Source organism: Biomphalaria glabrata, chromosome 11 (assembly GCF_947242115.1).
Source record: "Biomphalaria glabrata chromosome 11, xgBioGlab47.1, whole genome shotgun sequence".
Lineage (NCBI taxonomy): Eukaryota > Metazoa > Mollusca > Gastropoda > Planorbidae > Biomphalaria > Biomphalaria glabrata.
In genome coordinates this window covers 29,432,158-29,504,246 of record NC_074721.1, presented here as the reverse complement: position 1 = coordinate 29,504,246, position 72,089 = coordinate 29,432,158, and the positions used below count along the sequence as shown (strand labels likewise).

The window sequence follows — 72,089 nt, the reverse complement described above, 5'->3', positions numbered from 1 at the left end:
ATCGAAGTCAATACAAGTTTTTAGCTATTGTTTTTTGTTTAGTTCAATTTCATGTGTTTAACTTTCTCACTACTCTGTGATCCTATCACTTTCTCAATGCTCTATGATCCTATCACTTGTCTTGACCAGTTGGGTAAAGGGTAGAAGGTAAGAGAATGGTGAATCTGGGTGATCGCTTTTTTTTTTTAAAGTGAACGACCTGAAATCGAACTCTTGGTCTAAAGCCTCCTACACCTCATCAAGCCAACACATTAAACACTATGCCAGTATATAGTTAATGAAAATAGATGGTTTCATAGTTATCTATTGTTAACTTTAAAGAGACGACGTACAAAGAATAAAGGGGGATAATTCACTTTATATCACCTCATCAATCAAGTACAATATCTTTCCCTTGTTCGACATACCAAACAAAATAATTAATTACCAATAGTTAATTAAATAATTAATTTTCAGGTGAAAGAAATAATTGTGCAAAAATATTCAACTTGATCCAAAACTAGGTGTGGAAGACATAACGTGTTCAAACATTTTACCAGCTAGACAGACAGACAGACAGACTTTGTTATTCAGTTGATATTAGCTTAGTAATAAAAAATCATTATTAAAATTAAAACGTAACCATTCTTTAGTTTGTATAGTTCTTTTTATTTAGAGTTTCTTCGACTGTATCTGAGATGTAGCTTAATAATAAGGTCAAAGAAGGCACGAATCTCCTTATAATATACTGGAATCTTACTATTTTAAGTTAAATAGTTACATTTATAGAAATTGTAATATTGAAAGCAATCAGCTTAGAAAACTAAAGGCGAATTAAAAGGAAGACTTTTCAATGTCTACAAACAGAACATAAAACGGTACCCCGACAAAATAGCGCGGACAAAATAGCGCGGACAAAATAGTGCGGACAAAATAGCGCGGACAAAATAGCGCCGACAAAATAGCGCCGACAAAATAGCGCGAACAAAATAGCACCGACAAAATAGCGCGAACAAAATAGCACCGACAAAATAGCGCGAACAAAATAGCGCCGACAAAATAGCGTGAACAAAATAGCGCCGACAAAATAGCGCGAACAAAATAGCACCGACAAAATAGCGCGAACAAAATAGCGCCGACAAAATAGCGCGAACAAAATAGCGCGAACAAAAAAGCGCCGAAAAAATAGCGCCAACAAAATAGCGCGAACAAAATAGCGCCGACAAAATAGCGCCGACAAAATAGCGCGAACAAAATAGCGCAGAAAAAATATATTTCAGTCTGTCAACGTTAAGTGTGTGCTGACATAGTATTATACTATTACACATGAGGCTGGTTACTATTAATGTGTCGCGAATGTCGTAGAATGCTGGGTTCGTGCTTCCTGGAGTCACACTTGACACGTGACAAACATAGATATTACAGATTGACTTTAATCCACTTTGGTAAACAAAATATAAAGTTTATTTGATGACAAGAATAATACCGCACTTCTTGGCAGTTGCATAATCCAATACGAAACATTATCACATCCGCATAACAGCGGGTATCACGTATATTCAACATGTCAAATTCTCCAAAATAGACTTCAAGTAACGTCCGCATCACAGCGGGTAACAAATACTTCAGTAATAATATTACAGAATAATAACTAATAGAAATACATGTCTCAAGTGACCAATGGCTTCGACTGCCCAAAAGATATTACCTAACTCAAAGTTACTACTCGACTCTCTAAGTCACTACCGTCCAGACCGGACTAAAAGATACTACTTACAGCCATGGACCAAAGGATACCACTTGACTGACTATGTGTCCATTTAGTCATCCTTACTTCCTGTTTCTATATCAGGAGTTTCACGTGTCTTTTCACCCTCTTAACTCGAGGTGAACATATAAAAGGCAATGTGAGCCGAGACTGTCACACAGTCATTTTGAAAAAAAAACAACTTTAGATATCGTAAAATATGAAAGGAGCCTATATATTTTTTTTTCTTTTTAATGTTATCATAATTTTTCATTCATTTTGCAGAAAACAGTTTAGATATCTTAAAACATAAATATACAAACAGTAAAAAAAAATTATAATATGCCAACATACCCTGATAAAGTAATTCATTTATTTACATTCCTAAAGTGTACTTTGATAACAGGCAAAGATACATAGCAGATCTCTCTCTCTCTCTCTCTCTCTATATATATATATATATATATATATATATATATATATATATTGTTACGTATTTCTGAATTTTCTGGCTAGATGTATTAGTTGGCACACAAATAAAAACACTGTAAAGAACTTGACGACTAAACTTTCAGTTTCATATAACTTTAATGACTATTAACTCTAACAATTCGTTACTTGAACATGTAGCGTAGAAGACTGTACAATATCTGTCAGTTTACAGTTAGCTATACTTCGTTGCAATACATCTCTTCACTTCGTTGCAATTCATCTCTTCTCAACTTTCCTCGAGCCGTATTACACAGAACAGACCAACGACACACTTCCCAGTGTCGCTCCAGGTCTCCTAAAGCTGAACCAAGTCGTACTCAAGTCAACCAAATCAGAGCCGCACACGTCTTACATCGACTGTATCGACTGTAACGGCTCAAGTTCACTGTAGTTCGCTGTATAGACTTTAACTTTAACGACAGTAGTCCACTCCAGTTAACTCTACCCTAGTTAACTTGCATCGAGTCGTACACATTTCTCTTCCACAGAGCCGCACACGTCTTACACCGTCTGTATCGACTGTAACGGCTCACTCACGACTCCATACGACTGACTTTCACATTAACTTTCTGGCTTATATAGAGTCCCTAATCGCTTGTCCAAAGTTGCACAAACACTCCTAGTATCCTCTGGAATAACATGTCAGGAAACGTCACATCCTGTCTTTATTTATACACGTAGATTCCAGAAAACACTCGCTGCAGTGTCATCAAGTCGGGGTCACACGTAGTGACCTTTATCTGTCACTGTTCATTAGTAACTGTCCCCCTACTTAGATCTGTTCGTGCCCTGGAACAACACGTGTGGACACGTCACATCCTGTCTTTGTTTGTACATGTAGATTCCAGGGAACACTAGCTGCTGTGTCATCTCGCTGGGGTCATACGTTGACCTCTACCTATCACTGTTCATTTGTAACACTGCCCCCTTCTTAGATCTGTTCGTCCCGAACAGATTCTACTTCATCACGATACTGATGAAATCGATCGACGATCAAGTAGGAAGCTTTGGTGGTTGCTCTCTTCTCAGAGATGTTCTTTCAATCTGGCCGTTGTCCATCTTCTTTCCATAGAAGAATGGGAGCCAAATCCTCATTTTTCAGCAGGTCCTCACAAATGTTTTCATCAATCTTGGTATGGAAACATCGACCTTCAGATGACGACATTGGGCACTCTTGTCGAGAAAATTCATCAGCATTCTAACGAGTTCGTGCTTCACTGGCTGAGTTTTACATTCTCCAGCATCTTTTTACAGAGCTTCTTCAGAGATACACAGGTTCATCACAGTACAGCAATATTCACATGTTCTTCTTACAACAGCAACTGACTTTGGGTTTGTACGATGTCTGTTGGGTTGATCTTCTTGTACAGTTCTGTCACAGATGGTTACTCACTACAGTTCTGACATCTTTAAACTACTTCTTTTCTGTCCTTCTTGCTTCTGACTTAATTAGCGTTCTTCTAAAACCTTTGTTATACTTCATCAAGCTATTCTCATGAGGAATGTTCTTAAATTATTCTTTAGTGGCTTCACACTTTCAACTGATAGTAAGGCTTTCTTCTTTGGTCTGATGGTTCCGGACAGAATCTTTCTAAAAACATGGGCTGTGGAGTTTCATCAGTGCAGGTGGGGGTCTATCAGTGGGAGAAGTGGTGGGCTTGTTTTCTAACAACATGGGTTATGGAGTTTCATAAATGCAGGTGGGGGTCTATCAGTGGGAGAAGGGGTGGGTTTGTATCTTGATCTTGTTGGAGCCATCCACGTTGCACTCTGCATATGTCGCTTTCTCCGCCTCCTCAATTTGATATTTCTTTGGTTGCGTTGATGTCGTTGTCGTTGTCTTGCTTTCCTGTCGATCAATGCTGATGGCAGCGACTTAGCACATAGGAAGGCATTGTATTTCATAGCTGTAGTCATCAAGACTGTTGATCTAACAAGTTGCTTCAGCATTATTCTTCGATGGGGGCTTTGCGAATGAGCTGCAAGTCCACTTGAAGGCAAGTTGTCAAACACGTCATCACCTTCATCCGAGTCTGGAGGACTCGACTGTGGGGCAGGTTGATAACATTCAACGTGCAAAGGTCCCTCAACTTTAGCATCAGTTTCTATTGTAATTCCTTGACTATCACCAGGGCTTCTCACGCCTACCTTGATAGCTGTACAAGCTTCTGTTAAGTCTAGAGCTTGTTGGTGTATTTCTTGGCATTCACAGTCTTCTTGCATAGCTACGTACGTACAGTTCTTGTCAAACGCATGGGTGCAATAATCCAGCTTCCAGTTCCTCTCGTAGACAATGACAGATAGACAGAAGTCTTTAAGGCCCACAGCAACAGGCTTGGACGCAGACCCAACGTTGTCTTGATCTGTTTGGCTGGTTGAGGTACTCATATCAGGTATATCTGTAGCTAAAGCTTCGGTCAAACTATAGGTCTCTTCTATTGTTTCTTCAGCGGTCTCATTCTGCTTTTCGTTGAAATAGTAACAGCTACCGTCTCTATTTATTTCTTGTGAGCCACATTCGTTTGGTTTACTATCACAGTCACAGACAGCACAGCCATCACCAGCATCCCTATCGTAATTGTCAGTATCGCCACATTCTTGGTTGGACAATTGTTCGCTGTTCATCAATGGTGTAGTTCTTTCATCTGTCGACTCAATCTGATACTGCTGAGTGTTCAGTAGCTCGGTCATTATGATTCTAGTTTGATCTTTTATCGTATCTGTTTGTTCTTCTGTCTTGTTGGGCGTGGTAGCTATTTGTTCATTCTCATTCATGGCTTTGATCAACTGGTTAAATGAAGAAAATCTAGTGTTTATTTCTGATTCTATCTCCTTAATGCTCTCTTTCACCGAGTTCATTTTGTATTGCAAAGTTCTCAGGAGCTCCATCGTATTAGGTTTGATTTCAAATTGGCAAGTGTCTGGATTCTCATCTTCCTCCAACAGGGCTTGTCTGAGACGTGCTGTTAGCGTTTCCTTATTTCCGTTAAGCTGTAGACCTCTTTCTCGAAGCTCTTGTCTAAGTTCTTTCATGTCAAGTTCATTAAGAAGTTTGATGGAGCACATTCTAGCCAGAAAGATCCCACTTCTGACACCAATTGTTACGTATTTCTGAATTTTCTGGCTAGATGTATTAGTTGGCACACAAATAAAAACACTGTAAAGAACTTGACGACTAAACTTTCAGTTTCATATAACTTTGATGACTATTAACTCTAACAATTCGTTACTTGAACATGTAGCGTAGAAGACTGTACAATATCTGTCAGTTTACAGTTAGCTATACTTCGTTGCAATACATCTCTTCACTTCGTTGCAATTCATCTCTTCTCAACTTTCCTCGAGCCGTATTACACAGAACAGACCAACGACACACTTCCCAGTGTCGCTCCAGGTCTCCTAAAGCTGAACCAAGTCGTACTCAAGTCAACCAAATCAGAGCCGCACACGTCTTACATCGACTGTATCGACTGTAACGGCTCAAGTTCACTGTAGTTCGCTGTATAGACTTTAACTTTAACGACAGTAGTCCACTCCAGTTAACTCTACCCTAGTTAACTTGCATCGAGTCGTACACATTTCTCTTCCACAGAGCCGCACACGTCTTACACCGTCTGTATCGACTGTAACGGCTCACTCACGACTCCATACGACTGACTTTCACATTAACTTTCTGGCTTATATAGAGTCCCTAATCGCTTGTCCAAAGTTGCACAAACACTCCTAGTATCCTCTGGAATAACATGTCAGGAAACGTCACATCCTGTCTTTATTTATACACGTAGATTCCAGAAAACACTCGCTGCAGTGTCATCAAGTCGGGGTCACACGTAGTGACCTTTATCTGTCACTGTTCATTAGTAACTGTCCCCCTACTTAGATCTGTTCGTGCCCTGGAACAACACGTGTGGACACGTCACATCCTGTCTTTGTTTGTACATGTAGATTCCAGGGAACACTAGCTGCTGTGTCATCTCGCTGGGGTCATACGTTGACCTCTACCTATCACTGTTCATTTGTAACACTGCCCCCTTCTTAGATCTGTTCGTCCCGAACAGATTCTACTTCATCACGATACTGATGAAATCGATCGACGATCAAGTAGGAAGCTTTGGTGGTTGCTCTCTTCTCAGAGATGTTCTTTCAATCTGGCCGTTGTCCATCTTCTTTCCATAGAAGAATGGGAGCCAAATCCTCATTTTTCAGCAGGTCCTCACAAATGTTTTCATCAATCTTGGTATGGAAACATCGACCTTCAGATGACGACATTGGGCACTCTTGTCGAGAAAATTCATCAGCATTCTAACGAGTTCGTGCTTCACTGGCTGAGTTTTACATTCTCCAGCATCTTTTTACAGAGCTTCTTCAGAGATACACAGGTTCATCACAGTACAGCAATATTCACATGTTCTTCTTACAACAGCAACTGACTTTGGGTTTGTACGATGTCTGTTGGGTTGATCTTCTTGTACAGTTCTGTCACAGATGGTTACTCACTACAGTTCTGACATCTTTAAACTACTTCTTTTCTGTCCTTCTTGCTTCTGACTTAATTAGCGTTCTTCTAAAACCTTTGTTATACTTCATCAAGCTATTCTCATGAGGAATGTTCTTAAATTATTCTTTAGTGGCTTCACACTTTCAACTGATAGTAAGGCTTTCTTCTTTGGTCTGATGGTTCCGGACAGAATCTTTCTAAAAACATGGGCTGTGGAGTTTCATCAGTGCAGGTGGGGGTCTATCAGTGGGAGAAGTGGTGGGCTTGTTTTCTAACAACATGGGTTATGGAGTTTCATAAATGCAGGTGGGGGTCTATTAGTGGGAGAAGGGGTGGGTTTGTATCTTGATCTTGTTGGAGCCATCCACGTTGCACTCTGCATATGTCGCTTTCTCCGCCTCCTCAATTTGATATTTCTTTGGTTGCGTTGATGTCGTTGTCGTTGTCTTGCTTTCCTGTCGATCAATGCTGATGGCAGCGACTTAGCACATAGGAAGGCATTGTATTTCATAGCTGTAGTCATCAAGACTGTTGATCTAACAAGTTGCTTCAGCATTATTCTTCGATGGGGGCTTTGCGAATGAGCTGCAAGTCCACTTGAAGGCAAGTTGTCAAACACGTCATCACCTTCATCCGAGTCTGGAGGACTCGACTGTGGGGCAGGTTGATAACATTCAACGTGCAAAGGTCCCTCAACTTTAGCATCAGTTTCTATTGTAATTCCTTGACTATCACCAGGGCTTCTCACGCCTACCTTGATAGCTGTACAAGCTTCTGTTAAGTCTAGAGCTTGTTGGTGTATTTCTTGGCATTCACAGTCTTCTTGCATAGCTACGTACGTACAGTTCTTGTCAAACGCATGGGTGCAATAATCCAGCTTCGAGTTCCTCTCGTAGACAATGACAGATAGACAGAAGTCTTTAAGGCCCACAGCAACAGGCTTGGACGCAGACCCAACGTTGTCTTGATCTGTTTGGCTGGTTGAGGTACTCATATCAGGTATATCTGTAGCTAAAGCTTCGGTCAAACTATAGGTCTCTTCTATTGTTTCTTCAGCGGTCTCATTCTGCTTTTCGTTGAAATAGTAACAGCTACCGTCTCTATTTATTTCTTGTGAGCCACATTCGTTTGGTTTACTATCACAGTCACAGACAGCACAGCCATCACCAGCATCCCTATCGTAATTGTCAGTATCGCCACATTCTTGGTTGGACAATTGTTCGCTGTTCATCAATGGTGTAGTTCTTTCATCTGTCGACTCAATCTGATACTGCTGAGTGTTCAGTAGCTCGGTCATTATGATTCTAGTTTGATCTTTTATCGTATCTGTTTGTTCTTCTGTCTTGTTGGGCGTGGTAGCTATTTGTTCATTCTCATTCATGGCTTTGATCAACTGGTTAAATGAAGAAAATCTAGTGTTTATTTCTGATTCTATCTCCTTAATGCTCTCTTTCACCGAGTTCATTTTGTATTGCAAAGTTCTCAGGAGCTCCATCGTATTAGGTTTGATTTCAAATTGGCAAGTGTCTGGATTCTCATCTTCCTCCAACAGGGCTTGTCTGAGACGTGCTGTTAGCGTTTCCTTATTTCCGTTAAGCTGTAGACCTCTTTCTCGAAGCTCTTGTCTAAGTTCTTTCATGTCAAGTTCATTAAGAAGTTTGATGGAGCACATTCTAGCCAGAAAGATCCCACTTCTGACACCAATTGTTACGTATTTCTGAATTTTCTGGCTAGATGTATTAGTTGGCACACAAATAAAAACACTGTAAAGAACTTGACGACTAAACTTTCAGTTTCATATAACTTTAATGACTATTAACTCTAACAATTCGTTACTTGAACATGTAGCGTAGAAGACTGTACAATATCTGTCAGTTTACAGTTAGCTATACTTCGTTGCAATACATCTCTTCACTTCGTTGCAATTCATCTCTTCTCAACTTTCCTCGAGCCGTATTACACAGAACAGACCAACGACACACTTCCCAGTGTCGCTCCAGGTCTCCTAAAGCTGAACCAAGTCGTACTCAAGTCAACCAAATCAGAGCCGCACACGTCTTACATCGACTGTATCGACTGTAACGGCTCAAGTTCACTGTAGTTCGCTGTATAGACTTTAACTTTAACGACAGTAGTCCACTCCAGTTAACTCTACCCTAGTTAACTTGCATCGAGTCGTACACATTTCTCTTCCACAGAGCCGCACACGTCTTACACCGTCTGTATCGACTGTAACGGCTCACTCACGACTCCATACGACTGACTTTCACATTAACTTTCTGGCTTATATAGAGTCCCTAATCGCTTGTCCAAAGTTGCACAAACACTCCTAGTATCCTCTGGAATAACATGTCAGGAAACGTCACATCCTGTCTTTATTTATACACGTAGATTCCAGAAAACACTCGCTGCAGTGTCATCAAGTCGGGGTCACACGTAGTGACCTTTATCTGTCACTGTTCATTAGTAACTGTCCCCCTACTTAGATCTGTTCGTGCCCTGGAACAACACGTGTGGACACGTCACATCCTGTCTTTGTTTGTACATGTAGATTCCAGGGAACACTAGCTGCTGTGTCATCTCGCTGGGGTCATACGTTGACCTCTACCTATCACTGTTCATTTGTAACACTATATATATATATATATATATATATATATATATATATATATATATATATATATATATATATATATATATATATATATATATATATATATATATACACTAACTTTCAAAAAGTTAAATTGTAGGTAATGTCACGTAGAAATTTCATCACTGTTTGAACGGTGTCACCACATTTCAAAATACTATTTTTTAGCAAGTTATACATCTTAAACCTTCATGAAAAAAGAGGAATGATATAAAATTTAAAGTACTCTCGTTCTCTGCAAATATGGCATACTTTCAGATCTATTCATATTGAAAAAAAAATAGAGACATCAACAAAAAAAAAAACTGCCCAGGACATTAAATTACTAACAATCCGGTACTTTTATACACATCATATATAAGTACGCGCAATGTTGTCTTGCGCTATAGTGTCTGGAAATTTCGCGCTATTTTGTCGGGTCACCGGGTAAAGAGATAAATAACTAAATGTGAAACTGAATAAAAAAATTTGAGCAATTAAAAATAGATAAATAGCGGAATAAATAAATACATGAATAAAAATATGAATGAATAGATAAGAATAGATATGATATAAAAATGAATGTCATTGACCTTTAGAGTTCAAGGTCAAAAGATGTAAAACAAAAAAAAAAACGTGAAACCAGCAAAAGGCAGAGAAAAATAAGGAAGCAAATAAGAGAAATGGGAGAAAGAAAGATGGCCTCGGCAAGACATAAAGTGCGTTTCTCTTCTCATGGGGCAATCTTAAACTGACCAGTAGGGGGGACATCTCTGACCTCATAACTATAAACCATGGGCCACTGTAGCAGGGGAGCATTGATCGCTCTCTATGACTGTGGGTCAGCGGTAGGGGCCACAATCTAGTCGTTTACATGACAATACGGAATAGTTACTTCCCTTTTTCATATTTCCCTTTTTTTTTATAACGCAGGAACTATCACTGCTTCCTAAAAGATTTGTCGTTCTCTATATCTCCTATATATTCTGTGTTTATATGAACAGAGGGTTTGAGGTCAAATCAATGGACAGAAATAAATAATAATAAAAAAAAGCAACTTTATTCACTTATTTAAATAATCCAATTTCAGAACAACAAGGTAGAATGGAGACTTGGATTATAAAACTGTTTTCGGTTGTGTATCTTGCGTATACAAAGTGTTTCTAACCGCATTATAGACATCTTGACGTTGGTTGTACTGACTTGTCTAGGCCCGGGGTGGGCAACCTGCGGCTCGTGAGCCACATGCGGCTCTTTGGTTCATACACAAATACTATTTATTTTATCAAAACATTTTTAAAATTAGTTCTCAATCGTTTAACGAGGATTAGGTACCGATTCTATCTAGCAGACGCCCCTCGCGTCGTCACTTTTGTCATTCTGTTATAAGCTCTCGAATGACGCCATCGTCGGATGTTTCTATGTAGGTTTCAATTAGTTTTCAACGCAGGACGAATTGGCTTCTTCACCACGTTCTTTGGCTGTGACGTATAGTTTGTTGTTTCAAGTAAATGAGTAAGAAGCGATTATCTTCTCAAACCTAGAAGCAATCTACAAGTAATGCTAATCTGGCAAGCTTTGTGGTACCAATAGAAATTGCACAAAAAGGCAAACCATTCACAGATGGTGAGTATGTCAAAGACTGCTTTCTACGTGCATCTGAAGAACTTGTCGTGATTTCAAAAACAAACCAGAAATCTTGAAAAAAAAAAGATTTACCATTCTCCTCTAAAACAGTAGAAGATAGAATATTTAAAATGTCTTCAAATGTAACATATTTTCAGGTGGAAGATATTCAACTTTCTTTTGTCCTATCACTTGCTAGTCTAGCGACATAAAGACACGGCACAAGTTGACCTTTTTGTCAGGTCCAAAAGAAGAACTTCAAGGATTGCAACCTCTCTCGGGACAAACTAGAGGAAAAGATATAGTGCATGCCGTGCAGAAATACCTTGAAAACATTAAGATCGATTAAAAAAAATTTCAATAGCAACTAATGGAGCCAGAAATATGACAGAAAAAAATAAAAGGGCAAGCAAAATAAATCAAGAAATTTTTACGTTTTACCGAATAATACACCAAGATGCACTTTGTGCCCAAAACGATTCGGACTGAAATAGTTGAGGTAATGAATTTTGTAATCATGATTGTTAGCAGCATCTTTTGTAATCATGATTGTTAGCAGCATCTTTTCAAAAGCACTCTACCATCGTCAGTTTAAAGAATTCTTAAACGAAATTGAGACTTAGTATTCCGAGCTCCTTCCCAATAAAAATTGATGGCTTTCTAAAGGTTAAAACGTTTTGCTTTGTGCTTGAATGAAATATATTTCTAAATGATAAAGGCATTAATCTACCTGTATTAGAGAACGACAAACATTTGCAAACATTGTATTTTATAGTTGACATATCAGAGAAATTAAATGAACTGAATCTAAAACTGCTAGGAAAAGGAAACCCATCCTATGTTTTGGTAGAAGAATTGGTTACTTTTGAGGAAAAATTAATTCTTTTTGCAGAAGTTATTCAGAGCGGTAAGTTACTTCATGTTGATGTCTAAAGCAGTATCGCAATAAAATCAGAGCTACTTTTGACACGAATTACTTCAGCACAGTTATAAATTTAAAGATGAATTTTTTGACAGATTTGAGCAGTTCAAAACCAACAAAACCTTTCTAGCATTCCTAGTAAATCTTCTCAACACAAATTTACGAAATCCACATTGGTTCATTTGGAATGGATACTGGATCTCTAGAAACGCAATTGGTCGATTTAAAAAGTAAAAGTTTTTTGGGGAGGAAAATTTACAGAGTTGAAAAGTGTTAATATACTCTTAAATACAAGTAGAAATAATCACATAAGACAAGTGGCTTCAATACTATATACCAATAAAACTAATGTATCTGTTAACATAATAAACAATAAAGACATAATCAACAAAACAGCAATTAATCACCCATGCCAAATGAGACCACCCTAACCCCTAACCCTAACCCTAACCCTAACCCACGGCTAAGCCAACGCTACTAAATCGTCCGTGTCTGTCCCATCCTACGGGTATCGAGTCGCCCTATAAGCTATACATCTATGTGTCACACTATTCCTACCCTTTGTCTGTACTCTGTCAGTGAGCCTTGAAAGCACCTTACAAAATAACTAACTTTGCTCACACACACACACATACATCTGTGACACTGGAGATACTTGCTTGACCCATTTTGGGCTCATCTTAAATACATTAGATTCAAGGCTGAGTCCATCTTAAATACATTAGATCCAAGTCTGGGTTTATCTTAAATACATTAGATCCAAGTCTGGGTTTATCCTACTAAATATTACTTGAGATGAAAAGAGAACAATAAATATGTTATTTTCATTTGTCCTAGACAGCCGTCCCTTCTTAACGTACAGATACATACATCCAGCTCTGCTTCAGGAATTAAATCATATGGCCTTCTCTGGTATCAATACAGCCATTGTTTTTGATCAATCTATCACTTTAGGCGACAGACATCGATGTAGTGGTCAAGGTAGTGAGAACCTGAACACCAGGTGACATTAAACAGAATCAGACATCATCCAAGTTTTGGTTCATCTTTCAAGCCAGCTAATTAGCGAGTTCTTCCTATTTGGACCAGATTTCTCTGAACGTAACTGATGGAGTAGATAAAGACTCGGAACTCTGGGAAATGCGAGCGATTGGATGAAGACCCAGAAGATAGAACACAGTAATAACGCTATCGTTGATCTGGAGCGATCTTGGCGGAATTTTAAAAGAGTTTTTTTTTATCTTCGGGGTCTGCGAGGTCAAGAAACAGCTAGAGATATTGGAAGCTCAAGGGATTAAAAATAAAAAAAAGTTTTACTTTTGAAATCTTGTACAAAAAACCCTTGACAAAAATGTTGTTTAAAAAACGTATCTAGACGTCAATAGTGCTGTCTGTCTCTAAAAATATTCCCAAAATTAATAATAACTCATCGCAAACTCAGATACACGCACAAAGAAAAGAAAAAAATATTAATTATATTTAAATATCATGCGTACGTTTTCATTATAATTTCTATTTATTTCTCAAACTGCTCAAATATTCTAGTTCAAGATGAGCCTGTAGTGAAGACCACATGAAGTGTTGGACTTAGATCAGCACAATATCTTTCTTTCTAGGAACTCAAAGATGGCTGCCAAGTGGTTTACACTTGGAAAAACTTATTACATTCAGGGCATGGGAAGTCTGCATCTATACTCTATTGTAGCGTTGTTTGTGACCGCTGTAAGTTTGGGTCTATTGTAGTGTTGTTTGTGACCGCTGTAAGTTTGGGTCTATTGTAGTGTTGTTTGTGACCGCTGTAAGTTTGGGTCTATTGTAGTGTTGTTTGTGACCGCTGTAAGTTTGGGTCTATTGTAGTGTTGTTTGTGACCGCTGTAAGTTTGGGTCTATTGTAGCGTTGTTTGTGACCGCTGTAAGTTTGGGTCTATTGTAGTGTTGTTTGTGGCCCGTGTAAGTTTGGGTCTATTGTAAAGTTATTTGTGACCGATTTAAGTTCCGGTCCATTATAGCGTTGTTTGTGAGCGCTGTAACTTTGGGTCTATTGAAGCGTTGTTTGTTAGCGCTAGTTCAAAAGGCATTAAATCTGCCCCAAAAAAGTATTGTTATTCATAAAAAAAAACGTACTTTGACTTAGCACCAAAATCGTTCTTCATTTTAGTTTCTTATGTTTCGTTTTGTGGACCATTTCAAAATTCCAGGGTAAACCCCAAACTATTTTGAGAACCAATTTGGTAACTAATACCTCGGTAGATTTTGTGTTCGTTTATATCAGCTATTTTGGGCTAATGCTGGAATCCTTTCAGAGTGACACCTAGATTACATCCTGTGCTTTCAATGTATTGTCACCAGCTTGCTTGTGTTTTAGTTGTCTCCAGTACTTCACGATAATGTTAGTTGACATCTGTCTTTGCAGTGGCCATATTAAGTTTCCAAATACAGACATTGGTTGAAACTAAATCCTAATGAACAAAGGAGTCGGTGAACAACTTTGGAAATTTTTTTTTTTACTTTGTAATGATTCTGCATGTATCATTTAGTGAGGTCAGGTTTTAGGGCCGGTGGTATGGAGTGTGTGTTTCTATGGTGACGGTGGTTAGCGATTGTGTATGATGCAAGATAGGTGGCGTTGTTGTCGTTTGGTCTTAGTTAAAACAGACGAGTCCAAAACGTGAGACTGATAAGTTGTGTTATTGTAGTGAGTTCGATTTGGTGAAGAAATATTAGTACTAAAGTCTACTACATTTACTCCAATTTATCAGAAGTCGATTTTGTTTTTATTTCAAAGTTCTATTTAGTTTGTTTATAAAAGGATAAGGAGGCTATTCAAGTTATTTGAAGTTTCATTAGTTAGGATATATTACGCCTACAACGGTTTAGTTGTTTACCATCTACCACAAGTCAATGACCGGCAACAGCATCCGGACTTGTTTGTTCCTTAAGAATTAAAGATGATTACATCCTAAGATCCGCCTGCAAGACGTGGGGAAATGGTGGCGAGAAGGGATCGAACCAAAGCCCATCGAGACAACAGTGCAGAGCGCATAGCACACTACCAAGCAGTTCTATTTGTAATATTAGGTGTCATGTCTGGAAGATTACAATAGCAAGAGTGTTACTGCCATTCTTAGCGGTTAGAAACATTCCATGCAGCAGAAGTCATTTACCTGTAAAACAAAAAAAAAGGGGGGGAGCTGCAGAACTTAAGCCAGGTTTAAAATCTGAACATAATCTTCCAACATAATCTGAACACAATTGACCATACAATAGGGACTGAAAGGGTAGGGGAGCATAAGGGGAGACGTCAAGGGTGGGTGAGGCAAAGTGGAGGTATGGTCAGGGTAGATAGGATTACGGGAGGAATTTTGGTTCAGTTCCCGTTTCGGTCCCGTTAGATCAAGTAGAGCCAGAAATATAATTTTGAAGTTATGATATTTTTTAAAGAATAAATTATATATCTGTAGTAATGCGTATTGTCATTATTTAAATCTATGTTCGCCCTGTACCCTTAACAATAAATACCAGTGACAATCCAGGTGCCGTACTAGTTCAATAATTCATATAGATCAATCGTAACAAAGAGGTCAAGCCTTTTATTTCTCTGAAGTACTATTAAAGTTCGGCTTGAATATTTCTGCTCCACATCAAATGGCTGCACTAGTTACCGCTTATTTATTTGGTCCCAAAAATTACTTTCCATAAATAGCTACCACCGTGACCATCTAATCTGATCTATAGACATGATTCTTCTATGTTTGGAGTATGTACAACATGAAAGGTTTTTACCCGGCCCCAAAAGGGGAAAGAGCCGCAATACATTTTTGTGTGGTCTGTCTGTCCGTCCGACCGACCGTCTTTAGAACAACCCCAGACACGTTCTACGTCACATAACACTTGAAGTCTAGAAAGATCGCGGCTGCTGCTAGCAATTTTATATCCTGGCAGAATTTTAGCCGCTACTGATCCCACACTGTATCCTTCGGACAGATCAGCTGGCGGCTACCGTGTTTTAGTTGTTTAGCTTCTTGTTTTTTTTTCTTTTCGGCTTAACTTCAGATGTATTTTTTATTTTTTATAGATTTCAGAAATGTCCATAAGTTTCTCTTTTCTTGTTTGTTTTTCCGTGTCGGTGATTCTACACCTCTTGGTCAAAGGATTGAAACTCGTGCTCTTAGGTTAGAACGAAAGCACTTCCATAATGAAATTACGATGGTGGCCAATTTCTGGTGTGTGAGTGTGTTGACATTGAAATGTTTATCTTTACAATTTGTTTCGCCTTTTTTCCTCCCACTTAGAAAGTACTTTGATATAAGTTGTCTCGACGTCTAGAAGGAAAGAGAGAACATATACACTAGACATGTCTCTGAAAGTAGAGATTAAATTACAAGGAGTTTTATTCTATTAAGCTTAATTGAACTGAGATTTTGACAGTCATGATTGGACTGTCTGTCTGTCTCTCTCTCTGTCTGTCTGTCTGACACGCATATTCTCTCTCTCTCTCTCTCTCTCTTTGTATGTGTAAAGAGATACATAACAATAAAAAAAAGGTTAACTTCAAGACTTTTTTTTACTTCAGATGCCAAGTAGAGTTATGTGGCCTTGGAGATGTCTTAGAGTCAAAGATAAACAAGAAGAGACTCAAGTCTTTGCCAAAGATAGACAAGAAGAGACTCAAGTCTTTGCCAAAGATAGACAAGAAGAGACTCAAGTCTTTGCCAAAGATAGACAAGAAGAGACTCAAGTCTTTGCCAAAGATAGACAAGAAGAGACTCAAGTCTTTGCAAAAGATAGACAAGAAGAGACTCAAGTCTTTGCAAAAGATAGACAAGAAGAGACTCAAGTCTTTGCCAAAGATAGACAAGAAGAGACTCAAGTCTTTGCCAAAGATAGACAAGAAGAGACTCAAGTCTTTGCCAAAGATAGACAAGAAGAGACTCAAGTCTTTGCCAAAGATAGACAAGAAGAGACTCAAGTCTTTGCCAAAGATAGACAAGAAGAGACTCAAGTCTTTGCCAAAGATAGACAAGAAGAGACTCAAGTCTTTGCCAAAGATAGACAGAAGGAGACGGTTTTGAGATCATGTTTTGTGCTCCAACGGTCCAAAAGACTTATGAGAGGAATACTGTATAGTGTAATGCATAACAATACAAGCTTTTATCGGCTTGAATATTCCTGCTTCCACATCAAAAAGCAGCACTGCACATTCAAATTATCCTTCACTTGTACAAGCACAAATGATGTCTCCAAGATTGTCACAAAATCGGAGTTCTGTCGGTTCTTCGCGAGTTAAATCGGCTTATGACTTTTGGCTTGACTTACAGCAACAGTAATAAGCCGTCGTATTCCTTTCTCGGAAATACCTCTCTTTTGGGTCCAGGTCCATCCTGCCGTCTTTGCTTCTTGGTCTACTCATCTCCTCCATCTTTGCTTTGTTCTCTTCTCCTATGGGTTCCAGTTTCAACACAGCCTACACTTCACCTAAACATGGGACTCTGACTGTCATTGAGATTTCAGGGAAGAGCAAGGAAGAACAGACATGGCCACAAGACTCCACAACTCTGATCTTTTCTCTCTATATGTGAACTTAATCCTACGACTTACAAACGGAACAAAAAACTTTGGAAGATTATGCTCAAATTTGGACCTGACTTAAGTTCTGCAGACTAAAAATAGAACTTTCGAAGATTATGCTCAAATGGGATACTAAAATAAACGTTGAAATATTGTATTTGTTCAAGAATTCAAAATTGAAGTTCATTAGAGGACGAGTCATTGAACCCCTAACGCAGGCATGTCAAACTCGTTAGGGTTAGGGTTAGGCCTAACCCTAACCCTAACCCGCATAAAAACTTACTATATCCTGAGGGGCCGCAGCCAAAAATTAGTTGCAAAACAGCTTACTAGTTTTATGTAAATTAGAAACAATACAATAGAATACAATAATTAATGGCATACATGTCCCTTAGTTAGCTAAATTTGTAGTACAATTTCATAATTAAAAATTACTAAGATTGCGCATTTTTTTCTTTGTCCTGATGCTTGACATCTTTTCTGGGATACAACTTTATTAATATCGGGTGGAAGTTTGTTTGCCACTGACACTAACATAACTGACGACAAATTTTGATCAGATAATCTCCAACGGTGAGGTGATTTGTAGCTTTCTTTATAGAAAAGAACTGCTCACAGAAGTTAAGTGCTTGCAAATTTCCGCGATTGAGCGTACCGTTTAGGTAAATAACTAAATTTTGGCGCAGACACTTCTTTATTCTTCGCTTTCAACAAAAAACCTAACTGCTATTCTACCAGCTCTAGTTGCACATTACCAGCTGCAGTTTCAGAAGCAAATGAAAATGGAGATAAAAACAACGAAAATTCTTGCTCGTATGAAACGAAGTCATGAAAACGGCCAGTGGCAGCATCTATCATCTACTAACGATTCCAGGTGTAAGACATATTTACCAAATGTTGTAGCCATATTTAATCTTTTTAGTTCCTGACAAGTGAACAAGATTTTCTCTTCATATTTGGTTTATCCATAGTCATAATTTTACTTGAAAGCACTTCACATGATGACACGCAGTTGTGACAATTTTGTCTCTACTTTGAAGTTTCATATTCAAGTCTTGCAGGTGACCAGTGAAATCAACTGCAAATGGCAAATCCTGAACCCATTCGTCAGTATTAAAATGTTTGACAGGTTCGCCTTTCATGTTCAGAAACAATACAATTTCTTCACACAGTACAACAAATCTCTTCAATTCTTTATAACAGGAGAGCCAGCAAATTTCGTGTCCAATGTCAGTCACAAACATTGAAAATTGGCGATCATTTAAGCCACGGGCACGAATAAAATTGATAGTGACTGAAACCGGTCTTATGACATGTTGGAACTGTAATGGCTTTGTGCGTTATGTTTCTTGGTGAATGATACACTGAAAATGAGCACATTTAAAAATTAGCATTAGTCTCACTTATTTTTGCAAGTAGCTTTGTATTAAAACTATTTCCTAATGGTTAGTGCGCCATCCGTTGTTAGACTAGCTAGCTTTACCAAAGGTAAATTCTACTGCAATATCAACTCCTGTTATTTCTCAAAAAAACATCCTCGCTTGTTGTGGTGTTATGCATAGAACAGAACTCAAGTAGCTCCTCATGTATCTCACAATTCCTGTCACAGGTCCTTATAAGTATAGCCAACTGTGCTACACCCGTTACATCAGTTGACTCATAGAGAGCCAATGAGAATATTTTGAAATAAATATATTGAGAATTTATTTTGTTCTTTAATTGTTCACACACAATCTTACTGACAAGTCAATTATTCTATGTGCCACAGTGTTACTAGTTAAAGTTATTTCTTTGAATGCTTTCAACTTTTCTGGACTTCCGCAGCTTTAACGACACACTCCTTCATAAAATCACTTTCACTAAATGATTTGCTATGGCTTGCAATTAAGTTTGAAAAATGTAGCTGGCTTTCACTGCAGACTCAATCTCGTTGTTCAGTTTAACAAATACTATTTTTCAATTCAAGTAGCTTGTCATCTTTTATTTTCCAGCGTAATAGTTTAACATTATTTTTACATATTTTGGGAAACGTGGTCGAGACGCCAAGTGCGCTTGAACTTGGCTTGGCTTAACTGCCTAGAAGGGGGCTCGAGGTTCGACACCCGACTCAGGCAGAGTTGTGTTTACTGAGCGCCTAAAGGCAGCACGGAAAAAAAAACTCCTAGATACCCCCCCCCCCACTGGTCCACAAATGAGATTGGACCAAAAGCGCTCTGAGCATGCTATAAGCATAAAAGTAGCGCTATATAAAAGCTATAATAATAATAATTTTTGAGGTGGCCAAGCGGGCCGCATGCAAAGTAGTCGCGGGCGGCTTGCGGCCCCCGAACGCCGTGTTTGACATGCCTGCTTTAATGGATACAAAAAGGCATGTCTCGATGCTGTTCAGTTTGTTGGCTTTGAGGTGATATGTTGACAGATGCCTTCAAAACAATAAAAGCAATCGAGTATACAAAACGTACTTATACTAATGCGACGTCTTTAACCCATGACACTCTAATATTTACATAGATGACAAAACAATTAGAGTGGGTTGGAGTCAAACGTTTTAACCCATGACACTCTAATATTTACATAGATGACATCACAATTAGAGTGGGTTGAAATGAAACGTTTGAAGAACGTTGAAAGAAGTAAATATAATTGAATTCTTGAAATGTTCAGTCTGTCACACTCACACACATAATCACACACACACCTAGACACACACAACAGTTCAAATAAGAGGAAATGATATTGAAATCCTTAAAATACTATTTATAGTAACACCCAGAATCCCATAGGATCACAGAGCCATTTTTTTTGTCGCTTATATTAACAAAAGTATGGTGTATCTGTTTTATCAATTGTATTATCCTGAAGGTAGTTTCTAAAAATAGCAAACTCCAAAAGTAATCTTCAACACAAGAAAGCAACACATTCTGGAAATGTGACAAGAATACACCCTCAAATTGGTTTCTCACCTGTAAATGTACGTACAAAAAACTTTTCGCATTGTTAGTTTTAAATAATAAACAAACACACACAAAAGTATGATGCCTCAAACCATTTCTTATCACGCATTGCACGCGCAGAGCTCGTGCATTGATAAATCGTGATAGGACTCTACATACGCGCGCGAGACGCTCTGTGCACCGCGTGCTTCTAAGCTCGTAAAGATACTTGTTTGAGAAGGGTGTGAAACGGACGTCGGCAGAGCAGACGAAATCTTTCATCTGTGCATATCAGACTTATCAGGCTTACACGTGACGAGTTTGGATGTATTTATAGAACTGGAGGTCTCGCCTTGAGTTCTTGGCCGATGAAATGGCCGCTGCACAAGTTGAAAAACAAATAGACATCAGACAGGCCGATGAGTGGAGAGGGAACAGTGAGTCACTGGTTAGTGGACGTCTGAAACGATTCCTGCTTTGTATTGCTTTCCATGTTGCAGACGTTTCTTTAGAGAACAACAGTTAGTTTACCTTAGTCACGTGATGCCCTTACTACGGGCCGAGGGTCATATACGGTCCATAAGTGTGGCAGACAGTCGTTGGCTTGTAGCACCGAACTGCTGGTAGACAACTAAACTGCTGGTAGACAACTAAACTGCTGGTAGACAACTAAACCGCTGTAGGCATATTACATTTTAACTAGTCTAATTGGAAATAACTTTAATAACTTCTTTGTGGACAATACTAAATAAAACTTTATATAAACAAATTCGAATTGAGATCAAATGAAATAAACATACACGTAGTAGACTTTGGTAATAATATAAAATGGTATTCTGAACAAATTCTAACTCACTATAAATACACTTCTTTTCAGTCTGGCGTTCTGGAGTCGTCTCCCCTACCTAAGACTGCTGATGACAATGCCGCTTATCTTGCATCATTCACAACCAATCGCTAACTTCTTCCCTCCGTCGCCATAGAAACACCATAACAATGAGACAGCGCAATCCGTCTCTTCCAAGCATACATTGCAGTGACGACGACGCGTGTTGAGTATCATTACTCTGGGAGTGTTGTTGGTGAGTGGTGAGACGCTTGGTTGCCGTTCAGAGTGGTCTCGGGTTTGGATCTCTGGGAAAACTGGACTTCGGCATGTATAGGACGTGTATGAGTCCCCCCCCCCCAACCAACTCTCATTGTTACCTGACATCAGTGGGGGAAAGTACATGCAATTTGTCGTTGTGCTGGCCACATGACACCCTAGTTGACGTCGGCCATAGTAACAGATGTCCTAGGGTTGCCAGATACCTGACTCCCAGAGGAGGACAAATAATGAGGACAAAGCCGAACAAAGAGGACACACAAAAAGACGTATAAACTAGGTCAAAATTTTACAGTATATCAAACAGAGGCGGAAAATCTGCTATATGAAGTATCAATTTCAATCATTGAATACACCTTTACATCAAACGTATATCCATACTAAATAGATTTTTTCTCTTTAAAAAAAGGAAACTTTTTTTTTTTTTTTTGTAAATGTAGTAGTCAGTATGACAGAACTTAGCAATACATTTGTAAAAAATAATTTTTGACAAAAAATCTAAAACCAGTTGCATAATTGTGCTCAAAATATGATACATAGTGATCTTCCCTACTAAAGTGTTTGTTACTATTATTAGTGAATATGTAAAAGTGGTGTACTTTTATAAAAAAAACCTGCTTACATAAGTGATTTAAAAAAAAGATTTTTCGCTTTCAGAAAAGAAACAAGATTACAAAGAGAGTTTGTGTTACACAAACTCATAGGCGGCCCCTGTCGGATCTGCATATTCGCAAATAATATTCAAGAGGTGATTTAATTTTGATGTAAAATGTTTTACACTTTTCGGATGTTCCTTCAGAGTTGAAGATAATTACTTCCTAGTCCAAACCTCCCGCAGGACGACGGGGGATGGGAGCGGGCAGGGTTTGAACCCTGGGCCATCCATAAATCTGAACGACAGTCCAGAGCGCAAACCGCACGACCAGGCAGCCATCCGATGGTCAAAAGTAATAATGTTTCAAAGATTCATTTGCCGTAAATTTAAATTTAAATTTAATAAAAAAATAGTAGATTAGTTTTAGTATATTAAAACATTACAATATTGATCAAAACGTTTGGAAATGAAAATCTACACTTTTTTTTTTACACTTTAAGTTTAGAAATTGAAATTCTACATCTTAATCTAGTCTATTTTAGTCTAAACTAGATCTAGAAATTCTAGATCTAGACTCTAAAATAATTTTAATTAGAATATAAATCCAGATCTAGATATACTGTAATAAAAATCTAGATCTAGTTTAAAAAATCTAGATTAGATCTAAATCAAGATATCATTCCTTTTTTAAACGCGAGTCACATAACGAGGCTTAATAAACATTACTATACCGAGTTCTTTTTTCATTTCATTTGAAGAATTAATTCCATATAACGTCAGAGGGAAAAAAAACACTACGTCACACGGCCTAGCTAGACTAAAAATCGCCTTCATCTATAAGAGCCATTTATCGAGTGTTCATAGACTTTGGTGCACCGAGTGCGTTCTTTAAGCATTTCATTTAAAGAATTCATTCCATATGACGTCAAAGGAAAAAAAAACACTACGTCACACGGCTTAGTTAGAATAAAAATCGCCTTCATCATTACGAGCCTGTTATCGAGTGTTCATAGACATTGGTGCACCGAGTGCGTTCTTTTAGCATTTCATTTAAAGAATTCATTCCATATGACGTCAAAGGAAAAAAAAACACTACGTCACACGGCCTAGCTAGACTAAAAATCGCCTTCATCTATAAGAGCCATTTATCGAGTGTTCATAGACTTTGGTGCACCGAGTGCGTTCTTTTAACATTACATTTAAAGAGTCCATTCATATGACGTCAAAGAAAAAAAATTCCATTACCTCACAATAGGCTAGTACCGATACCATAAAAAAAATGTCTTTATTTACACGAGATATTTAACGAGGGTTCATAGACATTGGTGCACTGAGTTCTAATAGATATTATTTAAAAAGGATCAAAGCCACATTGTTTTTGCGTTTTGTCTGTCAGTCGGTCTGTCCGTTATCTTGATATAAAAAAAAACAACTAAAAGTTATTAAAAATTGATTAACCTTTATTTTACGTTTCAAAACATCGCAATAATTTTTAGGTATGAACACAATTGAAAAGTTTATATAATAGATTGTTCCGGATGTTTGTATAAATAGCAAAAGAAAAAGAGAATTTCAGATAAATGTAATACCGTTAATTAAATTTTTTGGATGGTCTCGTATAAAAATTAGATGTACTACAGCCACGTGGAGAGATTTTCATACCTTACTTTGGTGTTTGGATTCTGTTTTCCTTTAAAATTGGAACATAATATTAACGATAATTAGATTTTTTAATGTTTTAGGTAGAAAGTTAAATGTACTGTAAGAGAGTAGTGAATAAAAACATTATTTCGTAAATGAGAAGATTATTTGTTTATAATTAGAAGAGGGAGTTCAAACAATTATTTGGCGTTAGTAGATTTTTAAATAAATTCGGAAATTTCTGGCGACGATTTGTAAGAAACAAAATCCGGAACTTTCTTTATCGATTACAAAACTTCTATGTTATGTTTTACAAGAAAATTAAATGTCTAAAAAGTAATTTTCAGTAATCAATTCTAGTAAATTACTTTTTTTAAAAGCCTTATGCGATTTCAAACAATCATTAGGCATAATTCATGTTTTATAAAACAATATCCGGAACATTTTTACAATTAATGAAATATAAGTCAGTATAGAGATTATGATTTAGCATTAATATGCTATTTACATAAAAAACGGAACAATATATTATTGATAATGTGTTTTTGCAACGTTTAAGCATGGAAATGGAATGTAATATAAGTTAGAAGAGCAAACAAACATTTGTTGGCGTTGATTAGTTTTGCACAAAAAAATCCGGAACAATCAATTTCAGATACTTAAAACTATTGAGATGTTATGGGAGGAACATTAAAGGGTAAATCAGATTTTCAATAGCTTTTAGAGTTCTAGTTTTTTAAATCTAATCGTGACGGACAGACCGACCAACAGACAAAACGCACAAAAATAACCTCTTTTATTCGGATGGGGGCACTAAACAAAAAATAAATAAAATCTGATTTTTTAAAAAAGTTTAAGGAATTGGTTTAGCACCTGATCATGTTGCGACGTTACGCTACTCACGAAAATCGCTGCATAAAAAGTCCATTTAAAAAAATGTGCGTGATATTTACATAAAAAGTGCATTATTAGCCTTTATAAACAAACAGAAATGTTTTCTTTTAATTTTAGCAACTAGTTGACCAGAAAAAACGTCTTTAACTATTATTTATATTTGTTGTAAACATTTCCTGTACATTTTTAAAATATATTTGACTTAGTGATACTAAAAATACACAAAAATTGTCCATCTTTGTTAGCATATTGTAACATTGCCTCCCTTACATTTACGTAATTGTTATAGAATTGGTGTATTTTTATGAAAAAATCGCTTGCAAATTAATTTTATAAATTAAACGGTTTGCTTTTAGAAAACCAAAAGTAGCCGTTGCACCTAAACTTTTCAAGCCGGATTTAATGATGAAATAATATTTTTCATATCTCTTCTAGTTTTCGAGATCTGAGTGTGACAGACGGACAGACGGACAGACGGACAGACGGACATTTTGCACAAACCTAATAGCGGCTTTTTCCCCTTACGGGGGCCGCTAAAAAGTAGCCGTAGCACCAGAACTTTGAATGGTCTCAAATATGTCAAAAAACATTATTTCAATTTAATAATACTAGAAAACTTTTCCCATTAAAAAATAATGCCCCGCCCCTCCCCCCTTACAAAAAAAAAGGCCATTAAAATACTCAGTAAGACACAATAATAAAAACACATTTCTTATTCCATATGATATAAGAAAGTCTTTAACCAGAGTGGTTTGAATCAGCCTGGAAAGCCAATAAAAGTGGAAGCCTCTAATTCTACCGGACGATATACTTTCTAGTTTTAGAGGAATGTTTATAATGTATACGGTAAACAAAAAAAAACTTCAGATTTAATAAATGAACATTTTCTACACTAACAGAAAATTAAATTCAATAGAAGATAAAAGTTTCAATTTTCTCTATAATCTTAGGTTGCTGCGATCTGAAAAGCTATTTTGATTTCGGCACATCAACCTAAAAATGTTACATCTTCGTTCTATTCAGAGTTAATATTCTTAACACCATAATCTAGTTACCGCCTTTCAAAATTGCACGGCTCGAAGCTATTTCTTGACCCTAAATAACACCCTACCATTACAATGTTATAAAAAAAAATAACTCGTGTGTGTGTGTGTGTGACGAATTTAGAGAGTGTGTGAGAGTATGTACGAGAGAAAGATTGTCTGTAACAGACCATGTGTGTCAGAGACTTAGTTTTGTGAGGGGAAAGGAGATGTGGGAGAATGTGTGTGTGTGTGTGTGTTTGCCCCTTGTGTTATTTTTTTCTCTCTTCGGCCTCTTTATTATTATTTTCTACTGTTATTATTTTTCATGTTTCTTTAGAAGCTTCAGTTAATGCTCTTGTTATTATGACTCTCTGTGTCTGTAATGCTCATCTAGTCATTAGTGCTAGGTCGTCCTGACATGGCTATTTTCGGTATCAATGGGATGCGCTATTAAGCCCCAATTCTCTGTTTAGACACACATACACATTGTTACATTCACATACACCTGGCACACACAGCCACACACATACACATTGTTACATTTACATACACCTCGCACCCATAGTCACACACAAACAGTCGCAGATGAATAGTTCCACACTAGCAGTCACACACCGTCACATAGCTACAGTCATGCACTCTAAGTCACACACAGTCACGTACTAAAAGTCACACACAGTCACGCACTAACAGTTATACACAGTCACCAACTCACTGTGACAGGTATTGCTGCTTAAGCAGACCTTGTTGATGTCTAAGGGCTGAGCCGAAAGCTCTTCGAGCCCTAAGTTTGAAAAAAAACCTGCTTGGACGCCAAACAGTAAAAAAAAAAAAACCTGTGTGAACACACAGTTCTGTTTGGGAGAGACCCTAGACAATGCCTATGTAAAGCATTGCTGTTGACCGATGCATTTGGCCCCCAACGCGCGGGCTAGACACGGCCGAAGGCCGAAAATACACCGGGATCTTCTGCCATTTTCCTTCAATGTACCAAGCTAACTGTGCAGGACCCGCCATTTATGTAACGGTCCCTTTGAGGAACAGCGCATGGATTGGTGACAGGTTTGTGAGGACTTTACTACAACCCCGCCCGTGCAATGGGTGGACTCTCGTCTACCCGTGTGCATCCCCACGGGAGTCCTGTGTTGCTACCCATTTAGCCTAGCCACTTCCTCTAATGGCCGTTTCCACGCGAGCGCCACGATGAGGTAGGGCAACGTGCTCGCGTTAAGCAGACCTAACAATAAGAATGGTTAGTCCAACGAACAAAATTCTTAGCTAGACCAATTCAGTGCCCCCTTCCTTCCCCGCCATGCTCTGTAAGGTGGAAAGTTTGTTGTTGACTGTCTTCATAGTATGTCTGTGCATCCACTGACCACAGGTTGCGACGTTGCAGGTCAGTATTAAGGCCTTCTTCTAGGTCCAACTGTCTCTTTTAGATGTAAAAAAAAATAAATAAAAAGGCAATTTAACATCTAGCTTCTGACACCATCGTAAGTTCTAAAGAAGTGCAAGGGTTACTTCAATATTCTCAAAGAGAGCTCTTTTTTTTTTTTAATTAAACATGCCAACAGTCTGTTTGTCAAACTGATTAGTAAACATCCGCAAAGTTCATACTATTTGTTAAAATTTTTAAAGAAAAAAAAAAGAAACTTCTAATTCAATGACAAAGTAATATAATGGAACATACGACTCAAATTCACTGCTGATAATAGACTTACAGATCATAATCCTAGGATTTGATGTAGTAATTTAGCACCAATAAAATACGCATAGAGTAACATAAAAACAATGGGACTGTCTGTACGACGTAGCAACAAGCTATTGGTTTAAACTGCCCACATTTTATGACGTTGCAGGTCAGTGTTCAGACCTTTTTTAAAGACTGGTCTCACCCTTTCCCCCATTTCCCCGAGAAAAAATCGCGGATAACCGAATATATAGATCTAGTACACCTTTTAATAGTCCAATGTTAAGCATTTAGATCTAAGAAGACTATGCGCAAACATATTCCCGAACATTTATCTATTTAACTCTTGAATCAGTAAAGCTTTGCATTCGGACATTCCCGAACTAGATAGTGCTTTCAAGAACGCGATAGTCGTTTTAAAACCTATATAATATCTAGACCTAGATTTAATCTCTAGCCAAGTTAACTTATCTTTCCAATGTTGTAGGGGCCAACTCTATCGAGGCAGAAAAGAAATTGGAAGGGCTATGGTGTACCACTGATCTCCTCATCACTGCTATACAACAACGTAGTGACAAAAACACCAGTCTGCAGATTGAAAATAAACTTGTTTACATGTCAGGCATCCTCCAACCTCAAGGGGTAAAACAACCAACACACTTTTATTTCAAATGAGATTGGGACTAACACTCCACTCTTTTCTCATTTCTCTTGGTCAGACATCACCGCCTCTTTCCCGCTCCTTGCGACCCAAACGTCCTTTGTTTTGACTTGGTCCTGCATGGACGGTCCCATCCGGAGGAGGAGGGTTGGGCGTATGGCTATCTACCCTCCCCTGTAGAAATACCACTACCTACAGAAACACCAAACAGCAAATCAACAGAAGTCACGGACCTGGGAGAAGATGGACCTTCAGCTGGAAGGTTTATGACACATTTCAGTGAAAGCCAGAGTCACCTGGAAGCCGTCAGGCCGAAAAACCATCACCTCTACCAGGACCACCACCACCACCATCGGTACATGGAAAGTCTGTACCATAGATGAGACTGGGAAGACAGCGCATGTGGCAGCTGAGATGAAAATGTACAACCTCACCATCTTAGGACTCAGCAAGTCAAGATGGACTGGTTCGGGGGCAGAAAAGACTGACATCGGATGAGCTACTTTTATACATGAATATTTACGTCCCGATTGGAATCAAGCTATAACAAACTATAATCAAAACATTTGTAGTTTTATACGTAACTTTAGTATCATTCTGATATCATAAATCCAATACCCAAATTTCAGTACATTAATTTTTAACTTAATAACAAAAATAGGTCCATTAAAATGTTTTCTGTAATTTTTGGCCCTCTCCTACAAAAGTTTGGCGATCTCTGGTCTAGAATATGAAAAGAATAAAAAAAAATATTCGACCAACTTCAAGCTGAACACATTTTTATTGTCATGTGTTTAAATGTAATAAATGATCTCACATAGCAGTTCGACAGGTTCAACTTATACTGCTGTTTCAACAAGTGGAGATTTTAATCTGTGGCTGAAAAAAAGGTTATAAATAGCTGGCTCTTTATGTGTGTATCTAGTGTATAGAATCAAACATGTGTGTGTATCTAGTGTATAGAATCAAACATGTGTATGTATCTGGTGTATAGAATCAAACATGTGTGTGTATCTAGTGTATAGAATCAAACATGTGTGTGTATCTAGTGTATAGAATCAAACATGTGTGTGTGTCTGGTGTATAGAATCAAACATGTGTGTGTATCTAGTGTATAGAATCAAACATGTGTGTGTATCTGGTGTATAGAATCAAACATGTGTGTGTATCTAGTGTATAGAATCAAACACGTGTGTGTATCTAGTGTATAGAATCAAACATGTGTGTGTATCTAGTGTATAGAATCAAACATGTGCGTGTATCTAGTGTATAGAATCAAACATGTGTGTGTATCTGGTGTATAGAATCAAACATGTGTGTGTATCTAGTGCATAGAATCAAACATGTGTGTGTATCTAGTGCATAGAATCAAACATGTGTGTGTATCTAGTGTATAGAATCAAAAATGTGTGTGTATCTAGTGTATAGAATCAAACATGTGTGTGTATCTAGTGTATAGAATCAAACATGTGTGTGTATCTAGTGTATAGAATCAAACATGTGTGTGTATCTAGTGTATAGAATCAAACATGTGTGTGTATCTAGTGTATAGAATCAACCATGTGTGTGTATCTGGTGTATAGAATCAAACAAGTGCGTGTATCTGGTGTATAGAATCAAACATGTGTGTGTATCTAGTGTATAGAATCAAACATGTGTGTGTATCTAGTGTATAGAATCAAACATGTGTGTGTATCTAGTGTATAGAATCAAACATGTGTGTGTATCTAGTGTATAGAATCAAACATGTGTGTGTATCTAGTGTATAGAATCAAACATGTGTGTGTATCTAGTGTATAGAATCAAACATGTGCGTGTATCTAGTGTATAGAATCAAACATGTGTGTCTATCTGGTGTATAGAATCAAACATGTGCGTGTATCTGGTGTATAGAATCAAACATGTGCGTGTATCTAGTGTATAGAATCAAACATGTGTGTGTATCTAGTGTATAGAATCAAACATGTGCGTGTATCTGGTGTATAGAATCAAACATGTGTGTGTATCTAGTGTATAGAATCAAACATGTGCGTGTATCTAGTGTATAGAATCAAACATGTGTGTGTATCTAGTGTATAGAATCAAACATGTGCGTGTATCTAGTGTATAGAATCAAACATGTGTGTGTATCTGGTGTATAGAATCAAACATGTGTGTGTATCTAGTGTATAGAATCAAACATGTGTGTGTATCTAGTGTATAGAATCAAACATGTGTGTGTATCTAGTGTATAGAATCAAACATGTGTGTGTATCTAGTGTATAGAATCAAACATGTGTGTGTATCTAGTGTATAGAATCAAACATGTGTGTGTATCTGGTGTATAGAATCAAACATGTGTGTGTATCTAGTGTATAGAATCAAACATGTGCGTGTATCTAGTGTATAGAATCAAACATGTGTGTGTATCTGGTGTATAGAATCAAACATATGTGTGTATCTAGTGTATAGAATCAAACATGTGTGTGTATCTGGTGTATAGAATCAAACATGTGTGTGTATCTAGTGTATAGAATCAAACATGTGTGTGTATCTTGTGTATAGAATCAAACATGTGTGTGTATCTAGTGTATAGAATCAAACATGTGCGTGTATCTAGTGTATAGAATCAAACATGTGCGTGTATCTGGTGTATAGAATCAAACATGTGCGTGTATCTAGTGTATAGAATCAAACATGTGTGTGTATCTGGTGTATAGAATCAAACATGTGTGTGTATCTAGTGTATAGAATCAAACATGTGCGTGTATCTGGTGTATAGAATCAAACATGTGCGTGTATCTAGTGTATAGAATCAAACATTTGCGTGTATCTAGTGTATAGAATCAAACATGTGCGTGTATCTAGTGTATAGAATCAAACATGTGCGTGTATCTAGTGTATAGAATCAAACATGTGCGTGTATCTGGTGTATAGAATCAAACATGTGTGTGTATCTAGTGTATAGAATCAAACATGTGTGTGTATCTAGTGTATAGAATCAAACATGTGTGTGTATCTAGTGTATAGAATCAAACATGTGTGTGTATCTGGTGTATAGAATCAAACATGTGTGTGTATCTGGTGTATAGAATCAAACATGTGTGTGTATCTGGTGTATAGAATCAAACATGTGTGTGTATCTAGTGTATAGAATCAAACATGTGTGTGTATCTAGTGTATAGAATCAAACATGTGTGTGTATCTAGTGTATAGAATCAAACATGTGTGTGTATCTGGTGTATAGAATCAAACATGTGTGTGTATCTGGTGTATAGAATCAAACATGTGTGTGTATCTGGTGTATAGAATCAAACATGTGTGTGTATCTGGTGTATAGAATCAAACATGTGTGTGTATCTGGTGTATAGAATCAAACATGTGTGTGTATCTGGTGTATAGAATCAAACATGTGTGTGTATCTGGTGTATAGAATCAAACATGTGTGTGTATCAAGTGTATAGAATCAAACATGTGTGTGTATCTGGTGTATAGAATCAAACATGTGTGTGTATCTAGTGTATAGAATCAAACATGTGTGTGTATCTAGTGTATAGAATCAAACATGTGTGTGTATCTGGTGTATAGAATCAAACATGTGCGTGTATCTGGTGTATAGAATCAAACATGTGCGTGTATCTGGTGTATAGAATCAAACATGTGTGTGTATCTGGTGTATAGAATCAAACATGTGTGTGTATCGGTGTATAGAATCAAACATGTGTGTGTATCTGGTGTATAGAATCAAACATGTGTGTGTATCTAGTGTATAGAATCAAACATGTGTGTGTATCTAGTGTATAGAATCAAACATGTGTGTGTATCTAGTGTATAGAATCAAACATGTGTGTGTATCTAGTGTATAGAATCAAACATGTGTGTGTATCTGGTGTATAGAATCAAACATGTGTGTGTATCTGGTGTATAGAATCAAACATGTGTGTGTATCTGGTGTATAGAATCAAACATATGTGTGTATCTAGTGTATAGAATCAAACATGTGTGTGTATCTGGTGTATAGAATCAAACATGTGTGTGTATCTAGTGTATAGAATCAAACATGTGTGTGTATCTTGTGTATAGAATCAAACATGTGTGTGTATCTAGTGTATAGAATCAAACATGTGCGTGTATCTAGTGTATAGAATCAAACATGTGCGTGTATCTAGTGTATAGAATCAAACATGTGCGTGTATCTAGTGTATAGAATCAAACATGTGCGTGTATCTAGTGTATAGAATCAAACATGTGTGTGTATCTGGTGTATAGAATCAAACATGTTTGTGTATCTAGTGTATAGAATCAAACATGTGTGTGTATCTGGTGTATAGAATCAAACATGTGCGTGTATCTATTGTATAGAATCAAACATGTGCGTGTATCTAGTGTATAGAATCAAACATGTGCGTGTATCTAGTGTATAGAATCAAACATGTGCGTGTATCTGGTGTATAGAATCAAACATGTGTGTGTATCTAGTGTATAGAATCAAACATGTGTGTGTATCTAGTGTATAGAATCAAACATGTGTGTGTATCTAGTGTATAGAATCAAACATGTGTGTGTATCTGGTGTATAGAATCAAACATGTGTGTGTATCTGGTGTATAGAATCAAACATGTGTGTGTATCTGGTGTATAGAATCAAACATGTGTGTGTATCTGGTGTATAGAATCAAACATGTGTGTGTATCTGGTGTATAGAATCAAACATGTGTGTGTATCTGGTGTATAGAATCAAACATGTGTGTGTATCTGGTGTATAGAATCAAACATGTGTGTGTATCAAGTGTATAGAATCAAACATGTGTGTGTATCTGGTGTATAGAATCAAACATGTGTGTGTATCTAGTGTATAGAATCAAACATGTGTGTGTATCTAGTGTATAGAATCAAACATGTGCGTGTATCTGGTGTATAGAATCAAACATGTGTATGTATCTGGTGTATAGAATCAAACATGTGTGTGTATCTGGTGTATAGAATCAAACATGTGTGTGTATCTGGTGTATAGAATCAAACATGTGTGTGTATCTGGTGTATAGAATCAAACATGTGTGTGTATCTAGTGTATAGAATCAAACATGTGTGTGTATCTAGTGTATAGAATCAAACATGTGTGTGTATCTAGTGTGTAGAATCAAACATGTGTGTGTATCTGGTGTATAGAATCAAACATGTGTGTGTATCTGGTGTATAGAATCAAACATGTGTGTGTATCTGGTGTATAGAATCAAACATTTGTGTGTAACTAGTGTATAGAATCAAACATGTGTGTGTATCTGGTGTATAGAATCAAACATGTGTGTGTATCTAGTGTATAGAATCAAACATGTGAGTGTATCTGGTGTATAGAATCAAACATGTGCGTGTATCTGGTGTATAGAATCAAACATGTGTTGATAATTTTATTTTGAAGAAAACTTACAATATGTTTGAACGTGTAAACACTGCGGAACAAGATTGCCTAGACTCTTATGTTTTAAGATCGATTTTGTTTTGTAGGCAGAAGATAAGTTCCACTTAGCACCCTTGACATTGGTTAGTTTATCATGAAAAGAACAAATAAATAAGTTAATGATTATCATAGATTCAGATAACAGAATACATGCGACTAATCGAATACAAGCGACTAATCGAATACAAGCGACTAATCGAATACAAGAAATTAAACTATTACATTCAACGTTGTGTCCGAATCCCGATTCCCACGTTTGTATTTCGGCACGCCACTGCATGTAGCTGACCTCTGATCTACATCTCCAGATAAGATCTTGATGTCCAGGAGTTGATGGAACACACCATTTAATCACATGTCCAGCCGATGTCGAACATGAAATTATCCTTGCCATCTCGTCACATCTCCCGCGCCCCCTAAAACCCCATCTCCAGCGCCCTAATGCCCCAAACCTCCACACCCCGCGAACGCCTGACAAGGCTTTTAGATATTTGATGTCGTTTTGTAGATCTGAGAACGCAGACGAAATGTCCTACCTGATATCTGTGCAGGAATTAAAACCTTTTTTTTTTGTCGGTCAATTAATGCTATATCTTATTTTGTGTTCGGGATATGATAATTAGAATCAATGATAAGAGAAGGAAGAGCACGAGAGAATAAGAGTTTGGTGCTGGTGGATCGGGAACCTTTTGTCTGATACAGCGCGAGCATTGGAGCGAAATGTCTAACAAGAATCTTAACTTAGCGGCCATATTTGCCCACGTGATCAGCATGTAGTTACCGGTCTCGCGAAGGGGACGACGGGACGGGACTTAGGAGAATTTCCATTAAGAGATGAATGGATGATCCGTCCATCCCCATGACAGCGGCCAGTGGCGGAGATGTTTGGAAATGAAATCAGCGCGCTTGGTGCGCGGGTGCGAGTGGTTGTTGTCACCCTTGGGGCATTTTCAGTTTATGTGCAAAGTCTTTTTCTTGTAACAGATGCATCATGACCAATACAACAAAAAAGTTCCTTAATTTGTGAAATGTTTTATAACACAAACTTTGACAAAATACAATTATACAGTATATGCTGGCATTTCCGTCAACTACTGGACTATTTTGGAATTGGGTTAAAACACTTACATTTTTGGGTTTCTTTGAAATATAAACACACATACAATTAGAACTCTTTAAAAAAAATGCAAACATTATGTTCTATTGTTATCAGTGCACTTAAAGAACTGATGAAATGTCGTTAGGCCAGTTAGTTTAAGTAATATTATGTTTACTTTAGGTAATAGGGAGTATAGTTTTGTCAACAATCGGACAGCTCTGTTTGAATAGCCTGCTTCATTTCATTAAACAACCAAGACGTGTACATTGAGAGAAATTATTTCTTTATAAGGTCATTATTTTATATGCTGCTGTCCAAAGAGCGATTTTTTAGCTAACCCCGGAAGGGAGAAACCCGCTATTCGTTTTATACGGCCTTCTATCCGTCTGTCCGACACGTTTAGATCGCAGAAGTTTGAAAAGTTGATATATAATAGTTAAGTGATATGATATTTCAGATCTTGCAAAGTTCCGCGCAACGGTAACTTTTTTTCTTTTCTGATAGCCAATCATTTCATTTTTAAAATCATATGTGCGAGCGTTTGTTTTTTTTGAAATGAAAAATACATTACTTCTAAATAAAATACTATGTCTTTAAAATAGATTAATAATTTCCTCATTAATAATTCTAGCTTATTATTTTTGTGTCGTCTGTCTAATAGATCTAAAGAAAAAAACTAAATAAGCTATACAAAAACTTAGTTTCTCTTTTAAGACAATAAATAAATATAGGCTAGTAAAAATCAAGAAATCTTATTATCAATAAAAGGTTATTCAGTTGTTGTTGTTTTTTAATGAAAAGGAATGCCAAATGATTATTAAAATTTTTTATTTCTTTACAAAGTTTAGACAAACTAAAAAAAACTATTTCTTGAAAATTCTATGCCCTTTGGCGGATCCTATGGGGCGCAACTTAGTTTGTGTGAAAACAAAAAACTCCCTTTTTTCTAATCTTGTTTTTTTTTAATTGTTCAGACTATCGAAAGGTTATATATATATATACATATATATATATATATATATATATATATAAATATATATATATATATATTTATATATATATATATATATATATATATATATATATATATGGTGTAATATACAGAGAGAGAGACAGACAGATAGACAGACAGACAAACGGAGGTGAGTGAGAGAGAGAAAGGCTATGCACAATATTACAATAAATCCTCCTAGTTATTAAATTGGTAACAACTAACATTATCTAGTATTACTTGTACATTTATCATCCTTCATTGTTCGTGTTCCTTACACTGTTCAGACTATGGAAAAGATAGATAGATAGATAGATAGATAGATAGATAGATTGACTGATAGATTGATAGATAGATAGATAGATAGATAGATAGATAGATAGATAGATAGATTGACTGATAGATTGATAGATTGATAGATAGATAGATAGATAGATAGATAGATAGATAGATAGATAGATAGATAGATAGATAGATAGATAGATAGATAGATAGATAGATAGATAGATAGATAGATAGATAGATAGATAGATAGATGGATTGAAAGATAGATAGATTGATAGATAGATACATTGATACAATGATAGCTAGATACATTGATAGATAGATAGATAGATAGATAAGTTAATTTATTGTTGTTAAAAACTATTCATTATGTTACTTTACATTTAGGAACTACCTGACTAAAAGTTCACAATTTCCCTGTAACTTAGTACCTTACCCTCGTTACTAAGGACTCATTCTTTTGTTCCTTATCCCATACCCATCTGTTGCTTAGCAACTGTCCAGTTGTTCTTTACATATTAGCTGAGTGCTTACAGTGTCTACACTAAACCTTACACAGGGTATCACATCTCTTTGAGAAGGCCGCTGTATTGGCAGCTCCATGAGCTCATCCTGATCAAAGTCGAAGGGAAATTATTTTGTTTAGTGTTTGGAACATTATATTTCTTGCTTATTTCTAGCGCAACAACTCAATGCTTTAGTATGCTCACTTCGATGTGGTCCAATCTCTTGTGTGGACCTGTGAGGGGAGGGGGGTATCTGGGAGAAGGTTTCCGTGCTGCCTTTAGTCGATCAGCAAACACAACTCAGATCGAGTTAGGATTCAAACTCGAACCCCAAAGCGGTTTATGTTACTTAGCCACACAAGACATTTCCTGAATAGCTTCCAGGAGCGTCCCATGAACCACTTCTTTCATTTTATCTTTTGATGCACGATGACACTTCTAAGTGTACTATTTCTCTGTAGTGTTGAGGTAATATCGTTTTGGAGTTTTCAGAAAAAATTTAAAATTCGAATGTGGAAGTTAGCATCCTGTTCTTCTTTCACCCACAAAGGAAGCTCTTTCATTTGGCAGCACATGTTCATTTCAGCCCGTTGCTACGTCTTCTGTTTTGAGGAGAACTTCTCCAGAAGCTCAAGCAAGTCATCCATATCATTGTTCACCAATATCATTGTTCACCCATATCATTGTTCATCCATATCATTGTTCATCCATATCATTGTTCATCCATATCATTGCTCATCAATATCATTGTTCACCCATATCATTGTTCACCCATATCATTGTTCATCAATATCATTGTTCACCCATATCATTGTTCACCCATATCATTGTTCATCAATATCATTGTTCACCCATATCTTGTTCATCCATATCATTGTTCACCCATAACATTGTTCATCCATATCATTGTTCACCCATATCATTGTTCATCCATATCATTGTTCACCCATATCATTGTTCATCCATATCATTGTTCACCCATATCATTGTTCACCCATATCATTGTTGACCCATATCATTGTTCACCCATATCATTGTTCACCCATATCATTGTTCATCCATATCATTGTTCACCCATATCATTGTTCACCCATATCATTGTTCATCCATATCATTGTTCATCCATATCATTGTTCACCCATATCATTGTTCACCCATATCATTGTTCACCCATATCATTGTTCATCCATATCATTGTTCATCCATATCATTGTTCATCCATATCATTGTTCATCCATATCTATTGATGTATCGCTGATAAAATGACACAGTTACTGTCACACACATGTCAGCAATTATTTACTCTTGAACAAACTCAAAGGCCAAATATTCCTAATGATCTGTTAAGCAAGCAGTAAATGATGGTAAATGTAAACCAAATGGCCAGATGTCTAACATTTGGACGGATTTCCACAAAATGTTGAAAAAAAATATATTTTAAAACCAGAAATGATGTTTTGAAATTACAGTTGACAACAAGATGATAGTCAATTAAGTCATATAATCTAATTATAATTAATGCAATTATACCATTTTATAATTATTTTTGTCGTGTTTAGATTAGGCCTACATACAACAAAAAAATAGTGTGTAACCTGACTGTTATGTCAGTCTATATAGACTACTGTCTATTCCTTGTAATTTATATTCTATGCTCTGCCGCTCCGCATCCCGTAGGTTAGCGCTAATGTATTCTTTATTAGTCTTCCTTGAGTAGCTGGATTGGTACTGTCGACACGTGGAGCTGTTAACAGTAACAGACAAGAGGAAGCCGGCGTAAGCAGGAAGCGGAAGTAGCACAGACCGGAAATTAGTAGAGCTGGTATACTAGTGAAGCAATGGACGAATAGTGTACGGCGTCCATAGAAACCAATTAATAGGCTTCTTCTCTATTTCTTTTCTTATTCTCTTTATTAAAAAAAAAGTGAAGTCAAATATGTTTATTTATTTATAGTGGTTGTTGTGAATATGTTGATTGTTGCCCCTAGGGATGGTTTATACTTGTAAACGCGAAAAATGTACTATGAATCGTCTGTCTTGACCGCTGGTAAATTTAGAGTAAAAAAGATTAAAATGCCGATGCAGTTTTGGTTCTCATTAAAGTAGTACACTGGTCAAGTTGGAATTCGAATAATAAGTCAAAACTGGAGCAAATATTTGTGCATATATAGGCTTGTACAAACAGACAGTAAACCTATTGAAAGAATTCAACAAACTTAGGCATAAAGAGTTCATAAGATGTACATTAAAATTAAATAGACACGTAACTCAAAAATTAACCAGCCAGCTGCAGAGTGATTACATTAACACTGTAGTATCTAAAGATAAAAACCATTGTTCATACATCAAATCTAAGAAAATGGAAACAACAGGAGTAGCACCATTAAAAGGAGAAGATAGCTTAACTAATAATAATGCTAAAACTAAAGCTAACAATAAAGTAAAAGGGATCAAAAAAACTGTTAGTTAATATAAAACAAATAAAGCTTCTGGACTTGATGGTATTCCAGCTAGATTACTCAAAGAACTAAGCAAGGAGGTAGAACCAGTGTTCAAAATACTCTTTCGGGCTTCACTTAACCAGGGCAGAGTACCAAAGGACTGGAAAGTATCTAATGTCATCCCCCCTATTTAAAAAAAGAGAAAAATCTGACACAGGAAACTACAAACCAGTATCACTTACCAGCATCACATTTAAAACCATAGAACACATAATATGTACTAACATCATAAACCACTTAGCAGCGGTTCTCAAACTTTTATTCTCGCGACCCCTTTTTACCTTCCCCCACTCTGACGTGAACCCCCCCCCCGCCAAACACACACATACAGCGATAGAAGAGTAGACAATAACAATCCTTATTTTCGATGGTCTTTGGCGACCCCTGCCTAATCGTCAATCGACCCCCAAGGGGGTCGAGATCCACAGGTTGAGAACCCCTGACTTAAACAAACATAATGTCCTTACTCCATACCAACATGGCTTTAGGTAGGAAACATAGATCATAGAACACAACTAATAGCACTAATTGATGATTTTTCAAAAAACATCGTAAGACCAGCAGCAATGTATGCATGTGAGACCTGGATACTGACTAAGACATCTGAACATTTACTTAATACTTGGGAACGAAAAATCCTTAGGAAAATCTATGGTGCCATACAGGATGAAACAGGGTGGAGGACACGCACTAAACATGAGTTATATCAATTCTATGAAAACCCACCAATAGTGAACGAAATAAAAAAGAACAGACTACGTTGGGCAGGTCACCTTGAAAGAATGTCAGATAACAGAGGAGCAAAAATCGTATACAGGCAAAAACCAAAAGGCAGGCGACCCAAAGGCAGACCCTGAATGCGATGGATTGATGATGTGGAAGCAGATCTGTAACAGCTTGGGGTAATTGCGTGGAGACGAAAGGCCCAGGAGAGATCTGATTGGAAGGATGTGTTGAAGCAGGCAAGAACCCTCCATGGGCTGTAGCGCCACTGGAATGGATGGATGGATGATTTTTCAAAAGGTTTAGATAACAGTGAGCAAATAGATGCTATCTTACTAGATTTTTCCAAAGCTTTTGACAAAGTTCACCACCATAGTTTGCTTAAAAAATTAAAATATTTTGGCATTGATGGTCCATTGCATCAGTGGATTAAAGATTTTCTGATAGGGAGAGAACAAACTGTAATAATATAAATGGCTCTAAATAAACACCAATAAAAGTAAATTCAGGTGTTCATCAAGGAAATGTTTTAGGTCCACTACTATTTTTAATTTACATAAACAATTTACCAAATTGTATTAGTTCAGGAACAAAAGTCAGAGTATTCACAGACGTTTGCATGATATATAGAACAATTAAAACAACACAAGATACAGAAATTTTACAAAGAGAATTAGATGAATTACAGAAATGGGAATCAAAGATAAAAACACACATTCCTCGTTCCATTTGCTAGGACAAATTTGTACAAATACTCCTTCTTCCCTAGTGCTATTAGAGCAGGAAATTAGCAGAATTTAAGTCACTGGTTAATATGCATGACTGAATGCATGACGCGTAGGACGTAATCATCTACTTTTTTGAAGTAACGTCTGTATTATATAAGATAAGATCATTCTCCGCTTGGGAAACCATCTATGTCTGTCATCAATGTAGCCTTTAGATGATACTTATCATACTAGAAATATCTAGATCTAGAAAGTCTAGATCTACTTAACTTACACTTTATACATAATAAAAAAAAATATTTTTCTTCAATAGCAGTCTACACTAAGAGAAATGCACTGACCCCACAGATAAACTGGTACAAAATAAAGTTTATTCATTTCATACTTTAATCAAATATATGTAGGCCTACAAGCAAATGCTTTTATTTGAAAACAAAATGGATTTAGGTCGATTAGCTATTTTGAAAGCTCCATTCATACTATCTTTACTTATAGCATTATTTTTTCGTTTAATTATTTACAAAACACTCTCAGTGACTATATCGACAGTGATACGCAAATTAAGACCCGCAGGCATGGGGTAACATAGGGCTAGTATATATATATATATAATTCTTTATGGCGAGATTTTCCACTGTAAGGTGTATTTTATTTTATATTCAATAAAGGAAATGTCTGCTATTTGAAGACTTGATTGATTAATTGTAATATTTGTTGTGCTGTGCTAATTAGAGTAGACATACGCGACAATTGAAACAAGGCATCTATAATTACTTTAATATGTATAATCAAATGTCACATCTTAAATACTGACAGAATGTACAGGAATATCATGGGAGTAGCCAGGGTGGGGGTCTTGGGGTTCCCCTCCCCCCCCCCCCCCCCAGCAAGGTGGGTGGAATTTTGCGACTGATTTTATGCTTTGATTCTGTTTATTTTAGGTGAGATTTTAATATTAAACCATCACTTGCACCAGCGCAGACAAGTTGGGTTTTGAGTTTAAGATCCACTTCCAGGGGGTTTAGCGATTAATAATGCAAACGAAAATCCGCAAATTCCAAGATCATAGCAAGGGGGATTTTGATTTTAAAACCTCCTCCGAAATTAAAAAAAATAATAAAGCCCACTCTTTAATATAAGACTTAAGCATACATCAGTCACCAGATTCTATGAGTGTAGTCAAGATGGGTTTTGTGTTTAAAAAACCCCTCCAGAGAGCTTTAAGTTAAAACCCCATACAGAGGGTTTTGAGTTTAAACCCCCCTATAGCAGGGTTAGAAGTTAAAAGCCACCTCTTCAATATAAAAAAGCAAATTACGCACTAAAAATTCTATTAGCGAGGCAAGGGGGGTTTGAGTTTAAACCCCCCTCCTCCAGAAAGCTTTAAGTTTAAAACCCCTCCAGATGATTTTGAGTTTAAAATCCCCCTACAGAGAGTTTTGAGGTTAAACTCCCCTCTTCAATATTATTCTAAAGCAAACTACAGTCACCAAATTCTTTGAGCGTAGCTAAGGGGTTTTTGAGTTTGTTTAAAAAAAAAAAACTACAGAGATTTTTTAGTTTAAAATCCCCCATCAGATGGTTTTGACGATAAAACTTCCATTTTCGATATAAAATCTAAAGCAAACTATAGTCACCAAATTCCAAGAGCTTAGCCAAGAGAGGTTACACATTTCTACCAGTGGCGGGGCTCCATTAACAAAGTGCAGTGAATAGCATGGAAGCCGAAATTGAAAAAAGACTAAATGTGGCTCAACATAGATGGCTAAGAAGGATTTTAGTTGTCAGTTATAGAGATCGGGTCTCAATCAAGGATATCCTTTGCCGAACTGGGAGTCGACCCCTTAGTAAAGTTGTGACAGAGCGTCGCCTGAGGTTTGCTGGACATTTTTCCGACAAAATGAATTACGCACACCAAGAGTTGCGATGACATGGAAGCCATTACGAGGAAAGCGAAAACAGGGACATCCTAGTCTAACTTAGCCCCTCCCCTTTCATGGCGGTCCTCAGTGGACACCACGTGGGAAGAGCGAAACGTATAGACACATCGGATAAATCCGGCCCGCCGTCTGCGGGTCATATTCAGCTAATATGTGAGTTTTATATCTCAGCATACATCACCATATGTTGCCACATATCAACAAATAAAATTGTACTATATGCTTTAGTATTAACATACAAGAATTTTCATGTAACACTATAGAATATGTTGTCCAGTATCAGTGTCCAATAAAATATATAATAAGAGAAGTACCGAATTCATGTATGTTAAATGTACAGAGATATACAACCTCAATTAATTAGGTTATATCAACAGAGAAATACGACATCAATTAATTAGGTTATATCAACAGAGAAATACGACGTCAATTAATTAGGTTATATCAACAGAGAAATACGACATCAATTAATTAGGTTATATCAACAGAGAAATACGACATCAATTAATTAGGTTATATCAACAGAGAAATTAGACATCAATTAATTAGGTTATAACAACAGAGAAATACAACATCAATTAATTGGTTATATCAACAGAGAAATACGACGTCAATTAATTAGGTTATATAAACAGAGAAATACGACATCAATTAATTAGGTTATATCAACAGAGAAATACGACGTCAATTAATTAGGTTATATCAACATAGAAATACAACATCAATTAATTAGGTTATATCAACAGAGAAATACGACATCAATTAATTAGGTTATATCAACAGAGAAATACATCAATTAATTAGGTTATATCAACATAGAAATACAACATCAATTAATTAGGTTATATCAACAGAGAAATACGACATCAATTAATTAGGTTATATCAACAGAGAAATACGACATCAATTAATTAGGTTATATCAACAGAGAAATACGACGTCAATTAATTAGGTTATATCAACATAGAAATACAACATCAATTATTTGGTTATATCAACAGAGAAATATGACATCAATTAATTAGGTTATATCAACAGAAAAATACGACATCAATTAATTAGGTTATATCAACAGAGAAATACGACATCAATTAATTAGGTTATATCAACAGAGAAATACGACGTCAATTAATTAGGTTATATAAACAGAGAAATACGACATCAATTAATTAGGTTATATCAACAGAGAAATACGACGTCAATTAATTAGGTTATATCAACACAGAAAAACGACATCAATTAATTAGGTTATATCAACAGAGAAATACGACATCAATTAAATAGGTTATATCAACAGAGAAATACGACATCAATTAATTAGGTTATATCAACATAGAAATACAACATCAATTAATTAGGTTATATCAACAGAGAAATATGACATCAATTAATTAGGTTATATCAACAGAGAAATATGACATCAATTAATTAGGTTATATCAACAGAGAAATACAACATCAATTAATTAGGTTATATCAACATAGAAATACAACATCAATTAATTAGGTTATATCAACAGAGAAATACGACGTCAATTAATTAGGTTATATCAACAGAGAAATACAACATCAATTAATTAGGTTATATCAACAGAGAAATACGACATCAATTAATTAGGTTATATCAACAGAGAAATACGACGTCAATTAATTAGGTTATATCAACAGAGAAATACGACATCAATTAATTAGGTTATATCAACATAGAAATACAACATCAATTAATTAGGTTATATCAACAGAAAAATACGACATCAATTAATTAGGTTATATCAACAGAGAAATACAACATCAATTAATTAGGTTATATCAACATAGAAATACGACATCAATTAATTAGGTTATATCAACAGAGAAATACGACATCAATTAATTAGGTTATATCAACAGAGAAATACGACATCAATTAATTAGGTTATATCAACAGAGAAATACATCAATTAATTAGGTTATATCAACAGAGAAATACGACATCAATTAATTAGGTTATATCAACAGAGAAATACGACATCATTAAAGTTGTATTAACAAAGAAATACAGCATAATTTAATTTTTATAAACAGAGACATCATACATGTAATCTCATTATAGCTGCATCAACAGATAAATATAAGATTATTAAATGTGTATCAATTGAGAAATAAAATATTAAAGTTGTAGCAACAGAAAAATACAATAGGTGGCAAAATGAAAATACTTTCTCTTGTATCAACGCAAAAATCATTAACTACAAGAACAGACAAATGTATTCTCTGGTATTTGCTAAAAATTACAAAAAACAAACAAATATTATGATGCAACATAAAAAGTGACTATTATGTATCAACAGATAAATAAATTATCATGTATATACAGATCTCAACAGATACTGTTGTACTTCTAAGTTTAAACTGAACAGTTTCTTTGTATTCTCTATTTGTATTCAGATCTCCATTAGTTCTTGATCAGCACTATCCAAGTGCTACGTAGTTCTCGTTAAAGGCAAAGAATTGTGTAAATAGAAACAAAAAAATGGCCTCCATAATTTCCTCACTTTTGGCAAGGAAGCTAGATAGGGTTAAGTGCCCTTGGAATTCTGTCATGGGGAAGTCTCTGGTGTTTTCTGCGCATTTGTTTGGCTTCGTCCAGTCCATGGCCAACCGGTGGCATCACTGACGTCCAGTCAAGTAGACTGGCTGCTCTGTCATGCGCTTCTTGCGGTCACTGGTCAGCAGGTCCGAGTGGTCTCCCTCTCCCTGATCACTTTATTTGGTCTCCCTTGTCTTCAGTGAGGCCAGTTGGTTCACCCTTAGGTTCATTTTTTTGTTGATTTTTTTTTTTTTAGAAGGATAACTGATAGCTAGATAACTAATAGCAGTGGCGTAGCTAATGATTTGGAGCCGGGGGGCTTTACCTCTTAATAGTCTCCTGCATTTTGACATTCGACATCATGACATGAAATAATGGCGTAGTATGTAAAAACTAATTTCGGACACTCTATTTGGGGGTGGGGGGGGGTGGGGCCTCAGGTGACTGCACGGGGGTATTTTCAAATTTAGACCCCTACGCCACTGACTGATAGATAGATTGTTAGATAGCTAGATAGCTGATTGTTAGATAGTCAGATAGCTGATAGCTAGATAACTGATTGTTAAATATCTAGATAACTGATATCTAGATAACTGATAGCTAGATAACTAATTGCTAGCTAGATGATAGATATCTAATAGCAGTATCACTGATGACAATATACCATAAAGACATTTAACTGATAACCATATTACATAGCTTGGTAAAGCTAGATAACAGATTTCCAGATAACTGATAACATTGCAGCTATACCCAATCATGGGAAAAGCTTAGGGAGTCAACCCTGAAGAAAAATCAGGAGATGGCGACCTTAAGGCAGTTTGCAGCACCCAGTGCCGCTGACACCTAACTGTATCGGCACTGCCGTTCCTTTGGATACATCAGCTGCGTGGAGAGGGGAGAACTTATGTGTAGGCGACATCGTACCGACCACAGCTAATGCCCAGGCATTCATCTCATTTCCATATGATCCATAGTCACTTCGCGACTGAAGGAGGTCATAGGTAGCAATATAACTGATAGCTAGATAACCGATCGCTAGATAACTGGATTATGCCACACTGTACTGTAAATCATTTTAAAATGATACAATAATTATTAACTAAAGTGTACAAACTAGATCTAGAGAGAGAGCTGAGAAAATTAAGGTCTGGTCAGGCATTGGTTACGAATTTATGTATACGTGAAGCCACCTGAACTGCCATCTTGTTTTTTTTATCTCTCGATGTTTATACATAACAAGTTCAAAGTTGAAAACATTTCACAAAAAGATGTCTGGCATGAGAATAAATAAAATAGACTTATGAATAGCAGACGACCTTTCGTGGTCCAACACGTCACGTTCACGAGCACACTAATCGGCAGGCGTGTAAATTGATTGATTGAGCAGACGATTGAGTAGCAGACGTTAACATTGCAGTTGTTTTCGCGCCACATTTGGTTTTGTATTGCTCTGGACAGACGAGCTGAAAGTAGCCGAGGCGAAGCACGTGGGGCTGGAGGGACGTGAGCATGTGTGAACATGCATTGTTTGGCGTGAGTGGTTTAAAGTTTGTATGTGAGTGTGGGGTGAGTGTGAGCGTGAGTGTGGGATGAGTGTGAGGGTGAGATTGTCGGTGGGAACAGTAAGTAGGTTCTGTGCAGTTTCACTTCGACGTTGAGCCATTCAGTTTTAAAGTGACGTGTGCATTTTCATCTTTAATTCTCAGAGAATCAACTTTATTAGAATGTATGCTTTGTGTAAAGAATTCAAACAATACATTTAAAAATAAAATAGTAGAAATGATTTAAAATAAAATGAGTTTAAAAAAATAAAAAAAAACAACTTGTGGGTCCGTTGTTTGATAATCAAAGCAGAGTGGGAGAAAGAACGTGTTCAAAATGTGCACCAGACAGACCGCCCATGGTATGGAGTGACTTGATATAGTCTTTGGAATCAGAGTTATTTTGATTTGGCTTGAAAAGAAGGTTGCTCCAGCTCTACATTAGTTCTACATTGAGATTAGATTACGTCTACACACGGTTTGAGAATGACAACCCAAAGACCATGGATTAACTTTTAGTTACCAATTAGAGTAATAAGCAAATTATAAAATCCTTTAAAAAGAAAACAAAAGGAAAGAACATCGTTCTTTCAAACTATATCTACCAATAGTTTACAAGTTATTTCCGTTATTCGATATCCAAAAAACATAATTTATTACCAATAATTAATTGATTCATTGTGTATTTTTGTTTATTGATTTATGTTCAGTTAGATAGAAAAACTACTTGTTTAAGGTATCAACTTAATCAAATAATGCGTGAGTGGAAAATAGCGAAAACAATTATTTAAGGAGACTAAACCCAACAATCAATTTTAGCCATATCTGTGAATACCGAAATACTAATTTCCCTAGTTGCTATTAAACAAAATAATCAATTAACAGTACACTACAATCGAACAGTTCCATGTCTTCTCTATAGCAATAAATAGTTGTACAAAGTTTCAGCTTGATCCGACAATGGGTGTCGGAAAAAAAGACGTTTGCACACTTTTTAACCGATAGCAATATAGCTGGATAACAGACAGAGTGAATTCAGCCACTAATTATAGCAAGCTTGATTTTCTCTTAATGGAGCAATATTTGTTCAAATTAATTAGGATGATTGTTGAAACATCTTAAAATTCTCATTGAAGATTACATTGCATCGAACTGTAATACACAGTCTGTATAAATCTATTTGTTCTTATTAATAGTGAAAGCAAATGGCTTCTGAATCGACGGGTCTTCAGTTCCAATACTACTAAAGACTAGGTCCTTAAACATTGAGAACTTAAGGACGCCCTGTATCCACTTAACTTAAATGGGTACCAGACATACACTGTGGATGTAAAGGAGGTTGATTGTTCAGCTGGCCACATGATGTCCTCTTTAGCCGTCAGACATCGCAAAATCTACCTTACCTACCCTCATAGATCGCAAATTCTGAAACAGTACCTTTAATATATATATATATATATAAGGATTCGACTCCCAGTTCGGCATATGATTTCTTTGATTTAGACCCGATCTCTATGACTGACTCCTAAAATCTGTCTTAGCCATCTTTGTTGAGACACATTTAATGATTTTCAATTTCGGCAGAAGACTATTCACACTTAATTAATGGAGCCCAAGCCACTGGTAGAAATTTATAACCTTTCTTGACTACGCTCTTGGAATTACATGCCTGTATTTCGCTTTAGATTTTATATCGAAAAGGAAAGTTTTTTCGTCAAATCATCTGTTGAGGGGTTTTAAACTAAGAAATCTCTGGAGTTTTTTTTTTGTTTTGTTTTTAATTCAAAACCCCATTTAGCTACGATCATAGAATTTGGTGACTGCAGTTTGCTTTAAAATAATATTGAAGAGAGAGGTTTTCAACTCTAAACGCTCTGTAGGGGAATTTTAAACTCAAAACCATCTGGAGGAGTTTTAAACTTTAAAGAAAAAGCCATCTGGAGGAGGGGGATTTAAACTCAAAACCCCTTTGGCTACGCTCAAAGATTTTATAGTGTGTAATTTGCTTTTTTTTATATTGAAGAGATACTTTTTTAGCTTCAAACCCCAACTGGAAGGGGGGGGGGGGGTTAAACTCAAAACCCCTTTGGCTGCGCTAATAGAATTTTGAGTGTGTAATTTGCTTTTTTATATTGAAGATGGAGTTTATCGTAAATTTTGGAGGGGGTTTTAAAATCAAAATCTTCCTCAACTGTGTTGTTCGAATTTGGGGATTGTTGTTTGCATTTTTTTTGTTTTGTTTCATAGAAGAGGGGGATTTAACTGCAAAAACCTCTGTTAGGGGGTTTAAAATTAAAAAAAACCTGTAGGGGGTTTTAAACTCAAAGCCCCCTGGTAGAGGGATTTGTATCTCAAAACCCCCTGATAGGGGTTTTTTAAATCTCAAAACCCCCTGGTAGGGGGATTTAAACTCAAAACCCCCTGGTAGAGGGTTTTCAACTCAAAACTGCTTCGGCTGTGCTGTGGTAAGTGATGATTTAGTATTAAAATCTCACCTAAAATAAACAAAATGAAAGCAAAAATCAGTCACTTAATTCCGTCACCCCCCCCCCCCCGGGGTATTTCATTTCGGGGGGGGGGTTGAACCCTAAGAACCCCCCCCCCCTGGCTACGCCCATGATATATACTCTCAATAGCACTTCACGTATTCCTATTGCTGTTTTGCTGTATTAACAATAAGAATGGCTAGTGGTCCGCACAGCCAAAGAGAAATCCGTTTGCTTCCCCCTGCTGGCCGGATGACTAGCAGAAATCAATCTCTATACTTACAAACCTCGGACCACTGATCAAAATCAAAAGACCATTTGCGGCCGAGAAATCAATGGACAAGATCACCGTTAGTCTCTCCCTCCCTCCTCACTCTCCTCTATCCAATTTTCCCTCTTTTCCTTGACTGATTCTGACCCAATCCCGCGATCCAGACGATAAGACACAGCAGAAGTTAGATTGGTCTCCATCCGCCATTTTCCCGCCCTTTTTTTTTTCGTCACTTTTCATTGTGCCTGTTGTACTGCGGATGGAGTGGGGAGAGGTAAGAGGTCCAGGCAATGGCCAGAAGTGGCGGGAAAAGGGCTCTTCAAAGCAGGGGAGGTGGCGAAATAACTAAAAAGGATATTAGAGATAACTCCCAAATGTGTAAATGTTGTGTATACGTGGATGTGTCTGAATGTGAGGATCAAACAATACTTCCAACATTGTTCAATGTCTATTGCAATAAATACTTTCAAACAATTATCTAAGGGGAAGAGGACTATATCTCTCAATATTGTAGGAATCGAACACCTGCGAAAATGGTTATGCTTGCCCTGGGTGTAGCAAAATATGTAGGTCACAGCTGGGGCTGCGCCGTCACGAGAAATACTGCATTCCTCACTAATCTTCGGACTCGAAGACAAGCCTTATTATTATTATTATAAATTCAAAGTTAAATAATTGTGCAAAGTTGTTGTTTTTTTTTGGGTTGGGGGGGGGGGAGCTTGAGTGGGATTTTTCTCCCCCCCCCCATATATATATGTATGTGTTTATGTGTACATCACCTTTATTACATTCTGACCCTTCATTCTTTCTGAAGACGTTTATTGTACCCTAGAATAGGTTCTTCCTGGAGTTAGTGGGAAAAATGTAGACTCCCGCCCTTGCCAGCATAGGGGGTCTGGGGGATCGCTAGGAGCTCCCCCAGAGTCCCGGCGTCAAGCACTATTCCAGTATTGAAAGCCAACAAAATGCATATTCTGAGGTATCTACAGTGCATTATCCTGCTATTAAAATTTTTTATTTCAAAAACCTAATGTTCGGCGCATTGGGAGGCAAGATATTTCCACAAAAATCTGTCACTGGCAAGTCTGAAGCCTCTTCCCACCTGCTCTGAGGACCTCCATGAATGTGTGGTGCCAAGTTGTACTAGTTTGTCAACTTAATATGCGTAATTTATTTTGTCGGAGAACATGTCCTGCAAACCTCATGCGACGCTCTTTCAAAACCTTACTAAGGGGTCGACTCCCAGTTCAGCATAGGATTTCCTTGATTTACACCTGATCTCTATAACTGACTCCTAAAATCCGTCTTAGCCATCTTTGTTGAGCCACATTTAGTGTTTTTCAATTTCGGCAGATGACTATTCACTGCACTTTATTAATGAAGCCCAGCCACTGGTAAAAATTTTGTAACCTCTCTTGACTACGCTCTTGGAATTAGGTGACTGTAGTTTGCTTTAGATTTTATATCGAAAAGAGAAGTTTAATCGTCAAAATCATCTGTTGGGGAGTTTTTAACTAAAAAATCTCTGCATTTTTTATTTTGTTTTTAAATTCAAAACCCTATTTAGCTAAGCTCCTAGAATTTGGTGACTGTAATTTGCTTTAGAATAATGTTGAAGTGAGAGGTTTTAAACCTCAAAACTCTCTGTAGTGGTTTTTTAAACTCAAAACCTTCTTGAGGGCTTTTAAACTTTAAACAAAGCCCTGGCTATGTCCATGATATATATTTTATATATGATTGACCTAGACTGGAAAACGGAAACAAATTATTCGATAATGATCAGATCACAGACCTATATATATATATATATAGAGAGAGAGAGAGAGATTCTTATGTAGGTCACTCCTATTCAAGCTGTAATGGAAGACGCCACGAATCTAGAAGAAAATCAATCTTTTCTGTCTTACACAAATAATGATCTTTATAGTTTTTCAAGGTTTAGAAAGAATGCAAAACCATTGTGCAGATTTTAAATAGAATGGGCTATTAATCACAGAACTATATATTCAGGCAAAACTATGAAATAAAGCCATCTCCTCTTAGTTTTCATTGAGATAATGTTTCAAAAATCCTAGATCGAAATAATTTAAGTATATTGATTTTAATCATCTTATTTACATTTAAAGAGATTGATTACTTAGATCTTTTTTTATTAGATTACGTATCTAAATTATGCAAAATAATAAAACTGCTCTTAATTCAATGTTCAATTATTAGGTTTGAGTGTATGTGAAATTTGTATTGTTCGGTGCAGAACAGAAATCTGTATATGTTGTATAAGTGTATGTTGCATTTTTAGTTGTGGTTCTTTTACATAAATTTGATATTTTCTTCAATTCACAAACAGAAATGTATCTATCAAGTATTTTTTTATACGAACCGCTACAAAGCTTTTAGTCTTATAAATATTTAAAGTTTAAAATAATTTATAGGACACCATCGTTCTATTGGGGGGGGGGGGGTTGTCGATCAGATACCAAATAAAACTATCACTACAACTTAGTAAAGAAACCCTGGAATGTATTTAAAATGTTACAAGTCATAATCAATTGAGTGTATATATCTCAGCAATATATGAAAAACTACAGAAAGATTTGACCATGTCGCAATATCAGACCTAGATGTGGGTGCTTACAGCAAAATAATAATAATAAATAAATATTTAAATAAATAATAAAACAAATCCTTGAATAGGTCGACATATAAAGCAGAATTCTTTCAAGAAAAAAAATTCATTTGAATTTAGAAAGTAATCTAATCAATGGGGTGTCGCAATATTAGTTATATTTTACTCGACAAAATGGCTGAGACTTAGTTGAACTAAATGTCTGACAAATGTGTCACAATTTCTAAATAAACACAGGACTGATTTTGTGTGTGTGTGTATGGAGGCTGTGAAATGTTTCTTTCAATGCATCAGCTACAAGGAAAAAAACAAACAACTTCTCTTCATAAATGTTTTGTTGTATTCAATTACAGACTACGTGTATTTCTTAACAGACTTAGACACACACACATACACACACTAAAACGCACACACACTCGCGCAAACACACACACACACACAAAGCCTATCTAGTTTCTAAATTCTAGTCTCTATTGATTTCACTCTTGAAAAAACAATATTTGCCGTAGAAAGAAAACTAATTATGAACTTTTCTAAACGTCGACACGTCATTCTGAGATGAACTCACTTGGAACTTATAAATTTATGATGATTCAAGACGTCGTCTGCTGGTAGGTAACACGAGAAAGCAGCAAACATTAAAACCCAAAAAGGTAAAACAAAAACCTATAGAAATAAAAATCACCGACCTATATATTATCTAGACATTTGACCAAGAGATTATATAAACAATAAAATCTCCCTTCAAGGCTTGAGAGAAAAAAAAAAACTTCAAGCCAACACAATGACTGCTGCAGCCACAATGAAGGGATGGGAGGAGGAGCTCTTCTATATTCCTTTGACGTTCTAATCTATTTTAATATTTCAAAGCCAGTTAAGTTTTGTTTTTGTTTAAGTCAAAGATTTCAAATAAACTGGGTCATAAATAATCACTTTCGTCTTTCGGAGCGGTGCCGGCAAACAGATCGATCAAGAAAGTGCTCTAAAATATCATGTTTGGAGTTAAGTGGGTTTGTAGACAACCAACAAACTAAAGATAGTTCTGCACTGTAAGCTGACAACTGTTGAGGTCGTGGTGGCTGAGTGATACAGCGCTTTGATTCTTTACCGAGGGTTATCGGCTCGAATGTCGTTGAAGACTGGAATTTTGAATAGCCCATCCATACAAAACAACCAACAATGCGAAATATTTTCATGTACATCAAACATAAAGAGAAAATTATAAGGGGATAGTTTTGGTGTGTCTATGACCCGGAAGTTTTATTTCTAGTTTCTATTTTGTTGAACGAACGTTTTATAATCTTTATAACTTTATAGATTTCCATAGAACAAGGACAGGACAAAAGTGTGTGTTTATTTATGCTTCCTGTAACCATTCAATAATCTTGTTTGAAAATGTCTTCCTAAAATAACTGTGCATTAAAGCTTCAATTTGTTGAGGGCCTTTGAGACACACAAAGATTTATGAGTTACAGCAGAACCGATTGTGGAGCAGCAGTCTAAATAGTAAATATGTCTTGAGGGAGTTGAAGCTGGTACATCTAAGTAGTAGAGAAAACAGATTTAGAGAAGACAGATTTAGAGAAGACAGATTTGGAGAAAACAGATTTGGAGAAGACAGATTTAGAGAAGACAGATTTGGAGAAAACAGATTTGGAGAAGACAGATTTAGAGAAGACAGATTTGGAGAAAACAGATTTGGAGAAGACAGATTTAGAGAAGACAGATTTGGAGAAAACAGATTTGGAGAAGACAGATTTAGAGAAGACAGATTTAGAGAAAACAGATTTGGAGAAGACAGATTTAGAGAAAACAGATTTAGAGAAGAAAGATTTAGAGAAAACAGATTTAGAGAAGACAGATTTAGAGAAGACAGATTTAGAGAAAACAAATTTGGAGAAGACAGATTTAGAGAAAACAGATTTAGAGAAGAAAGATTTAGAGAAAACAGATTTAGAGAAAACAGATTTAGAGAAAACAGATTTAGGGAAGACAGATTTAGAGAAGACAGATTTAGAGAAGACAGATTTAGAGAAAACAAATTTGGAGAAGACAGATTTAGAGAAAACAGATTTAGAGAAGAAAGATTTAGAGAAAACAGATTTGGAGAAGACAGATTTAGAGAAAACAGATTTAGAGAAGAAAGATTTAGAGAAAACAGATTTAGAGAAAACAGATTTAGAGAAAACAGATTTAGAGAAGACAGATTTAGAGAAGACAGACTTAGAGAAGACAGATTTAGAGAAAACAGATTTGGAGAAGACAGATTTAGAGAAGACAGATTTAGAGAAAACAGATTTGGAGAAGACAGATTTAGAGAAAACAGATTTAGAGAAGACAGATTTAGAGAAAACAGATTTAGAGAAAACAGATTTGGAGAAGACAGATTTGGAGAAGACAGATTTGGAGAAGACAGATTATTAAAAGACAGATTTGGAGAAGACAGATTTAGAGAAGACAGATTTGGAAAAGACAGATTTGGAGAAGAAAGATTTAGAGAAGACAGATTTAGAGAAAACAGATTTAGAGTAGACAGATTTAGAGAAAACAGATTTAGAGAAGACAGATTTAGAGAAAACAGATTTAAGAAAACAGATTTAGAGAAAACAGATTTAGAGAAAACAGATTTGGAGAAGACAGATTTGGAGAAGAAAGATTTAGAGAAAACAGATTTAGAGAAGACAGATTTAGAGAAAACAGATTTGGAGAAGAAAGATTTAGAGAAAACAGATTTAGAGAAGACAGATTTAGAGAAGACAGATTTGGAGAAGAAAGATTTGGAGAAGACAGATTTAGAGAAAACAGATTTAGAGAAAACAGATTTGGAGAAGAAAGATTTAGAGAAGACAGATTTAGAGAAGACAGATTTGGAGAAGACAAATTTAGAGAAAACAGATTTGGAGAAGACAGATTTGGAGAAGACAGATTTAGAGAAGACAGATTTAGAGAAAACAGATTTAGAGAAAACAGATTTAGAGAAAACAGATTTAGAGAAGAAAGATTTAGAGAAAACAGATTTAGAGAAAACAGATTTGGAGAAGACAGATTTGGAGAAGACAGATTTAGAGAAAACAGATTTGGAGAAGACAGATTTAGAGAAAACAGATTTGGAGAAGACAGATTTGGAGAAGACAGATTTAGAGAAGACAGATTTAGAGAAAACAGATTTAGAGAAAACAGATTTAGAGAAAACAGATTTAGAGAAAACAGATTTGGAGAAGACAGATTTAGAGAAAGATTTAGAGAAAACAGATTTGGAGAAGACAGATTTAGAGAAGACAGATTTAGAGAAGACAGATTTAGAGAAAACAGATTTAGAGAAAACAGATTTAGAGAAAACAGATTTAGAGAAAACAGATTTAGAGAAGACAGATTCGGAGAAGACAGATTTGGAGAAGACAGATTTAGAGAAAACAGATTTAGAGAAGACAGATTTAGATAAAACAGATTTAGAGAAGACAGATTTAGAGAAAACAGATTTAGAGAAGACAGATTTAGATAAAACAGATTTAGAGAAGACAGATTTAGAGAAAACAGATTTAGAGAAGACAGATTTAGAGAAAACAGATTTGGAGAAGACAGATTTGGAGAAAGAAGATTTCAAAAAGACAGATTTTGAGAAGACAGAATTGGAGAAGACAGATTTAGAGAAGACAGAATTGGAGAAGACAGATTATGAGGAAGTGGCAGTGAACTCTAAGTGAAATGAGGAGAAATGATGTGGTAAATTAAAATTGTCACTAGTGGTGATGTTACCAGGGGTGATGAATTGTGTTATCCCCACCTGCCAAATCCAAAATACATTTCTCCTCTCGAACCTTAAAGTAGAGTTCCCTTTTCATACTTTGAGATCCACTGGGCAGATGATATAAAGGTCATCTGTTTCTGTGGCCCAGGGTTGACGAGGGTGTTATGTGGCCAGTACTAAGACCAAATGTCTTTACTTTCCGCAACTAATGTTAGTTACCATTTAGAGCTGGGTGGACTCAGAGGGGCGCTAAAGATCCCCAAATTAAATATTGCAGTCTTAACCAGGATTCGAACCCAAGTCAAGCGCTTCTAAAGATTGTTCTAGCATTTAATCAATGTCTACTTTTATATTATTTTTTGTCCCATCGATAAGGTATCCATAACCACCACTATCCTTTTTCCAGGGACGCTAGTGCACTAGCGGATCCAGAACTTTGGAGTGGGGGGGGGCGATTTTTTTCCAAACCCTAACCCTAACGCCAAGTAAACCCTAACCCTATGCATAAACGAGTGTACAGAACACACACACACATACACACACACACACACATATATATATATATATATATATATATATATATGAGAATTTTAAAAAGTAGCATTTCTCAACCTTCGGCGAAAAAGTGGGGCAACGCTATTAGGTTCCCTAGTGGGATTTGGGGCAAAGCCCCGACGACAAAAGCGTTTTCTTGCATTCTTCACTGCAGAAACGCATTCTCCTGACATCTACAGCTCATCATTCATCAATGGAGTTCGGGGAGAAGCCCCGACGACAAAAGCATTTCCTTGTATTCTACACTGCAGAAACGCATTCTCCTGACATCTAAAGCTTATTATTCATCAATGGAGTTCGGGGCGAAGCCCCGACGACAAAAGGTTTTCTTGCATTCTTCACTGCAGAAACGCATTCTCCTGACATCTAAAGCTTATTATTAATCAATGGAGTTCGGGGCGAAGCCCCTACGCCAAAAGTGTTTTCTGGCATTTTTCACTGCAGAAACGCATTCTCCTGACCTTTTCAATAATATTGTACTTGAAAGATATTCTAATATGAATTTATAGGCCCTTAATACATTGCAAATAAAACCGATTTGTTCCTTGAAAAGATAAGATACCCCACATATTTAGATTTTGGCTTTGAGGATCGCCGCCGAAAAAAAATTATTCGATAAATAATATTCAACAACATAGTAGTATAAGTTGTAAGTTATAGTCCCAAATTTATTTAACTAGAAAAATATCTGATTGAGTAAAGGTTGGGAAAAGGTGACTATAAATGTATTCTTTTCGGTTTAGAACTCATCTCAATCATGATTCTTATACTGAAAAATTTCGTTTGAATTCTAACTTTCCAATGCAAAGTCTTTCTTAAATTAATTATGATAAATTCATGTGAAATTACATAAACTCTGGAAATGGGAGGGGCGGTAGAATGAAAACGATTAATCCTCGCTCCTTTAATAATTTCTGCTAAAGATTGCATTTGGCATTAAAAAAAAAAAAAGTAGGGCGACTCGATATAAGAATTTAATTTATAGTATATATAAATTATATTAGTGGCAGATTTTTTACATTTGTAATTTCAAAACTATAATACTAAAAGAAAAAGTATTGGTTTGTCCGATGGGGGAAATGCAATTGCATATATCGCCCTTCCCACCTAGTGCAACCTTTTTTCATTTAAATTTACTAATGATAAAATTTGAGATTAGAGTATGGTATGACATAATATACAATGGGTTCACATATCAAAACGTAGTTTATATTATATAGATATTCAACCAATTTTGTTCACAAACTATGATTCTCCATAAAAATAGGACCTCCCCCCCCCACACTCAGAGGGCTAGATTGGGAAGGGCAGTACATGCAATCGCCCTCTCCCCAACCCCACCGAATCGACCAAGAAACCAGAAAGGGAGCGACATAATATAAAATTTATAGATTAATTCAACTAATTTTGTTCACAAACTATGATTTCTCCATAAAAGTAGGACCGCCCCCCCCCACTCAAATGGTTTAGGTGGGAAGGGCAGTAGAGGTATTCGCCCCCCCCCCCCAAATGGTAAACAGGGAACGACATAATATAAAGATCGTTTAAAATATCAATAACAAGTTTTAAACATATATATATTTAATTGATTCTTTTAGCCAGCTGTGCTTTCTACAAATAAATTGGACCGCCCCCCCCCACTCGAAAGTGTATGGGGGGGGGGCGGGATTGATACCATTGCCCCTCCCGACCCCATCAAATCGGTCAACATACTAGAGGAGGGGCGAAATAATAAAAAAAAAGGGCGAAATATAAATAATAAGTATATATTATTAACATAAGTAATAAATTTGTATACAAATTGTGTGAATTCTATACTAAATTCGTCCGCCCCCCCCCCCCAGTCGGCCGAGTGGGGGGGGGGGGCGATCGCCCCTACCGCCCCCCCCCTGGATCCGCCAGTGCGCTAGTGTGTTAAACTAGACATTAAGGGGACATGAACAGACAGAACATGGTACGTCGTCACGAAAACAACAAAATGGAGGCAGGATTTAATATAATAATAAAAAAAAACTTTATTGTTAACACAAATTTATCGTAAAACTATATTTAGCCTCAATGTAGATCTTACACACTTCAGCGTTTAGGTTCCCTTTAGTTCCACTCCAAATGGGCTTGAAAACACTGCTGATAAAACATCGGAACAAAATCTTAGAACAGTTCAGACGTTCCTTCCAAACAGAAGAGAAGTTATACGAGTGTCACATGTTCATGCATATTAATTAGATCTCAGCTCTGCCAAGTCACTGGTTTTCATGGCTGATTGAGGCAACCCCTTGTATTCTATAATTGCGTAAAGAAATAAATGAGCTTTTGTACAAAATTTGTCCTAGAATATCTTTGTGTCTTTCTGAGTATTTATTAAGAAAACTATGCAGGCCGCCTAGTCATGTGAAACACTGCACTCTTCCTTGATTGTCAGAATCAAAGACATTGCCATTACCACTAGGTTGTGTACTTGTAGATGTCACTAGGGTGCAGTGTTTTATGTATTCTTGTCACTTGACTGTAGAGTCCTCTGTGGCTCTGTCCTTAAGTTTAAGTTACGTGAATTTGACAATGTTGTTACCTAAGTCAAATTTACTCAAAATCATTATAATGTTAAGTGCTTTGGCGTCTGTTAATGAAACTATGAAAGATCTGGACCATGTCAAACATAACGATGTCATGTAATTCGTTCCAGAAGATTATGCACAAATTTGAACCGAATCCCTGACCGATGCATATGTTTTATATTTTTGTTTTCACTTTCTGCTTTTATAGCAAAGTCTTCCTGGCGCTATTTATAACTTCAATCTTTTTATAGCTTCAAAACTCATTTCATTTTTCTACGCGGAAAGTCATTCCCAATTAGACTCAAACAAATGTAAAATCAATGTTTGGACTTTTTCACAGAGGGTGCAGAAGCCGCTTTCATCAATCTTTTTGTTTTTTCTGTTCTTTTTCAACATATTTTTTTTTTACATTTGTCTCTTCCTAGAGATTTCATCTAAAATTCAGCTAAACTAATTAAAAGATTAATTATAATAGCAATGAAAACTTTGGTGAATTTTTTTGGTGAATTTTTTTTTTCTCGGTTTTCTCAAAGGGTGAAAAAATACTATTCAATAATATCTTTTTTTTTTCGGACAGCTGCACTGGGTGGGTCACCTCTCCAATATGGTAGATGACCGTTTACTAGATTTTTTTTTTTTTTTGGGGGGGGGGGGGAGATGTAGTAACAGACATGAGCCCTGTAAGACTCGGATGTCAGTTCGCCCTCATATGGCATAGGAAAAAGCTGCTACTGCGTAAGGCAATATTTTTTTTTTAACAAAGCTTATATCAACTCTATGTGTTTGTCTGGTCAAAAGTTTGAACATGCTTTTTCTCCCATTTCTCATTCTCGGATCAAGTGAAAACTTTGCACAATTATTAACTGAAGCTGACAAGACATGAATCAACAAAAAATAAACAAATTGGTTAATTAATTATTGATGGCATATTATCTACTTCCACCTTTTAAATAAGGGAAATACATTCTAATTAATGAGAGATGTAGATATGTGGAAATATCAGGTGTGACAAATTTGAATATGTAGGTAGCAATTGGGTCTTTGTGGTACCGTGATCATTGCCCTCTGCATTTATCCTTAATCTTAGTACTTCAATTTAATCTTCTAATTGATTTAATAATTTGAGAACCCTTTTAATTTGTTTGATTTTTTGTTTATCTCTCTTTCCTATGTTTCTTCTATTAACTAATCTGTCAATATATCACCTGACTAGGTTAAAGTAAACAGTTTAATTAAGGAGCATTCTCTTTTCATCAATTTCTGCTCCTAGCTCGGAGTAGGTTATGCCAGAAAGGAAAGAAATTTACCTTCCTCTGTTGCTTGTAGACCTGAAGCCGGAATCATCTAACCCCCCATCAGAATGTCGCCTTCAATTAGGCCCATTCGGAGAGGCGGGGTAGGCCTGACACTTGTTATTTGAGGTTGGATAATTCCCGGTACCTCGGCATTAATGAGATGTTTCCTCGACTAGAAACATAAAATGGAAGTGAGGCTTTACGTCGAACCCATTCTAGAAGGCTTCCTAACTGTGTAGGTAGGGTTACGTCTTCCGTCCCCCACGGTATGCTGATGTCACTTCACAGTGTCTACGTTCACTTGGAGGTAACTAGACTTACCTTGCATTAAAACAATGGTATCAACTTGAAGCTAATTGCCTTTGACAAAAATCGACGTCTTGATAAATGTAATAACATAATGTTATAATTTAAACTGTAAGGTTTAATTAAATGTTAAATGCCGCTTCTTTTAGTGAATTTTCAAAAGCTGCAAAATTGAAAGTGAATTAGAGAGTTCAGCATTAATTCTTGAAATGTCATATTTTAAAATTAGTTTATATATATTGTCACGTACGCTTGATCTATATTTAGCTCAAGGTTCGCCGGCACCATTTCAGCTAGCTCGGGGATATCCAAGTAGACAGAAACATTTTATTAGAATAATTGTAATTGGTCAGAAATGTTAATTATTGTATTTTATTGGTTGGCCATGCAACAAAGAGATATTAGTCACGTGGTAACGCTCTAGAGTCCGGGAAAGATTCTAGATTGCCGGCAGTGTCGAGCGGAACGTGTTAGAGAGAAGATGTACTAAAGTCTCGTGTTGGAACTCAAAGGAAGATGACATGATCGTATTATTGTGTAGATCAATTATTTAGTAGAAATATATATATTTTATGTTTTATTCAATCGCAGTATATCGTTGTAACTATTGTGAATAACTTTTCCAAGTTTTGAATTAAAGTATTAGTATTTGTCGAAGAGAAGTTTCTTCATTGATTATAATAATAACATACTTAGATCGTCTTATCAACTGGCAACTTCTAGATGATCCTCTTATCAACTGGCAACTTCTAGATGATCATCTTATCAACTAGCAACTTCTAAATGATCATCCTATCAACTGACGATTTCTAAATCCCCGGCAACCACGATCATTGATGGTGCAGTTTAGATCAAGTTCATATTTAACGTGACATCTGGCTAGCTAGCACATCATAGATCGCGACATATATATATATGTTTTGTTGGGTTCAAATTTCCTAGCACATTCTTGTAAATTGCTTTCAAAATGAACCCATGACAGAACTTCATTAATTGAAAGTGAGAACGCCTATGGAACATGGCCAAACGTTTCAGTTGTAGGGGGCGTGCAAAGTTCAGACACGTTTCATTGGTTGCATCACGTAGAATAGAGTTCAATGGATCCTGTCCTCTATAAATTCATTATGCAGTTTAGGCAGACATTTTTTATCGGGCCAGATACCTTTCCTATTTCAAGGGCAGAATGAGACCCGCGGGTCGTGGTTTAAATATCAGTGCCTACACTGTTCAATTAACCAATGCCTGATCAACACCACTACTGTCCTCGAAATTACCTAAATCTTAATCTTGTACATTTCCTGCTTCGTTTTAGCGCTAGTTCAAACAGCTGCAGAAGTGTTATATTTGTTACAAATATCTCTATCTATCTATCTATCTATATATCTATAAATATATATATATATATATATATATATATATATATATATGTATAAATATATATATCCATCTACCTATGTATCTCTCTCTCTCTCTCTCTATATATATATATATATATATAAATACTTTTTTAAAAAAAAGCTTGTTCAAGGGTAAGAACCGCAAACAATACTGCCACGTTTCAATATTGTAAAATGTCTCTCTCTATTTGAATATAAAACAAAATTAACTAATTACCACTTATTAATTGATTCATTGCTTAATTGTTTGTTTTTAGCTTACCCCGAAAGGGGAAAAAAACGCTATTAGTCTTGTGTGGCCTGTCTGTCCGTCTGTCCGTCACGTTTTGATCTCAGGAAACTAAAAAAAAATAAGAGAAAATGAAAATCAGACATCATATTTTAGAGCAGGGGTGGGCAAATTATGCACCGCGGGCCACATGCGGCCCACCGGAGTGTTTTATGCGGCCCGCCGACACCTACAGAAATCAGGTGTGCCCACAATATATACAGATTAAAAAGCAAATATATTTAAAATAATATCTATATAAATTATTGAAACTGTCTATTATAAAAAGTTTCAAGTAAACGAAGATTATGCTTATTGGTTATACTTCAATATACTCAATTCAAGACACAATCTCTGATAACTATTTATTCAATGCTATGAAGAAATGTGTTAAATGTGTTTGGTTGGCTTGGAACAAGAGGGCAAGTGTAACAACTGATAAAGCTCGATCTTTGACTGAGTAAAATATTTTTTTTTTATAAAACATATCCCAACCATAAACTCTAAACAGGAAAGTTTGCACAAAGCTGCATAAAATTTCAACATATTATTGTTTAACGCTACATAGTAATCAAACTTATTACAGCCGAGCATGTAAACCACAGGTATTTCTGATTTAGGAACAAAATAATCCAATGTTTCCGCTATCTTAGCATGGGAAAGTTACTTGAAGGACATTGACTTTGACCTTGTTACCAATATTTAATATGAAGACAGATTTCGTGTGTTTCATAATTGCTATTGCAATGCTTTTTGTTTTTTACATATGAAATGTAAATGCATATTAAATCTTTTCTAACAAAGCTTTCCCGTTTCTACAAACAAGCAAAAGATAACATGTTTTTGTCATTTTCCTTTGCTGAAAGGACAAACTATTTCATAAAAAGTACAAAACTTAATTAGATTTCTTAAATGTGAAATTTATACAAATAAATTTTTAAAAGTCAAGCAACAGTTTTCACTATTTAGCACAGAAGCTGATTCAGCTCCAGAGGACATATCTCCGAGCAAAGAGAAGCTCCTGTCAGTACCTCCACGGGAATCTTACGGGTGCCAGAAGCTGTATTTGCATACTTACAAAAAACCTTGCTGCTGTTCACACTATTTGTGTACACATACATCTGTTCTTCTTCTTCGTTCTTATTTTAAATGTTGGAGGGTTCAGATCAGTAATCCTATATCTGAATAGTTTTGGTTCTATTTTCGGGTCTCTTGATTTAGAATGCACCATTGAAGGACATGGTCAGCATTCTTTGGTGATGCTCAACAAGGGCAAGTTTCTCTCGTCCCGACATTTAACTTCCGGAACATATATTGTCTCATTCAGTGAACAAGCATTTTTTTTGTGGAAACTAAAGAAGTATTATTACTGGTCGATTTTGACTGACTGTTATTTGACAGCAGTCACAAGGATAACAACTAGTAAGCTAGTTCCACAATTTCGGAACATTATGCACAATTGTAAAAAATAAAATATGCTCATCAAGTACAACTGTATATTTGTGGGGATATTTTAATATAAAAAGAAAACAGTAATTTGAAAAAAAAATCGTCAAATTGGTTTAAAAAATTGCTAACTCTTGTTGCAATTCCTTAACGTGGAGTGTGGAAAAAAATACTATACAGTGTAAATATGAATTAAAAGACATAGACATTCAACACAGTTAGGTAGAGTATCTCTCTAAATTGTATATACATATGCGGTCCGCCATTCCCAATTTTATTTAAAATGCCCACCCCTGTTTTAGAGCATTGAAAGTCCTGATGCAACGGCTACTTTTTTCCATTTTTGTAAGCGAAAAATCTAATTTTTTAAATCAATTATGCAACTTTCATGTTTATAGCATGCTCAGAGCGCTTTGGTTCACAGAACTATGGTTCAAAGGGCTTTGGTTCAGATATATGGTTCAGAGAGCTATGGTCCAGAGAGCTATGGTTCAGAGATCTATGGTTCAGAGTGCTATGGTTCAGATATATGGTTCAGAGAGCTATGGTTCAGAGAGATTTGGTTCAGAAAGCTATGGTTCAGAGAGCTATGGTCCAGAGAGCTTTGGTTCAGAGATCTATGGTTCAGAGAGCTATGGTTCAGAGATCTATGGTTCAGAGAGCTATGGTTCAGAGAGCTATGGTTCAGAGATCTATGGTTCAGAGAGCTATGGTTCAGAGATCTATGGTTAAGAGAGCTATGGTTCAGAGAGCTATGGTTCAGAGAGATTTGGTTCAGAAAGCTATGGTTCAGAGAGCTATGGTCCAGAGAGCTATGGTTCAGAGATCTATGGTTCAGAGAGCTATGGTTCAGAGAGCTTTGGTTCAGAGAGCTTTGGTTCAGAGAGCTTTGGTTCAGAGATCTATGGTTCAGAGATCTATGGTTCAGAGAGCTATGGTTCAGAGAGCTATGGTTCAGAGAGCTTTGGTTCAGAGATCTATGGTTCAGAGAGCTTTGGTTCAGAGATCTATGGTTCAGAGATCTATGGTTCAGAGAGCTATGGTTCAGAGAGCTATGGTTCAGAGAGCTATGGTTCAGAGAGCTATGGTTCAGAGAGCTATGGTTCAGAGAGCTATGGTTCAGAGAGCTTTGGTTCAGAGATCTATGGTTCAGAGAGCTATGGTTCAGAGAGCTATGGTCCAGAGAGATATGGTTCAGAGAGCTATGGTACAGAGAGCTATGGTTCAGAGAGCTATGGTACAGAGAGCTATGGTCCAGAGAGCTTTGGTTCAGAGAGATTTGGTTCAGAGAGCTTTGGTTCAGAGATCTATGGTTCAGAGAGCTATGGTTCAGAGAGCTATGGTACAGAGAGCTATGGTCCAGAGAGCTATGGTTCAGAGAGCTTTGGTTCAGAGAGCTTTGGTTCAGAGAGCTATGGGGGAAGGTTTCCGTGCTGCTTTAAGGCGCTCAGCAAACACAACTATTCTCGAGTCGGGTGTCCAAACGTACTTAGCCTCTCGACCACGCCTTCCAGTTATATTCTCATATACTTGTTATACTTTAATGACCAAAAGAGGATTGAGTCAATACGTTGTTAATGTTTGAATTGTATCAGATACATTCAACGGTTTATGTTGTCTTGTGCACTATTAGTTTGTTGTTTAATCGGGCGACCCCTAATCACACGTCACTTGTCTATGTACTAAAACTAAAAGCATTTATTGAAAGACGCAGAAATGAAATTTAACAAATTTAATAAAAAAAAAAAAGACACCTTGTAAATTGATTTGCATTTTGCAGTGTCAAAAATCATGGTCAACCAGGTCATAGCATCTTCAACTCACCTTGTCTCAATTGACCCACTTGTCCACTTTTGAGCATTATCTCCAAGTATGCAACTGGAGTGACCTTCTCTTCACTTATCGATGAAACAAAACTACTATGACATGGATCGTGGATTTAGGCCAAGGTCATGGTGGGTGGGGAAGACTAATAGCACTATTCAAGTGTTAATCAGAACTTTGTAGATAGTCTTGAAAAGTAGATATAAACAACTTGTGTGTCCAAATACAAAGATGACTTCTCAATCATAATTGCAACAAGTGATCGTATTCGCTTCAACACAACCAAGAAAGTTTAAATATGTAAAAATGCTTACGATTGGTTAAAATGTCGTACGACCTCATTATCATACGTTTATGACTAAGTAAAGAAAAAACAAAAAACAACAAAAAAAAACAACATAAGTTTCTTTCTCTTCTGAATTTTCTACAAGATCATTATGCAAACTTTTTTTTTTGAAACATTACTTTCTCACAACTTCCGGTTATGTCAGAAATGTTTTTAGCCCCCAAGCGTGAAATTATTGTGTGTGTGTATGTGGGTGTGTGGGTGTTTGAAAACAAGCGAACAATGAGGTGTTAATTAGGAAGGTGTTTCACCTCATCTAAAGCTCCTGGGGGAATCACAGCACAGACATGAGACTGATACAGGGGGAGGAGGGGGGCTTCAAGAGAATTAAATAGACATTAACAGGGCTCAAGGCTGGGGGAAAAATAACTTCCATCCAAGCAAGGAAAGATATTCTCGGGCAATAAAAAAAAAAAAAAATGAACTGACCTCATTTTAAAAATTCATTAAAGTTATTGCCATAACATATCCTTCTCTCTTAAGGGGGTCATCTACCTTGAAAACTTTTTTTTTTGTTTTGAACATTTTAGGCTTTTTAATGTATTCAAATGATGTATTTGACCATAGGAACACATAATATGCCTTTAAAAAATATTTTTTTAATGAAATTCAACTTTTTTTTATCATAAGGGTGTGTCGAGGGGTCAAATCATCTCATTTCTAAGAATGTGTTTCTGAAATAACCATTACAGCTACAGGTCTGAAATTTGGTACATTGATAGGCAACTATCTCCTTACAGGATGACAGAGAGACATTTTGAAAAATGTGTATAGATTTTTTTTTATAAATTTTTAAATTTTACCCTCTTCTGCGGACGTTTTCAGCCATTGTAACCAATTAAAATGTCTTTTACTCTTTTTCTGTAAACATTTTATGACATTTTCTTCTGTCATCCTGTGCTAAGACCATATTTAAACATGTATACCAAATATTATTTTAATTGACTTGATAGTTTTTGAGAAAAGTGATTCTTAAGAATACATACCCGTGTAAAATTGACATTTTGAGAAAAATCAAAATTATAGTTTCAATGAGTGAGAAAAACAAGATATGTATGTATATTGATCAAAAAGATGTTTTATTTAGCTCATGTAACATTTAGGAATAGAAGCAAACACAAAATTGATTAAAATATGGTTAAAATTTATTATAAATGGCTTCCCCACACAACCCCCCCCCCCCGGCGCAAAAAAAAAAAATTGACCCGGAGACAAAATAAGTCCAAATTTACTTTTCAGACATTAATGTAAGCCCCAAAACAACTAAAAATCAAGATAAAGTATCCCTTAATTATAAATACATGCAAATAATAAGTAAAGAAATAGTTAAAATATAATAAATACCGGGTATATAAATGTGGTTTACACAAGAATTTTTTCAAAGTAAAAAAAAATAAAAATTACCTACACCAGTTCAAATAATTAGAAATCTAGTCTTTCTCAGGTTTCAGGCCTGCATTTTTTCATAACCACCTAATGTTATTTGTACTCATACTAGTGGTTTGATAAGAGTACACACAATAATAAATCCAGTAAATAGAATGGCACCAATATTTGAAAATAAATACAACTTGTATATTGTTACGTATCTCACTATCCAGGCTCTCTGCAAACTGCACCATACACCACCAACTTAAAGAACTTGACAAGTCAGGGCTCCAAAATAACGTAAAGGTTTAATGTCTATAAATAACAGCCAATACTGTACAATTGGCAGCACGTAGAACAGTACAAATAGCTCTGCGATAACAAATATCTCTCCAATATCACCGTTCCGCAGTATCGACTCTTGCACTGGTCTCTCCGTCTCGTTCTGGGCTTGCACTGGGTTCAACAGTTCAGGACTGACTTCACACACTAGGCTCGTTGTGTAGGACTCGATCGCAGACCAAGATCAAGACGCCGTTCGTCTCAACTGTACTTGATAGTACTCCGCACTGAACCGTCGTAATGCTCCGTACAGAACCACACCGCTGAACTGTGCTGTAGTCGACCGTGTTCTGAACTCTTGTCGTGAACCTCCTTTCTGAATCCCTGCCGTGAACCGTCTTGACTGCGACACCTCCGCTCTTATATAGGGTCCCTACTGGCCTTCTCGAACCGGACAGAACGCCGCTCGACGTTTCCAGGTGGTCAGATGACTACAACTCTCGTGACGCTCCTGAGCTCTGTTCACGACGTCGATCCTTCCCGGACCGCCGTCGATCCTTCCCGAACCGCCGTGTTGACACTCGTCTCGGCTGACCGTCGTAACTCGTCACGGTTGACCGCTCGTCTAGCATTGTTATAAACCTGGTGGTGGCACAGATGGGGGTAGTGGTGTGAGTGTAGTCAGCCGACGCAAATCGCCCCAGGCCAGCGCTAGACGAGCGGTCAACCGAGACGAGTTAACAACATGAAGGTTCGAGTAGGATCGGCGTTGTGAACAGAGCTCAGGAGCGTCCCAGAATGGTCGAGCGACGTTCTGCCCGGTTCTAGAAGGCCAGCAGGGACCCTATATAAAGAGCGAAGGTATCAGAGACGAGTCAGTCACAACTTCCCGATCTACAGTTCGTTACAACGGCTCAGTACAAGTCCGAGACGAGACAGAGAGACCAGTGCAAGACTTGATACGGCGGAACGGTGTTATCGGAGAGATATTTGTTATCGCAGAGCTATTTGTTCTGTTCTACGTGCTGCCAATTGTACAGTATTGGCTGTTATTTATGGACATTAAACCTTTACGTTACTTTGGAGCCCTTAGTTGTCAAGTTCTTTAAGTTGGTGGTGTATGTTGCAGTTTGCAGAGAGCCTGCATAGTGAGATTCGTAACAATATTTTAGGTGGCTGAATAATTGTAGAGTACAGTGCCTTTATAGTAGATAGTCCTTCATTGTAATATGATATGGCTTTTTATATATAGCCATTGAGCTGATAATGCACATATGTATGCTGTGCAGTATAAATGTTATAGATGGTAAGAAATGCTGATATAATGTGACATGGCGAGACTGAAGCTCATTGCACGTGTACAGCTACAACGACAGAAAAACTCTGGTCCTTATTTATGTTGAAACAGTAGCTGATGATAAAATTGGTTCACCAGGAACCATGCAGTGCTTGATGATGAATCTTGTAATGAAATAAGTTAGGTAGAACTTTATAATGATGTAAGAGTCTTTGTAGCTGGAGGTGGAGCTGGAGGTGGTGGTCAACGACAGCATTCAACGAGAAAAAAATCCCAGGTTGTTAACATGATATAGATCAAAGGTCTGTAAAGTGGAAATTGTTGCTATATATGTGATAAGGAGCATGTGATGTGGTGTTTGATTATGAAGTACTTCTATGTCATACTGCAGTATTTAGGCAGTTTACAGACAGGTAGATGGTATGTGGTGATGTTTTCTTCCAACAAGAGGAAGGGTCAGTGTACTGCATATGTGTTGTTTTGATCTGTTGATATAAAGAAAATGAAAATATTAATTAAATAGTATGAAAATATTCAAATGATAGGTATAGCAATACTCAATATATAATCAAGAACTAAAAAGAATGATAGTAAAAAATGAATGGACAAAACTTTTTTTTTTCTTACCTACAATTCCGAGCTTGTGTAGATCTGTCTCTATCCTTGTAACAGATTAGGTAGATCATTACTTCTAATTGTAGTCAGGAGAACCTGAGACTGGAAATAAAAGTAAAAAGTTAAACACTGTGAAATCTCTAGATACGGCTCTCAAAGTGAACAAAGAAAAAGAAAAAACAAAACAACAACATGGCTAAAACTCGTCCAATTTTTGGGCCTGCAGGTGCTAGCACTAAATTTGTCTCCAATAATCTCATCCTCAGGTGTACAATTATTTTATCTCATCCTCAGGTGTACAATTATTTTATCTCATCATCAGGTGTACAATTATTTTATCTCATCATCAGGTGTACAATTATTTTATCTCATCATCAGGTGTACAATTATTTTATCTCATCATCAGGTGTACAATTATTTTATCTCATCATCAGGTGTACAATTATTTTATCTCATCCTCAGGTGTACAATTATTTTATCTCATCCTCAGGTGTACAATTATTTTATCTCATCCTCAGGTGTACACTTATTTTGGTAATGTGTACAAGGACTGCTTGTCCTGGAATCTCCAACTACTCGACTTGTTGTTTTGATCAATACCTGACCTGAAAAGGGAGGGGCGCTTATAATTTCACTCTAATCCCAACCCCAAACCCCCATGGCTTTCACTACCTGCCGTAAAACTTTCACAGACATTTTATCACTTTTTATAGGACACGTTCTGTGCTTCAAAGTAATGACGTCATGGCGGAAAAAAAGAAAAGGAAAGCCATTAAAACTGATTCTCTTTCTCTCTCTCTCACACACACACTCTTTTTTTCCCACTGCTCTATTTTTTACTCCCCCTTTCTCTCTCTTTCTTTTGATTTCTCTTTCACTCTTTCATTCTTACATTTCTCTCGCTTTCTTTCTCTCTCTTTCTCTTATACTCTTTTTTCTCTTTCTTTCTTTTTTGTTTTCTCTTGTATATTTTACTCTTTTCTCTTACTTTATCACTTTCTTTCTCTCTTTCTTTATTGCTCTCTTTCTCTCTCTCTTTTTTCTCTTTTTTATTTATCTTTTTTTATATATTTTCATTTCTCTTTTTTTTTTCTCTTTCTTTGACTCTCTATATCTCTCTTTCTCTCTTTATTCCTCTCCCTTTCTCTCTTGTTTATCTCTTTTCTTTTTAATATTTTAATTTTTCTTCCTGTCTCCCTCTCTCTCTTTCTTTCTACCTCCATCAATGTGTAGACTTAATTCATGTTACATCATTGACTTTCCCTCACCTTCTGACACCATTAGCTGTCGTGTCCCTTCCATTGACATTCCTGTTTTCAATGTGAGAGTAGGCGTAGATTAAGTCCCACACAACTTTAATACCATTCTGAGTTTTAACAGTATATGTATACTAAGATAAAATAGCGGCACATGATAGACGGTTTTCAGGTGTGTGATGAGCGTACCTATGAGATCATAAGATTGGAGTTATATTGATATTGTCAGTGAGTACACATTTAAGGAAGGAAAGTTCTCTAGGAGCTAACACTGCGTCCTAACTATTAACTCCCAACTATTTTTGTTTTGATTCATCAGTACTTCTTTTTTTTTTTTTTTTTGCACAGCAAAATGTCTGCGATAAAAGACAAAAAAAAAGAAAATGAAAGAATTTTAAAGTTAAAAGCCAAAGTGGAAATAAAACTACACTAAATGTATGCGACAAACTCGCCCCACACAATCAAGTGTAAAATAATACCGCGAGTTGAAGAGAACTAGTCAGCGAATTATCCCCCCCCCCCCTATGTCCAAACTTGTCAGCGAATCTTTTCTCCTGTCAATGGGTCAGCCAAACTTTTTACTTGTCAGATTTCCGAAACTGGTCAGCCAATCTTTTCTCGACACAATCCCACATGTCATCTAAGCTAAAGTCTTGCAAAACTATTTCTCGACACAATCCCACATGTCATCTAGAGCTAATGTCTTACAAAACTATTTCTCGACACAATCCCACATGTCATCTAGAGCTAATGTCTTACAAAACTATTTCTCGACACAATCCCACATGTCATCTAGAGCTAATGTCTTACAAAACTATTTCTCGACACAATCCCACATGTCATCTAGAGCTAATGTCTTACAAAACTATTTCTCGACACAATCCCACAGTAGGCTACATGTCATCTAGAGCTAATGTCTTACAAAACTATTTCTCGACACAATCCCACAGTAGGCTACATGTCATCTAGAGCTAAAGTCTTACAAATCTTTTTCTCGACACAATCCCACAGTAGGCTACATGTCATCTAGAGCTAATGTCTTACAAAACTATTTCTCGACACAATCCCACAGTAGGCTACATGTCATCTAGAGCTAATGTCTTACAAAACTATTTCTCGACACAATCCCACAGTAGGCTGCATATCATATAGAGCTAAAGTCTCGCAAAACTATCAATTATATAGTATGTATATAATATTTTAGTTTGTAAAGACACTGTTAACAAATACGACTTGACTTTGATTAAACCATTTCAGCTCTCAGTAGAGCATAGGGCCAAAACAGTACTTCTCCATCAGACTCAGTTCTGGGTGATTCCCCTTAGCTTGCTCAATGTCTAGCCTGCTTTCTTCGCTTCATGTTCTAATGATCATCTCCAAGTAGCCAGCCTTTCCCTTTGGGTTCAGTCTAGAGATTATATTGAACTTATTGTACTCATTTTCGCTTAAGGAACTATGAGAACATTGTTTGCCATTTTACGTCTCAAAATAGAATCTATTCTCTTTGCAACTTCTTGTGTGATTAAAGAGGTCAATCCTTGATACACAGCTGCGGTCACAGGTTGGACATCTACAATCACACGGCACTGCAGCACTTTCACCCTTTTTTCTACTGTTCTGCTGTGTATGGCATCTGCAATCATTGGCTCTTTCTTTATGCTCGCTCTCCATGTGGATCTACCCAACTGTTAGTGTCGATTTTAAAGCGCTTCATACCTTGTTTGCATACGTCATTAAAGACATAAAAGACTAGCTGATAACATGGCAGACTCTAACAAAAAAAATGCAAGAAAGAAAAGAGATATTTCCAGTGTTTTTA

At 36.6% G+C, this 72,089-nt stretch overlaps 1 protein-coding gene across 1 annotated transcript; it reads left to right on the top strand.

Annotated features, from left to right (window-relative positions):
- The first annotated feature begins 20,770 nt into the window (after positions 1 to 20,770).
- LOC106078249 (trichohyalin-like) lies at positions 20,771 to 55,416 on the top strand. The gene is made up of 3 exons (XM_056045566.1): positions 20,771 to 20,918; positions 28,289 to 28,474; positions 53,153 to 55,416. Exons 1-3 carry the CDS (start codon positions 20,771 to 20,773, stop codon positions 55,414 to 55,416), a joined length of 2,598 nt encoding a protein of 865 aa, XP_055901541.1.
- The last annotated feature ends 16,673 nt before the right edge of the window (positions 55,417 to 72,089 follow it).

Excerpts from the sequence above, each read along its gene's own strand:
- LOC106078249 (XM_056045566.1), top strand. The coding sequence starts at position 20,771 with ATGGCCGCTGCACAAGTTGAAAAACAAATAGACATCAGACAGGCCGAT. Across the intron at positions 20,919-28,288 it reads CGTTTCTTTAGAGAACAACA|TGAAAGCCAGAGTCACCTGG; the intron begins GTTAGTTTACCT and ends GACACATTTCAG. Across the intron at positions 28,475-53,152 it reads CAGCAAGTCAAGATGGACTG|GGCCTTTGAGACACACAAAG; the intron begins GTTCGGGGGCAG and ends CAATTTGTTGAG.